Source organism: Diceros bicornis, chromosome 2 (genome assembly GCF_020826845.1).
Source record: "Diceros bicornis minor isolate mBicDic1 chromosome 2, mDicBic1.mat.cur, whole genome shotgun sequence".
In the NCBI taxonomy this organism is placed as follows: domain Eukaryota; kingdom Metazoa; phylum Chordata; class Mammalia; order Perissodactyla; family Rhinocerotidae; genus Diceros; species Diceros bicornis.
The window spans coordinates 1,980,619-2,052,707 of record NC_080741.1 but is presented as its reverse complement, the minus strand read 5'-3'; positions in this window follow the sequence as shown (position 1 = coordinate 2,052,707).

The window sequence follows — 72,089 nt, the reverse complement described above, 5'->3', positions numbered from 1 at the left end:
TATATCTCCATGTACCTGTCTATATATCACTTGCTATTTGTATGTATGTGCTAGTGATGTGTAGAATGATGTTCACATATTAAAGAGAATTATTTCAGGGTTGAGTATTTGCATATTTTGTAATTCTCCTCTTTTTTATTTCATTGTAATGAACATGTGCATTTTTATCAACACAATAGTGTTGTGCTAAAATAGTGAAGGGTATGCTAACTGCTAATTGTGAGGAATCATGTGGTGAAGGGCTTTAAGTTCTTAGTTTATTACTCATCATGTAATGGACTCTTGGAAAGATGATTACTACTATTTTGTTGCAAGTACTTTACATTCTGACCCTTGCTAACCTTTGCAGTCTATTTTATCATCATTCCCACCCTGCAATGGATGCTTCAGTATACCATATGGTATACCATCCATTCCAAAGACACAGTACGTGATGATTAAGAGTTTGAGCCATCTCATCCAATATGCTCAGGATTACAGCTCAGCTCCGCCACTGTGAGCCTAGCCCGTAGGCTAGTTCTTTCACCTCTCTCGGCCTCAGTCCCCTCATGGGCAAAAAGGAATTTATTAGTACTATCTGCCTTATACGGTTATTGTGAGGACTGGATGAGACGGCATCTAACAGAGTCCTAGCACTTGATAAAGGATGGCTTTCACAAGACCCACCACCACCTCCACTCTCACTACCGCCCCTGCTGCTGCTCCTGCCAGTACAACCCCCCTTCACCACCTTCTGCATTATTGTGTATGCGGCCTCTTAGAATATTCACGTTTTCATTTTCCCAGTCCACTATTCACTTTTCCGGTGGTATGCTAGTAAACATTTAACAACTGATTCTAAGAAAAACAAAACAACCCTCTGACTCATAAAGGTTGCCAATCCCCAGGGTATAAAGACTTTCGCCATAGCTGGTTTCAAGTCACCAGTGCGACATCAGTGAGTGTGAAGTCGGGAAGAGAAGCGCCAGCAGTATTGTGCAGTGTTTCTACGGTACAGGTTCGTCGGATGTAAATAACATCGAGAGCATAGACAATAGAAAAACAGTGTAATAATTAGGAAGTGATGAGTTTTGAATATTGATTACCTTTGTATAGTACGTAATTTAGTTGATTATTACTTTATATAATTTAATTTTTAACAAAGATTGTGTTTAACAACCAGTTTGCAAAATTCCTAAAAATTTTGCCAGTGCTAGTCCAATATACTGTCGGACTTACTGACTTGGACTTACTAATTTGTCCTCACCTTACAATGTAAGCTCAGACATTACCTTCTCTAGGTAGCCTTTAGTGACTACCAAAATGGGACACCAAATGAAAGAACTATTACAAAATATCTATGGCTTGTAGCATTTTTTTGTCCAGAATACAAAATTAGAATCAGAATTGTTCTTGTCTTTTACCCACTTTTTTCTCCTCCAGACCCCATCCTTCTAAATTTTACATAAATTTTTTTACTTAAAAACTATATTTATATAAAATATATACAAATTAAAAATATTAGAAATTATATATACAAATTTCAGAGAAGAATACCCCCCTAGAAAAGGTGAACTAATTTTAGAATGGAGTGTCATTTTAATAATATACTCCAGGTTTTCCAGACAACTCTCAGCCGCTCTCAGCTGAGTTTGGCACCTTGTATTTGTCTTCCTATTTTTTTGCTCTATCTCCTGTTGATTTCCCTGAACTCGGCTCACATTTTTGTAAATCTTCTCGAATTACCTAAACTAGACTTGCCATCTTTTCCCTGCAGGGACCTGGCTGATACGTTATCCTTTGTCAGGCTTTAAAAAATATTAATGTTATGTTGTCCTTGCAAAATCAATGGGGAAAATAGCGTTCAGTCTGAGAAGTGAGATTAGAAACTGAATTCTTTCTCTTTCTTTTACTTTATGTTCTTTTTATCATTTGTTGTTTTTTTAAACCACTAAATATAAAGAAAAAAATTAAATGCATCCGAAAGATTTTTGTAGTTTTCTTTCTCATCCGTAAAACCTTTTGCTATTACCATTTATTCAAATATTTACTAAATTTACGAGCAACAAGATGATATTCAGTTGCTTTAATTTATGCTTCTTTGATCACTAGTGAGATGCAACAGTTTGTATCACTCAGGGTTCTTCCATTTCAAGAAACAGACTCTGTGTACCTTAAATAAGGAATGAGGAGGTTATTGGAAGGACTCTGGGTAGCTCACGAACGTGAGCTGGAAAAGCAGCAGTGTGAGCATTCTCTTCGCCTACCGTCGCTGGGCTTCAGTTACCCTCCACCCCTGTCTGTCTCACTCGGGATAACGACGCCCAGGCAAGAGTCTGGTTGGCGTTGCACAGGTCACATGATGCACATCGTGGTCAGCGGTGCACGGTCGGTCCCCTGTCGCTGGCTCCAACCGGGTTGTGTGACGTGGGATGCAGCTCCGAGATGGAAAAGTGCCAGGCATGCGAGGACAGCAGCGTCACCAGATTTTCTTGTTTTTGACCATTTGTGCTGTTTCCTTTGAAAATCGCCTACTCAAGTTTTTGGACTATGTTTCTCTTACAATGTTGGACATGGCTTAGAATGGTTTATTTGAGGTTTTTGTATTTTAAGATTATTAACAGTTTCGCATGTTTGTCGAAATTATTTTTTCCTATCGTGTCAATTTCTTTTAGGTTAGTTTTTCAGTTTTTAACATAAAGATTGTTTATGTGTTGTTAAACGTTAATTTCTGTTTTTTAATTTTTACATCTTGGTTCTAACTGGAATTAATTTTGGTTTGCAATATAAGATAGGCACTGACTTTAATTTTTCCTAAATGTCTCGGTATCACTCATTGAATAATTTGCTACTGATGTGAATTACCACCTTTGATATCTAAATTCTTATATTTAGTTAGGTCTGTCTCTGAACTTTCTGTTCTGTTTCAAATACCGTTTTTTAATTATGGCTTTTTTTTCATTCATGAGTTCCACATTATTACATTATTGTAGTTTTGTAGTGCCTTTTAAATATATGACAGGATAACTCTCCTCTTTTATCTCTCCTTTCACAAAATTTCCCTGGCTGTTGTCATTTTTCCAGATGAACTTTGGTGTCATTTGCTCAAGTCCCCCAAAATCTTACTTCAAGTTATTTTGTTAGATTAAAAATTGTTCTCAATTTGAGGAAAATGAAAATAAATATATTAGTCTTCCCATGCAGAAACATTGTATGTTTTTCTATTTCTATTTATTAAAGACTTATGTTTCACAGAAAACTTTTGTATTTTTCTTTATATAGACTTTCATACCTTATGTTGTTTATTACTTTTTAAATATTTTTATTGATATTATGAATGGGAGTTTTCCATTATATTTCCAAAAGGGTTATAACTGATTTGTAGGAGCTTTTTGCAACTCAAGTATATTCTTCCATTAGCTAAAACAGGTTTTAGTGATTTCCCTTGTTTCTTTCCAAATATATTCTTTCTTGAATAAATTAGAGAATCATCTATATGATGGATATTTTCCATCATATTTTCATTGAATTTTAGAAAGCAGTGTCCTGACCCCCATCCTCTTCTCTCTCCAGGCACATGCCTACTGCCCCCTCCTCTCATGATCTCTCGTTTGTCGTCTCTGTCTCTACAGTGTGTGTATTCATCTGTTTCTTTCTTTTGATTAGCACTGATGAGATTTCTTTATTTTACTGCTATTTCATAAAACCAGTCCTTGGATTATGAATTCTCTTCTTTCTTTGCTTTCCATTCATCAATTTCTGTTTATATCTTTAGTTTCTTTATTCTACTATATTGTTGTATTTATTTTTGCCTTTTAAAACCTTTTTGAGTTGAAAGCTAATTCACTCATTTTAATCCTTTTTATAAAACATTTAAATCTATGAATTTTCATCCAAGTAGAACTTTTTACTGTTTCCTATGTGTTTTGTGATATGTTTAACACCACATAATTTATGACCAGAATGATACTTGTGTCCTAATATCTAAGATACTTTGTGTATTCTTGTGGTGGTTGCTGTTTTCTTTATTACAGAATTTTAATACCAGGATATTTCCGGGCATTATTCCCTTTTCATTTACTCTGCCTTATAATAAATGAGCTGTTTAATCTCGCTTCTTATTCCAACTCAATGTTTTCTCATCTTATGTTCTGATTATTTCTTGATCATACTGATGAGTTGTATTTTGACAGTCCCAGAAATTTGCTATTAAACACAAATACAGAGTTAGAAGCCAAAATGTAGTCCTTAAGTATAAATTTCAAATCTAAACAACTTTACAATCTTTTCAGTGTTTGGAGGAAGACATTTTCTTTCCTCTTTACTCATTAAGAAGATAGGATTTATGGGTGTTTAACCTATGGTATTTATTTTTCTCCTCAGAAAATATGATATTCAAACCTGAATATTTAACAGACTTTATCGACAATTTATAGTTGATCCCTAAGTATACTTACTCAAAGTTTTTTTCCTTAGGTAATTTTGAAAATATTATGCTAATTGTCTTCTAACTAATAAAAAATAAGATATCTGAGTTTTTGACAAAAATACTCATTTAATTTTCTGAATTTATGTGTGTAATACAAAACAAAATATTTTATTAAAAAACATAGAACACAATATCTTCTACGTTAGAGTCACAATAATTAGAAATTATTTTATGATATTTAATAAATTGGCTAGTTCTTTGTCTTGTCAATACCTTGTGGCATTATCAAACCTGTTGAATTTCTAGTATGTTGTTTACCCCATGTTTTTGGACATTAAATGTTGTGACAAACATTCTCATCATCATGAATTTGAGCATAGAAAAATCCAGATGGAATTGCATAATCTCACCATTTTTGTTAACTTAATATTTAAAACAAATACATTTAGAGACAATCATTCATAACTTTCTATGGATCGGGTTGATACTTTCTAAAAGAGAAAAGATATATAAATTTATTGCATACATGCACATCAAAATCCCAGTGATTCTGAGTGTAGTAAAGTAACTAATGGGAATAAAGCCTTTAAATGGTTCAAGAGATTGCAGTATTTGTGAGGGATACTAGATTCTGCTCTGGCTATACTTTATTAGCCACAGGTAGTAACTTCTGCTGAAAATTCATGAGGTTGGTTTCGTTTGATTTTTTTCTTGTAGCTTTGTAAGAGTTCCTGTTCTTGCCCTTTTAAAAATTAATGTAGAGAGGATCTTTTATTTGTGAGCAAGAATATTTGCTCACTGCCTTGAGGGCTAAGGAATGAAACACTGGGTGTTTTTAAGGATTTGGTTAAGAAATAAATACTTTTACTACATATATCCTTTAAGCATTGTTTTAATTTATTAATTTACATAATTAGTACATCATATGATCATGTAAACTATTCATGGATTTCCTTTGAATTCCAGAAATAAATTTAAAAAACACCTAAAGTTCAAAGAGCAGTTTTAATGTTGAATTTATATATTTATCCATCTGACAACCAAAAAGCTTAATGATTGGTAGGTTTCAAGATGTCCTTGTGAGATAGTAGAATGTTATAGATCAACATATGCCATGTTAACAGAGTTCATGAGTAATTTTACTTGCTCACTATTATCAAAAATAATGATGGAAGTCAGTACCTTGGATATTTTATTTTGTATTATATACTTGGTTCTACTCTGGAAACAGATACACACAATTTAATCCAACTTTATCTTACTCTTTAGAAATGAATTAATCAGAAATGCACCAGCCTAGATAATAATCACAATTAGCTCAAAGTTTATGGTCATGTTTCTCCTCTGCATCAAGAATTCCCACCCAAGATGAAGTTTGTTTACTTTTCATCATCACATTCTTATCAAGCTCTCATTTCTCTCTTTGAACTTAACTGTGTCTAAAAGGCTTAACTTCAGATACAGAAATTCCCTTCAGAGGCCAACTCTAGGATCCACAGCAGACACCTAAGCTTGTAGCATTTCCATAGTTAATAGACGATAACCATAGTTTGTCATGATTACTTTTTCGAAATTTTCAAGTTTTTTCTTCCTTAACTCGACTACAATAGTGAATCTTATTGTTGATGAAATGTATTCAGATGGATTTTGATGAACTTGAACTTTCTTTTTACTGAAAATATTACGTTATTGAATTTTATGAAGAGCTTCATGAGCCAACTAGTTCTACATGTTGACAGCACCATGTACCTTCAAGGAACTCAGTGCAGCATGATTTAGATAATCATTTTGTAGTCATTTAACTCATATGTGCATAGTCCAGTAGACCAAGCACTACGTGAGAAGAGAGACTTTCGTTTTCAGTGTTCCTATGACCTCCCCAGCATCTAGCGCAGTGCCTGGGTTCTGTAGAATTTGATGAATATTTGTTGCATCAGTGAATGAATCCTTTGTGTGAGTGCTCTTCCAAACCAGCATTTACATAGTTAACAAATGTCATTCTTGGAAATTCTGACACACTCTTCCCCCATATTTTGGTGTCCAGTCTTTCACTCACTATCACCTTTTTCTGAAATACTGTTTTCATCTAGCTATTATGATGCAAATTAAATTCATCTGAATTTCCCACCTTGCAATGCACCAGAAAATGTTTTCCAGGCAAAATTTTATGAATCTCTTAGAAAGGGTGTAAACACATGCCTTTGCCCTACATTTTCTTTAAGTGAAATTTTAGACACTGATTTCTTAATTACACACTCTCAAAACATTCTGCATTTCATTTCTTTCTATGGGAAATCTTCCAGCAATAAACAGAAGAGATATTTTTTGGCTGCTTCTGTATTATATAATTAAGAGTTAATAAATCAGATATGCTGTTGTTTTAAATAGATTATAATTAAGAACTACACATTTTATGTAGAATATGAACGTATGCTTCATAGTGGGATAAAAAAATCAGACATATTCAGTTTTTTTCATAATAATGCTAATGTAAACACTGAAGAATTATTTGTATTTCAAATTTTAAAATTTTATTTTGCTTCTCCTGATTTTAAGGTCATGTGATTAAAATTACCTTAGACAAAAATTAGAATTTTAGTTTGTGGAAAATATACTTTCTGAGATAATGAGCTATAATAAAACTTTAAATTTAATGTCTCTATCAGTTTTTATAAAATTTGAAAACATTTGACCTTCTAGTTTGCAGGCTATCTGGAAGCACTTTCCTTCCATGTGGGTTCAGAATCTATGCAGCAGTGCCCACACCAGAACAGAAAAGGGTTATTCAGTTATGTCTTCCAATGTCTTCTGAGAGAGTCTTTGAGCTGTGTAAGTAGATGCCAGTTTTAGAGAAATGCTAAACTCAGTTATGGCATATAAAGGCACAGAGATGAGTTCTCTTCCTTCTACCTGGAGGAATTCGTATTCTCTGTAAAGAGTGACAAATTGGGTCCCTTCATTGATTTTATCTTGAAAAAAATATGACAGAATATTATAATGTTGCTTTTCAAGCGTGAAGGAATTACTGCCCTATTTTTCTTGATGAAAATTATGTGTATGCTTGTCACTACTGTTTGATAGATTTTGAAAAAACTGTTTAACTACCTTTGAAAAATAAGGAATCTCAGAATGGGCCATTAAAGTAGTCCTGAGAAGATACACTAGCTGGTATTTGAGAAGTTCTGGGATGGCCCAGGTTGGGGATAACATGTAAGGGGCATATTACATCTCAACTTCAATTGAATGTTGGTGGGTAGTGTGGGGGACCAGGATTTGCTACCCCAAAATGTGCCTCTTTGGCTTGATTATTTGGCGGAATAAAAGACTCAGGAAGAAATTTTGACCTCCCCCCAACTGCGTAAAAGAATTTAAGATAGAAGACCTGTTTTAGGAAGGAGCTAAGACCATAGATAACTGTAGTATAATACGAACTAGGTGTGGTAGACAGGGAGGACCCTAGCAAAGTCCTCTCCATGTTTCATCGTCTCTGCAAGGCATGGTCAACATTTGTTTACCAAACGTGTGTTTTTCCATCTCCATGTGAATTGCCTTCCTCCCCTCTGGCGTCCCAAACCACTACCCCCAGCACCCTCCTTTGTCTTTAGCTGAAGATGATATTTAGGGTGGTGGTTTGGCCATTTTGGCAAGTTACTCAGGTTTCCTGGCTTTCTCCCATGTATACATGTTATTAAACTTGTTTGATTTTCTCCTGTTATTCTGAGTCGTGTCAATTTAATTCTTAGAGCAGCCAGAAGAACCTGGAAGTATAGAGGAACAGTTCTTCCTCCCCTACAGTAGCTTCCTGCTTCACAGCACTGAGGATTCTGAAGCTGTGTCAGCTTATCTTTATCTGTCATTGGTAAGCATAAGGGTGAGAGCTCTTTAAACTACACAAAAATAAAGACAGAAATATTCAGAAACCGCTGAAGGAAATTTCAGGTCCCTGTTCCTCTTGAGGACATCTAAAGTAGAAGCAACAATCAGACTCCTACCTAATCAGCTCCTTGAGTAGGGGGCCCCAGGATCTCCTCTAACAGTCTCTTATAGACAGTGAAGTTTGAGAATTCACTCCACTATTTAAACACGGCAACATATTTGCTTAGAAGAGTTGTTCTCCAACTTGACTCCACATTACAATCACCTAGGGAGCTTTAAAAATCTACTGATGCCTGGGTTCCATTCCAGACTAAATAAATCATCATCTTTGGGACTGAGGCTTGGGCATGGGTAGTTTTTAGAAACTCTCCAAGGTGCAGCCAGGATTGAGAATCATTGGAAATTTCATTTAACTGCAAAACCAGATGGTGAGTGAGCACATCTACTTCCCTCTCTTCTCTCTCAAGTTCCCATTGGAAGGTAGAAAAATGTTTAAATAATAATAATAATGTATACCAGTTCTAGAAAAGAAGTGACATCAGAGGCCCAAACATTGTAAGACATTTTATAAGACAACAACGGACGGAATTAATTGGTGATGAAATCTAAGCGGAGACCACAGTGCAAGATACCAGAGAGCGACAAGCTTAGATTCAATCAACACAAAGATAAAAGACTCACATTCTTAACAAATGGGATGGCTGTGTCTTTCCCAGTTCCTGTTGATTACATAAAGGGGCTGTGAGCAGAGACTTGAAGAAAAGAACAGAATTACAGCTATTACCAAAACTACCAAACACACAAAAGAGGTGAGAGAAGAAGGGTGGGGCTTGGGGAAGACAGAGAAAGGCATTTTGCTTAGAAGTGAAATTGGCTAAAATTTTCTGCCCCCAGCATGAAGCCCTCCTTACTCCCCAAATACAGGGCGCCCTGCTCTTCCGTCTGTGTAGGGAAGTCTCCTCTCCACACACCCTCTTCACCTCCATGGTAGCTGAAGGCATCCCTCCCATAAATGGAGAGGCTTTGGGAGAAACAGACCCATACAATTTCCAGACTTGTGCTTAAAAAAGTAGTTCTTCATTTATTTCTATGCAGGTCAATATAAAGGATAACCATACTTGTTAGAAAGAGTTCTTTCAGCCAATTGAAGCCTTAAACAGTACAGAGCTTTGTTGGAAGGGTTTCAGCTAGCTCACAGAAACAACAGGAAGTCTGGAGAACCAGGCTCAGAGAATGGGCAAGAATCTCGCACACTGTGCATCAGCCACAGCCAGTGTAGGATGCTGCCACTAGTTCCCCCTCCAGTCAGCATGTCCCACCGTGCCACAACGTTCAACTCCACTGACACTGATGCAAATTATTTTACAGACAACATGACAGAGCACGAGGCAGAATTTTCTCTACCCACCCATAATCTTCTATTGATGTAGGTGAGCCCATCCTCCCTCCTGTTTTGAGATTTCCTTAAGAGTCAAAAATGTTTTAAGTTACGGAAGCCTAAAACTAAACAATGATCACAATCAAAACCCAAATCCATAAATTAGAAAACAGTATACAGAACAACCGACTTCAGCGAGGAAAAACTGAATAATTTAGAGAACAGAAGAGAACCTTCACATTTGTCTAATTAATACATTTATAGAAATTAATAGAATTTTCATCTATAATGCAAGCAAGAAAACACTACTGTGGGGCCGGCCCGGTGGCGCAAGCGGTTGGGTGTGCGCGCTCCGCTGCGGCGGCCCGGGGTTCGCTGGTTCGGATCCCGGGCGCGCACCGACGCACTGCTTGGTGAGCCATGCTGTGGCGGCGTCCCATATAAGGTGGAGGAAGATGGGCACCGATGTTAGCCCAGGGCTGTCTTCCTCAGCAAAAAAAGAGGAGGATTGGCGGATGTTAGCTCAGGGCTGATCTCCTCACAAATAAAAAAAAAAAAAAAAAAAAAAAAGAAAAGAAAACACTACTGTGAATAAGGGAAAAATACAGAAGAGTGGTTCCCTGAAGATTAGATATCTATATATGGTACATATAAAAAGTTATTGAAAATTAAGGAAAAGTTAAGAAACTCTAAGATTAGACCTAGGGTTTAAAAAGGCATGTAAGTGAATTCCAGAAGAATACAGAGACTAGAGAGGAAAGAAAATGATATATAAGATAAAAAAATCAAAGAAGTCTCAGTGTGCCATAAATATACAACCTTTGGATTGAAAGAGCTCACCAAGAGTGTCGCAGAATTGATGACAAAACCGCCTATACCTTGTCAACTCCTAATGAAATCAGATCACCAGGGGAAAAGAGAAATTTCTAAGAGTATCTGGAAAAAGTAAACAGCTTACTCACAAAAGAAGAGAATCAGAATGATATCAGTTTTTCCATACACAACGTTGGAGGGTATAAGACATTGAGGAAAGATCTTAAAAATTTTGAACCCAGGTTTTCAATTAGGTGTGGAGGTAAACCAAAAACAATATTGAATATATAAAATTATAAGCACTAGAACACCATATATGAAAAAAAATTACTTTAGGAAGTGCTCTGACAAAGTCAAGAAGGAATCGAAGAGCATAGAGTATAAGGAACGGTAACAGCTACACATGAGCCAGAGAAGCACGGGAAGCAGGAACAGAAAGGAAGAGAATCCACCGCTCCACACCACTTAGAAGATTGTTCTTTAAGTAGCAAACTTAAAGAAAAAATTTGTCACAAGCTACTCTCCATCTTGTGTGATCTCTGGTGACTCGTCTTTAAGGTCACCGATTCTTTCCTTAGCTGTGTCAGGTTGACCAATGAGTCCAGGGAAGGCATTTTTCATTTCTGTTTATAATTCCTAGAATTTCCATAGGATTCTTCTAGTTTCCATCTCTCTGCTGAAATTATTTGATTTTGCATGTTGCCTGCCTTTTCCATTAGAGCCATTAACATATTAATTATACTGATTTTGAACCCCTATCTGAAAGTCCCACCATCTGTGTCATACCTGGTTCTGGCTCTGACGCCTGCTTTTTCTCTTCAAAGTGGTCTCCACTCTTCCTATGCCTTGTGATTTTTTTTGAAAACTGAATGATAGAGAGTTAAGTAAATAGATTTTATGCTTGGAAATGAGCACTCCTTTTCTTCTGTTAGGGTCAGTGGTTCTCAATCTGGGATGATTTTGCCCCCCAGGGGACATTTAACAATGTCTGTAGACATTTTTGATTGTCACAACTTGGGGGAGGTGCTACTGGCATCTAATAGGTAGAGACCAGAGGTGCTGCTAAACATCCTACAACGTATAGGACAACTCCCAAACAAAGAATTATCCAGCCCAAAATGTTATAGAGCTGGGGTTAAGAAACTCTCACTTAGAGTAAAAGTTATTGTTGTCCAGACATACAAAAATTGATTTGGAGGACCAGCACCTAGAACAGTCAGTGAAAGATCTGGGGATTCTGTCATCCTGAGTCCTGGTTCCAATACGAATCTACTGCAAATCCAAGTATTTCGATCAACGAATGAGTCCAGATGGATTTAGTATGGCCTATTTTCTAAATAAAAAACAATTTGAAATAACCACTAATGCACTAGCCAGAGAGGGAGATGGAGAGAAGGCCTCTGGATATAGGTCAAGTACCACTTACATTTAGTAGAGACCCGTGATCATGAATAGAACTGCTCTACAGATTTCCTTTAAGGGTGTGACTCCTTGTGAAGTTTACATACGCAATTTAATTTGATTGTCTCTTTTGGACACAGATTAACTCCTTCCGGGAGTTTCCTCAGCCATGTCAGAAACACTTGGTCCTCAAGAAAAAGTGACTTCCCCACAGCCACCTTCTGAAAATTTAGATTCTGAACTGCCAGACTTCACTCACTGTAAAGCAACTCCGCTGTGAAGCAGTTCATTTCTCCAGGCCCACTGATGAGAGATTTGCATGCTCAGCTCCCCTTTATGTTCCCTCCTGACCTATTCAGGAACGTCCCTACCCAAGGTGTCACTGTAACTTGGCCCTGATCTTTGTCCTGCCAACGAGTCGCCATTTCCATGAATCATCAATAGGAAAAAAACTCTTGTAGTTTGAACTGTTGCTGGATGCTCTTCTTTCTTAAGTCATTCTCCTGGGCAGCATCCCCATTTTAAGGAATCTGGCCTTATTTGTGGACCCAGCTTAGAGAGAGGAGGAAGGACATTAACATTTAATGAGCATCTGCGCTCTATCTGGCTCTGTGCTAGGCACCACATGATTATAGGATATCTGTCTCAGTGCTGGCCGTAACTCGAGTAGGTAGACAATGTATTTCTAGAACTGAGGTCCTAAGGGATTTAATGCCTCATCCAAACTTACTCAGTCATGAGCAGGTGATCTGAGATTTAAACCCAAAATATACGCTTTTTAAAGGGGTTGTTTTTTTGTTGTGGGAATAAGAAGATGAGAGAAATCTTTATTTTAGTTTTAGATTTGAGAGAAGGTGATCTTCAAGGAAAAAAGACATGGAAATTCTGGGAGCTAGTAAGCAGGGCTTTATAAAATAGAGGGTTTTGTGTGTTTGCCTCAATATGAAGCATAAGGACTGTGTCTGGGTTATGGTCTTTGCTTGGTACTATAGCCCGGGGTACGCACTTGATAGACTTGGGAGATTGTTCAGTTGCAGTGGACCCTAACAGGACGCGCCATATCACAGCACCACAGGTATTTCAGTTGGATTATTCTGTAGGTCTCTATCACTTAGCCCAGCCTTTGACATTTTGCAGATGAGGAGACTGAAGTCAAGAAACAGAAAAGAGAAGAGGTATTGAAGATTTATGTGTCAGACACAATTAGCCACTCCATAGGCACAAGTACTTAGAAATAAATATAAGATTAAAATTCAAGTACGTATCTAGATTCTCAATTTTTCTCTTCAATCTAATACATTGCTACACAAAAATTATATCTTAACAGTAATACTACCTTATACTTGCATAAAACTATATATTTTCAGATTCCTCTCACATATTTTATCTCATTTGAACTTCACAATCACTATTGACATTAGACAGGGCAAGTATTTTTATGCTTGTTTGTTGATGGAAAATACTGAACGTCATTAAGTGTCTTGCTAAAGATATTACAACTAGTAAGTAGCAGACACAGGAATAGAGCCTGGGTGTTTGGGATCCTAACTCAATAAATCCCAAAGACAACATCCTCAGCTTTGTTCTACTTGAGGACAGCAGTGCAGGAGGCGGAGAAGAAGCGCTAGCTGGAGACCTGGGCTCCTGGCTGCCATTAATTATCTGTAACAAGTACCCTGTCTTCTTTAATGTTTCCTTATCTGCAAAAGGAGGGAATTGCATTAGACGGCATCTAAACTCTAGTCTAGTTCGAATATTAATCATACTAATATTCAGTCGTGACTTTAAGAATATATTAAAAATCAGAATTAAACGAAGTAAAACACTTCCTTAGGTTTATCAAATGTTTATGCACTTGTGTTCAGATTTAACACTAGAAAAGTGTACGAATCCATTTCCAGTTTTGTTTAATGCTCTGGTAGTTTATCTTGGATTACCTTAAGGAACATTCCCACCTGAAGATTGTCAAATAATGCGATAGAAGCTGTGATAAGAAAAAAGTTGGATCCTACAACTCAACAATAACAACAAACAATCCAATTTAAAAAATGAGCAGAGGATTTGAAAAGACACTTCTCCAAAGATGATATACAGCTGGCCAACAAGCATATGAAAAGATCAACATCACTAATTATTAGGGAAATGCAAATCAAAGCAACAATGACATATCACCTCACACCCATTATGATGGCTACTATAAAAAAACAGAAAATAACAAGTGTTGGAGAGGATGTGGAGAAATAGGAACACTTGTACACTGTTGGTGGAAATGTAAAATGGTGCAGCCACTATGGAAAACAGTACGGAGGTTCTTCAAAAAGTTAAAAATACAATTACCATACAATCAAGAAACTCCACTTTTGGGTATATACACAAAAGAATTAAAAACAAGGTCTGAAAGAGATATTTGTACACCCATGTTTATAGCAGCATTATTCACAATAGCCAAAAGGTGGAAGCAACCCAATGTCCACAAACAGATAAATGGATAAACAAAATGTTGTCTATACATAAAATGGAATATTATTCAGCCTTAAAAAGGAAATTCTGACACATGCTGCAATGTGGATGAACATTGAGGACATTATGCTAGTGAAATAAGCCAGTCACAAAAACCCAAATACTGCATGATTCCACTTACATTAGGTATGTAGAGCAGTCAGATTCATAGAAACAGAAAGTTGAATGGTGGCTGCCAGGAGCCGGGGGGAGAAGGAAATGAGAATTTGGTTTTTAATGGGTATAACGTTTTAGTTTTCCAGGATGAAAAATTTCTGGAGATGGTTGCACAACAACATGAATATACTTAACACTGCTGAACTTCATACTTGGAAATAGGTAAGATGGTAAATTTTATGTTATGTGTTTTTTCAGTAAAGTTATATTAAGAATTGGTCATGCAATCTTCTTTTTCAAATATCTATATGTAATGTAGATATAAAATATAAATGTAAATCTATTAATATATAAAATATATAAATTAATATGTATAATATAGAAGATATATTTAAAAATCCACAGTCAGCTTTCTGTGATGACAGAAGCTTAGTTCCGCTTAATGGCAAGGAAATGCACCATAGATTCCTGTGGGTCTGCTATGTTCTGAGATTGAGCACAATATTGAAATGTTTCTATCAATCAGATTATCATTGCAATTTAGCTAATGCCTTTCTGTATTCTTATTTTAAAAAAGAATTTATTATTATTTATTATATTTAAATATATAAATATATAATATATTTATTATATAATATATGTATATATTATTTATTATTATTTATTTTCACTTCCATGCTTATCAAAAGTTTCAATTTTCATCAGTATTAAGAAGTGAATAGCAGGTCATCAATCTGTAGGAAATATCGACACAGTAAGAAATAACAAGGCTTTGAAATCAGACAGACTGGGTTAAAGCTTATTCCTGCCACTCTCTAGCTTTGCAAATTTGGGTAAGCCCTTTAACCTTTCTAACCTTCGGTTTCCCCACCTGTAAAATGAAGGCGATGTCATTACCTGATGGGGTTGTTGTGAGGACTACATATGACGGCATCTGCAGAGTGCTTTCTGGCTCAGTCCTAGGAACATGGCATGGGCTTGATGATAAGTGATTGCAATTATCAATATTAGACAAGTCAACGTGCTCATGCTCAAAACGTGATTTCTAACTCCTTTCATGACTTCAGATCTGGGTAAAAATCTCTGCCATCTTAGCATATTCTCCTCTACATAGACTTGGAGCCCTGAGGGGATGAAATGGACAGAATAATCTAGACGAGTAATTTGGAGTGACTGTCACTGGGAAATAATGATATCTAGTTTAAAGACCCTTGGAGCAGGCACTCGATAAACGAAGTACTTGAATCTTGGACAACACTACTAGATGAGGATCATAATACAATCATAATATAAACTGTGGCGCATCATAGAGCAGTTTGGGTTTTCAGCACCATTTAACAAACTTTCAGGCTCCAAACTCTGAGGGACCTTCTTCGTGGATCTTCAGTTTATTGGGGTCCTTGATCTTTCACATTTATTGACTCACAAACACTGTGTTATGTGCTTGGGTTATAAAATAAACAACATAAAACAGTACAAAATTCATAAAACCTACTGCAAGCTGTGGGATCAAAGAAGTCAAATATTATCTAGGTAACTAATATAAGAGAGATATAGAAACTTTAAAAATGGATCAGGAAACGTAATCATGAAAATTCATAAAAGAGGAATTTTGAAGCACAGAGGCTACTTAAAAACTCTATATATCTGGTAAGAGAAAATAGAACCATTATTGCAACAAAAGGCATCATTCCACAAGAAATAAGGCCCTTCACTGAAATATCTAAGTACCAAGGTGAGTGGTAGTATCTTCTTTTTTAAGAATAAGATTAGTTATTTACCTGTTTTGATGGATGCAGGGCAAGTCTTTCCAGAAGTAAAGACAGAATGAACGACCTCATAGCTTTTTCTACTCCTGTTCTATAACTCTAAAAAATGCATTGCTGACACTTGGCCAATAGTAACTCTCTAAATTCATGAATCTTTTAAATATAGGTAAGTTTTTAGGCAATAATATAGACATGGTTGAAAGCCTTAGGCCTTATGTACTCAAGAGAAAATTGTGTCCCATGAATTTTTAATAAACTAAACAGTGCTATTTCCATGAAGAAATAAGGTATGCTAAATGAGAGTGACAGGAATTCCAAGGGGAAGGACTGAAAAAAGATAGCGTCTGGCACTTCCACCTTTCAATGGAGTTGGGGGACAAATCATAGGAGTTTATAATGACAGTACCAGATTTTATTACATCAAAACTGAGGAACCTTCTGATTTGCATTTTTTGCATAAATTTACATCATAATTTGGAAGTCCTATTTGCAAATATTTAAAAGAGATTTAATTAATTAATATATATTCTTGTTGTTCTACCTCATTGCAATATTCAAGGTATGGTACACGACATAAATATTACATTTTAAAAACCAGTTTTATCACATATCAGATGTGCTAGATTGTTGGGGTCAAGGGAGAAATGAGATTTCAAATGGAGAAGTACACACAGAAGCAGGGACTTCTACCAAGCCAGAGAGGGAAGATAAGGAAGAGATAAGGGTTATTTTCCTTTTCTCTAGTCTCCATTTCTACCTCCCCCCTTTCTCCTCTGTATGATAGGGGATTTCTGTAGGAAGCAAGCACACCCAGGAGAGCATCACCCTCAGGTGTCCACAGGGTAAAACTCTCAAGGGAGCCACACTCATCACAAGAACTGAGGAAGAACTGAGATTTCTTCCAAGGAAAGCTGTTGATAGATCTCGAGGTACCTGAGGTCCTTTTGAAAGCTAGGATGGTCTGAAAAACTGCTATATTACTAGAGCCAAAGGAAGTATAGCCACTCATTCTCAAGAAAAGATCATGATGAGGACACTTCAGAATTTTGAAATGAACCTAGGGTACAATGAGGTCGTGATTTATTACGTTACACATTTCCTGGAAGAAGATATACAGATTTTACCGAGACGTTGTCATTACTTAAATTATTCTTTTTTTCCAGAAAAGCCAGAAAATTTATTTTTTTCCAGCTTCATTGAGGTATATCTGACAAATAAAATTTTAAGATATTTAAAGTGTACATCGAGTTGATTTGATATATGTGTACATTTTGACATGATTCCTCTCATCTAGGTAATTAACACATCCATTACCTCACATATTTATCTCTTTTTGGTCTTTTTTGTGAGAGTATTTAAGCTCTACTCTCAGCAAATTTCAATTGTGCAATACAGTGTTAAATTATTCTTTATTATACCAAAGAGATAGAAATACAAATCATTAATATTTACTATTATTTTGATAAAAAATTATTTTTACTTGGGGAAAAAATGACCAGTTAAGATTAACCAACCATTCTGTTTTGCCTGGGTCTGAGGGGTTTCTCAGAATGTAAAACTTTCAGATCTAAAACAGGACAGTCTTGGGCAAACCAAGATGGTTGGTCACCCTACCCACCTAATCTAAGGAAAAAATCCTAAGTATTTGATATCCTGATTCTTCATTTGATATTCATTGAGTACTTATAAATTTAAAAGCTCCATGGATTACATGCATATGTAAATTGGCTGCCACAAGTGAAATAGAAAGGTGGGCAACACTGAGGCATCTATAGATTTCCCATCTCCCCCCAAGGCCATTCAAATTCAGATTTTTAGAAAGGGAGGGCCAAACCAAACTGTTGTGTACTGCGGTCCTCCACTCTGCAACTCTGCCTTACTGTGACAGATGCTGTTCTAAATGCTAAGGATTAGAGGTAAAGTGGACCCCAGCACACTCTGCCCTCAAGGCTTTTCCAGTCTGCGAGAATGAGACACCAGAATGTAAGAAACCACATTTACTGGATGAAAAGCACCTGAATTATAGGCAGGAATTGACCTCTGGAAGTCAGGAGACTTAGTTCGAGTATAAATTTGTCTATTAATTAGTTGTATGACTTTACTTAAGTCATTTAATTTCTGCAACTCTAAAATGAAATGATTGATCTAGAGCATCCTTAAGTCTCTTTAAGTGTATGTTTCTGTGGATCCAGGCACCTTAAAGAGAGTTTTAAGGGATAAGGCATGCCAATAAAAATTTTTCATGAAGGATAACCAATATATATTCTCAGGTCATGCTAACGGCAGAAGACGTTCTTGGACAATTTTAAAATCCCCGAACTGTGAAGAGAAGTGAGAACTCACCCCTAGAAATAAAAAGAGCTTTGGATTTCAGTGGTGTGCTGCAGTCCACCGTTCTGTGCATCTGTTCCCCACTCCATGTTCAATACTCGGTGTTCAGCAATGGAAAAGACTACTGCTCCCTCTTAATTCTTTTTGTTTGTGTGTGTGTGTGTGAGGAGGATCAGCCCTGAGCTAACATCCATGCCAATCCTCCTCTTTTTGCTGAGGAAGACTGGCCCTGGGCTAACATCTGTGCCCATCTTCCTCCACTTTATATGGGACGCCGCCACAGCATGGCTTGACAAGCGGTGCGTCCCAGTGCGTCCCAGCATGCGAACCCCAGGCCGCCACAGCAGAGCGGGCACACTTAACTGCTATGTTACCAGGCCGGCCCCTCCCTCTTAATTATTTAAAATACAAATGAATATTAGTAGAAAAAGATAATAATATTGAACTGTGGGATTTGTAACATACGTTGTTAATACATATGGCCACATGACATAATGGGGAGGGGTTAGGTCAAACTCCATAGCCGCAAGATTTCCACATTTTTACATGAAGCAGAACAACAACTCTATGTAAACTGTAAAAATTTAGGGATGTGTATTATAGTACACAAAGCAACCACTAAGAGCAATGCAAAATGTAGAGCTAAAAAGTCAGTAAATAAATTAAAAATAGAGTTTTAAAGAATATCTAGTTAATCCAAGAGAAGGCAGGAAAAGGAAAAATGAAACAAAAAAAGAGTTAACAAACAGAAAAAAATGGTGCAATTGTAGGTCTTAAGCCAAAAATATCAAAAATTATATTAAATGTTAATGGTCTAAACACTCCAGTTAAAAGGTAGAGGTGGTCAGAATGGGCCAAAAAAAAAAGCAAGACCCAAGTATATTATAATCTGAAAGAAATGCACTTTAAACATGAAACAGACAGGTTTAGTGAATGTATGGAGAAAGATACACCAGGCAAACAGTAAGAATAAAAAGTGGATATATTAATATCAGATAAAGAACACACTCAGACAAGGAGTATTATCAGATATAAATAGGGACATTTCTAAATGAATAGAGTCAATTCATTAGGAAGATGTAACATTCTTAAATGTATATGTTACTAATAATGGAACTTAAAAGGATACAAAATACAAAATTGAGAGAATTAAAGGGAGAAATATACAATTCTCAATCATTTGGAGATCTTAATAGCTCTGTCTCAGCAATTAAAAGGTCAATGAGACAAACAAATTAGTAAAGACATAGAAAATCTGGATGACGCTATCAACCCCTGGACTTCATTGATATTTATAAAAATGAGGGGGAAAATCTGTGCTTTCTACATTTGGCTATTTATATTATAAATAATAATTGCAGTCTTTTAAAATTGTTTCCCTTCTTGAAACACTACTCAATAAGTGTCAGATTTTGCATGCATAAAATATATTTTGGTTCCCTTTTCATTTATTGTTTCATGGAAAGAAGATAGAATTTCTCAATTTTTGGTTCTTTATTTTCAGTTCTTCCTTATCCTGTCCCTCACTTACCCCTACAAAGGATGTTAAAAAAAATATTTTGCATTATACTAAGATTTTCTCATGTGGCCACTACACACACACACAAACTATTTTACTTAAAGAAAATCAGAAAAGTTTCTCTCAATAATTTCATATATATGTACATATTATATATGATATATGAATATATGTGTGTGTGTAAGTGTACATATATATATTTGCCATGCCATCCTGGTGTGTTATAATTTACACTGGGCTCTGGTGCTGATCTCAACTGACAATGATTTGGCTCACCCCACACTGTACCCACTGATGGTTCTAACAACAAAAATAACTCGATCTTATTTTTTGACTATTGAGTAGCACACGTGAACCAGTAGGTTTTATCCACCACGCCCACTGCTGCTACTGGGTAACTGAAGTTACGGATGAAACTGAAGCTCAGTCTGTAGCTACATAATTGGAATTTGATCCCACCAAAGCTGTGTTATAAAACTAAGCACATCTGAGTCACATTAAAGTGTCTCCTTTAATGTGTATAAGCCTTATATTATTATTAGTTGAAATGACAAATAAAATAGAAGTAAATAATATGGTTCCCTTTCAAAACTAAAGCAAAAAACAAATACCTAACCTTAGAGTCACAGATTTTTTGAACCCAGGGCTGCAGTCGGTGAGAGCACTGAATCTTGACCACCAGACCACCAGCTCTCTGATTGACTCAAGTCTGTTTAGATTTCTGTAGATACCCATGGGAGCAACGATCATGATTTCCATTTCTCTCTCATGTTCTACAGAGCCTAATTTTCAATAATTTATCAATAATGTATATTGACTCTTGGATTAATTTTTTTTTTTTTTTTTTTGTGAGGAGGACCAGCCCTGAGCTAACATCCAATGCCAATCCTCCTCTTTTTGCTGAGGAAGACTGGCCCTGGGCTAACATCCATGCCCATCTTCCTCTACTTTATATGGGACGCCGCCACACCATGGCTTAACAAGCGGTGCATCGGTGCGCACCCGGGATCCGAACCGGCGAACCCCGGGCCGCCGCAGCGGAACGTGCGCACTTAACCGCTTGCGCCACCGGGCTGGCCCCCTTGGATTAATTTTTTAAATGGTGTTTTCGCTCTAGTGTCCTGTTAGTAACTGTGTGTTTGGAATTTCTAGTTCTTAAGACTTGCCTTGAAAATGGCTGTTTTAGAGGTGAATTTGGGTGGAAGGAACATGTGCCTGGCTGTGTGTGGTTGTGTATTTGCTACATAAACCAGCCAAGCCTTGTGGTTCTTTGTCTATGTTTGTTTGAAAACGTGTCAGTGATCTGCATTTTTCTCAGAGTGGTTTTAGGTTTTGAGTTTTTTTTTTCCTAAAAACCCACAGTGATGGGATATTAATCTTGCTGGGATGCACATCTGAAACGAAGTTGAACAATTCAGGATTTATTATCAACAACTACTTCAAAAGACAAATTGCAACAGAATGAAATTTTTCTGTTACATTTCAAGGCTTTTTTTTGGACATAAGGCTAAGGGAAAGTGAACTGAATAATAGCAAATGTGAATTCAATGGAAATGATTACAAATCAGAGAATATATCAACATTATTAAAATCAAAATCATGCCTCTAACAGAGGTTCTGATTGGCTGAATATCTGATTGGCTGGTTGAATGTTCATTATATTGCAATATGTTCACTATGTTACAGTATGTTCACTATGTTACAGAGCTGTTAGAGCTGTTAACCCTTCAAGAGCAGAGTGTGAAACATCACCAGAATATGTATACTTATTAGGAAAATTTGATATAAATTATCAAAATTTGGCATGTAGCTTAGTAATCAGTGCACCCTCGAGACTATTTGAATGTCCTTGTTGAAATATTTAGTGTAACTTTGCAATTTTTTCTCTATTTTTTTGGGGGGGGGAGGAAGATCAGCCCTGAGCTAACATCTGATGCCAATCCTCCTCTTTTTTTTTTTCCTGAGGAAGATTGGCCCTGAGCTAACATCCATGCCCATCATCCTCTACTTTATATGGAATACCACCACAGCATGGTTTGACAAGCAGTGCGGTGGTGCACCCCCAGTCAGCCTAGGCCTCCACAGGCAGGTGAGCGCATGGCTTCTCATTCAGTACCTCAGCTCCCCTCCTCTCAGTGTATAAGATACACTTAGCGTGATTTCTTTTACAGTATATCGTGATTACAGATTTAATTCTCTAACCAGTATTTGTGATTATGTAATAAGAGCTCATGGCTTCAGAAAGAAACTTGGCTTCTTTTGTGTATATATATATGAACAAGTGAGTAAGACATGGTGTATAAAAGCTAAACTGCCATTTATTTAAATTAAAATTGTGCTTAATAGAGTTTACTCCATCAGATTTAGTTTAAAATCTGTACCTTTCTTCCCTTTCCATTAAAGTAAAATTGGTGGTGTCAGGTAGGATCCTAAGGAATACGGTACTTATTTTAGAAATACTCAGGGTCTTTAAATTATCTGAAAAATTGATATAATTATTCTTTAAAAAGAAAAGGTCATAAAATCAGTTGATTATTCAAAAGGGACTTTATAGTTTAAAAAGCCACAATAATACCTTATGTTTATCTTACACTTACAAAAGTGATTTTACATAAACCATATAAGTATTTTTGCTTAAAACTTCCCATGAGGTAAGTAGATGTGTTTTAAAATAATTTTCTCAATGTAAGCATTAACGTTTGTAGAGGTTAAGGGATTTTATTAAGGTTACACGGCAGATAGTTTGCAAGATGGGACTGCATACTCGATCTTGAGATTTTAAATCCAGCTTTCAGAAAATTATAAAAACATTCCAATGCAATATTTGTTAAAAAAAAATTTGAGGCTCATTTAAAATTACAGAGCCTCAAAGAAATAGTCATTTTAGGCAAGTCTCTGACTTTAAAGAATCCCGAGAATCATCTATCTTTATTGTCCCTATAACAGGATAGATGGGATTCTCCTGTTAGAGGAGCCAGGAGCCCACACTCAGGCACCACGTTGTAACACCAAGATCTGCCTCTGAGGGATTAATGTGGGTGAGACGCAGTTTATGTCACTGTGATGCTGGTTTTCCCACCTTAGCGCTATTGGCATTTTGGACCAGATAATTCTTTTGTGGGAGTTATGGGCATTGTAGGAATTCAAGTAGCATTCCCTACCTCTATCCACTAAATACCAGTAGCACCTCCCCAGTTGTGACAAATAAAAATGTCTCCAGATATTGCCAAATGCCCTCTGGGGGACAAAAGGGCTTCTTGTTGAGAACCACTGTTGTAATGTATTTTGATGACTGCCCCAGGGAGGGAAATTGTGGAAAACTGGAGGTTCACCACTGTTTCCTCTGTAACTTGACTTCAAAGTCTGGAAAGATAAGGTTGGAATGAGGTTTCCAGATCTTACTTGAACATGGGGTTAGTGTTAATAGTCCCTTTCTCTGACTTTTAGGGTAAAAACTAATCTTGCCAAGACAGAGAAATTATCTGTGTAGGACATCAACCCATTCCTGTGCCTTAGGAATGGACATCACATCTGGAGAGAATAGACCTACAATTGGGTGGGAGACTCTTAGGAGGAAAATCTTATTTTTGTATCACTGATTGAAAAACAAAACTTTCTTGAAATAACTAATCCAGAGGAATTCTCGTGACTTCCTGTGGAGTAGCAATTCTGGAAGGAAAAATAATATCCAGTGTTCTGATGTTTTTTATATTTACTCAATAGAAATTGATAAAACCTATACCAAATAGGATTAAGGGACTATCTTGCCTCTATTCCTGTCAGAATCTCACTGTTTGTGTTGTATAGGCTCTGCTGAACTTTTGGTGTCCTGTTTTGGTCCTGCCCATGAATTTTTGTCATTAGATCAAGACTTTCATCACTGATAGGACAGATCTCCAGCCTCTGCTCACAGTTGCTTAGCAATCGAACACTGAGATGAGGCTTTCCTCAACACGCTCTGCTTAATACCTGCTCTCAGCAAGTCATTCCTCTAGAAATATCCATATTCTGCACTTTTGTTCTCCCTAGAAATGTAAGAGTGACTTATCAGCCTCCTCCTTCAACAGGAGGACTAACTGTTAGATTTAAGATTGACATATAAATAAGGTCTTGATAACACTTTCTTGAAGGTGCATATTAATATTCCCATTTTATAGATGAGGAAGTTCAGACATTGAGGAGTAATTTGCCCATGTTACAGACTTAGTGACGGACATAGTTGGGATTCAAGCCCAGGGCTGTCTGACCCTAAAACTTGTGTGTTCCATTATAGTCCCTGTGCATCCTTGCTGCCCTCCCACCCACCAAAGGAGAAGGAAGCACTCCTTTATTGTCATATATATATGTCATATATATCACACTTCATTATATATATTCTCCAGCTACTGTGTGACTGGGGGTGGGTAGGCAGTAGAAAAAGTTTGAAAATTAATGCAAGAGAGTAAAGTCAGTAAAGAAAAAGACCCTAAGTATGAGATGATGCTTGGGAAGGAAGCTTATTCATTTTATAATTCATTCATGTATACGTGTATATTTACTCAATCACTTATTCATTCATTTAAAGCACGTATGTTGAGCCAAGTATACGCTGGCCACTGCGCCTCTGAACTGATTGCTCCCTGATGTCAGGATGGGCACCACACGGAACGGGCTTATGTGAAAACCCAGGTGGGGCCCCAAGAGGGCCAGGAGCAGAGGTGGGCATTACTGTCTCTGTGGGGTACAGTGAAAGATGCTAAAACCCTGAAGGGGGGGTCGCTAAGGGAGAAGAAGAGAAACATCGCTCCTACTTTACCCAGGTGCCTGGGTGATGATGTCCGGGTGAGCTTAATTATTGCTCCCAGCTTGCACATCTCCACGACTCTACAAGTAGTTACCCGGGGGTTAATATACTGGGTTGCTATAATGTCACATATCCTCTGATGTAGCAAGTACTTGTGATGTCAAAAGAGAAATAAGAACTAGACCAAGATCCAATCAGAAATGCAACTCAACCTTCACTGGTCCTCATTTGACACTATTGGTCCCTCTACTGAGGCGAATCCACGCACCTTTGTAGAAAAATCTGAGTTCAAAATTTAGCCTTTTAATTATGATTATTAGAAACTTAGAAACAAAATTCATTTTAATCTTGAAATGTTATTTTAGGAACTCGCAGGCCAAGTGGGAACAACTTATGGCACAGTAAAACAGTCACTGTTTTGATGTGTATTAAAATGGGCTTCATAATAAAACACATGTAAGGGACTTTTATCATAATCGTATGGAAAATAATCTGCACGACTAATACACAATTTTTTTCTAAACCTCATTAATTTTGGGGGGTTTATAGTACTGTTAATGTCAAGTGATGACACTTATAAGGGCTACTCTGGCCTGAGAATTCATAACAAAGTGCAAGTAGTAATTCAAGATATTTTCTCTACACAGTAGTGATGTTCATAAATTACCAGTAAATAGTATGAAGTAGTGGGGAGTTTGCAAAGTTTGGAAATTTAAAAGTGCTACTTCACTCATGAGTGTGATTTTATCCCTTGCAAACGATGGCACGTGTGTCTATAGCAGTATGGTATTGCAGAGAGCACTGAGTCATAGGTGGTTCTCATGGGAAGATGCTATAGTTTTCCAACTTTTCCCCAGTTGCTGTCACCACCAGAAGCCAGAGCTGTGATTATCAGTGACAACCCACAGCCATGTCTTCTTCCCACCCCATCTGCTCTAAAGACATGTGACTGAATCCAGTTGCCAGATCTGGGATGCTCATCCAGAATGAGTGCCCCTGGTTTCAGACCTCCAGTGGCGTCCTTGGGTTACATAGTACTCCTCAAGCCAGAGACAATGGCAGAAGACAACCTGCTTCCCTGGAGCCAGCATCGGTTTTGACTGTGTTTGACTTTTTCAAGCCCCAGTTGCCCCATAGGGTAAGTGAACAACTCTGATGGCAGATCGTAGGGCACAGAGGAGGCAGCGGAAGGAGGCAATAATGACACACTGTTTCTATTGATGACAGGTCAGCACTTCAAGCCAAAACAGGTAAAAGACTGAAGTAAGTTCATGTGCAGATCAGGTCTGCTGGAAGGATTCTGTAACAGGAATACCCCAGGCTTCACTGGTCTGTGTGTACAAATACGGCTGGATTATGAACAACATTCCATTCTTGATGGCTCACTGCCCCAGATTGCAACACAGTCTTAGACCCCTGCAAAGTCCCCACCCCAAGACTTCTGGGGAGGCCCCCGGCATATCTCACATGTGCTCTCCTACAGGGCACTCCTGCTTTCCCGCCAAGCCTCCAGTGGGTACCTCCTAGTCCGCTGACCACCACCCACGTGTGTCTGTCCTCACGAGCTGTGTTAGTTTCCTATTGCTGCAGGAACAAGTCATCACAAGCTTAGTGGTTTAAAACACTGCGAACTTATTATCCTATAATTGTGGAGGTCAGACGTACAAAATGGGATATATGGAGCCAAAACCAAAATGTCGGCAGAGCTGTGTTCCTTCTGGGGGCTTGAGGAAGAATCCATTTCCTTGACTTTTCCAGCTTCTGGAAGCTGCCTGCATTCCTTGGCTCATGGCCCCTTCCTCCATCTTCACAAGGAATCACTGCAATCTCTGCTTCCATTGCCACATCTTTTCCTCATTCTGCTCTTCCTGCCTCCTCCTCATGAGGACCCCTGCAGTTACATTGGGCCCACCTGGAAAATTCAGGATAATCTCTGCACCTCAAGATCCTCAACTAAATCATGTCTTCAAATTCCCTCTACCATGAAAGGTAATTATCTTATTTCAAGCTGCTATAACAAAGTACCATAGATTGGGCAGCTTTAAACAGCAAACATCTACTTCTCACAGTTCTGGAGGCTGGAAAGTCCAAGATCAAGGTGCTGGCAGATTTGGGTTTTGGTGACAGCTCTCTTCCTGGCTTGTAGATGGCAGCCTTCTCATTGTATCCTCACATGTCAGAGGGAGAGAGCTCTCCTGTCTCTTTCTCTTTCTATAATGCATTAATTACATCATGGAGGCTCCACCCTCATGACCTAATCTAAGCCAAATTCCTTCCCAAAGGCCTCACCTCCAAATACCATCCCATTGGGGATTAGGGCATCAACATACGAATTTTGAGGGGACACAAACCTTCAGTCCATAGCAGTAATATATTTGAGCTGTAAGAATTAGGATATTGATATCTTTGGGGGACCACTATGCAGCCTACTACTCAAGCCACCTGCCCAGACTCTGGTGCTGCCGTTGCATGTCCCTCCACCAAGGCCCTAGAACTTTCACGGTGCAGGAGTGGCTGCAGGGACCAAATGAAAGGGATGGGGGCCACCAGCCTACTCTATGTCCCTTTTCAGAAGCACGTGCTTCAAAGTCCCCATGAGAACAGAATTCGGCTTCGACTTTCGCTCCTCTCAGCCCCAGAGCTCAGATGGATTCAGAGGTCCGGGCTGGGGCCACTCCTCCTACTCCTCTCCATTCACTACAGTCCTCTCTGCAAGTAGACACATGGGCAGTCCACATAAGATGTCCACCTGGTAGGCTTTCTGCTATGAAAATCAGCTCATGCACGTAGGTGCTTGGGGACAGTCAACCCCTCAGAACCAACATGACTAAATCTTAGCTCAGGCCAGTGTCCTCCTGACCCAATTCATTAATTCAAAATTTCACCAATCCACTTTGATGCATTCGTGAAAAATCTGCCACTAAATGAAAAAGTCATTACATTAAAAAATATTCTCATTCAACTTAATGGAAAATATTCCATCCCAACTAGTGACTTCCCAAGACATTGACAGTGTGTGAGACTCGCATCCTCCTTTGTGGCATTCATTTATGATTTCAGACTGCATTCATTCACCGTATGTGGTGAGATGGACCTGCAGTGGAGCTAGCATTTGGATATATGAGGGACGTCACTGGAAAGGGTGGATAACATTACACGGATAATGGTTAAAGCTCCTCAAAAGAGCACACTTGACTCCAGTTTAGAAGCATTTTTTTTTCACATTATTAGTTGGTAGAATAATTATGCACATCAATGGTATGACCATTTTGATAGGTTCCCTGCCACCTCTGGTAGGAGTGTTTAATCAACATAGTTCTAACCAAAATATGGTATGTAATCAAATCTGAACCATAAGGTCAAATGTCATTTCTTATATTTATTTAGTGCAGTTTTAGGTAAAAAAAAAAATAGCTATATCACGATAAAAAGGTGCTGTTGGAAAAATGGTAGAACTTTTCAAAAACCAGTATTTACTCTTTCTACATGAGGAAAGTCTATACTTATGAAACACTTATGCCAAGCTCAAGAATATCAAGATAAAACAAACAAAACCCTGTAATGAGGAGGTTTACTGGATAGTGGAAAAGATCAGAAGGATCAAAATTGAACAAACCAAAATGTTAATATGGTTATCAGGGAATATTGCTGAGCAGTTTATATTTTTTCGTTCAATATATTGATTTTCAAATATTGTACAGTGAACCTGCATAACTCTTATAAGTAGAAACATTTGTAACTTATCCTTATGCTACCTAGTTGGCACAAGTTAACAACAAACTTCAGTGAAGCCACTGAGCACATCCAATACTTATCTCAAATTGAAAGCTTGTCTCTTGGTCCTCAGAATTGGAGTTGTATTAAGTCACATCTCTAACGTAAAGCTGTTCTATCTTCTCCAGCCTGGGCCTGACTTTCCAAATCTTTAGGTCTTCTGAATGGAGATTATTCTGGTCTGCCTATGGGTTCTAATCAACTCTTTAGTAGTCCTAAGGAAATCATAGAACTTTTGATAGGAAAGAGAGAGCTTAAAAGTAACTTACTTATATCACAGCAGGGCAAATGGAGCCTGGATCAAGGATAAGAGCTCAGCAATAGTGTGAATTATTGGTACCATGACTCTGCACAGAAACTACTCATGTGTTTCTCCTAAATAAGCACCCAATTTGGGCTTCACAGGACCCACTGCAAGAGATTCTGAGACTCCTAGGACCACCCAACCTGGATTCTGAATTAATGTAACAGCTAAAATCTCATGACTTCTTTATGTTCTTTCCACATCCATTATAAGCTCTTCCTGAAAGGCCAGCCAGCTCCACCAGGTTAGGGCACACAACCTAGCCTGTGGAAACCCTGTCAGATATGACCTTTCCTCTGGCTATTCTGGGCAGGCCGGCTATCGTTGGGAGTGACCATGTCTTTGATGGCTCATGGATCAGCAGTCTTACGCTTGGTTGCTCAGTTCACATTTTCTCTGCACAGATCACTTTTAAAGGTGGGCCCTGGTTTATTATCCTGCGTCTCTCTCCAGCCCAGACTTGCTTCCAAGCCTGCTCTCTGCTGGTCAGACAGTGATCCTAATAACAAACTACGACGTGGCTCTCGCACCGCCTCGTCTTCATTGCCTCCCTCTGCGCTTGCTCGCGCTGGTGTACCCTCTGCCCCTGGTCCATTTGATGCAGGGGTATTCTTTCTTCCCCAGTGACCACACTTCCAGCTCTTCTCTTTCCAAGCTCAGGGTCATAAGCAGGGCCCTCCAGAACTTCCTCCTGGGAAGACTGCATAGCTTAGTCACTGGGGAGAGATTTAACGTCCAAGAAACTTGTGTTAAAATCCCTGCTCTCCCAAATACTAGCAGTGTAGCTATGTGACCTTGGGGAAAACCTTAGTTTTACCATCTATAGAATGAAGATGATAACAGCACCAAGGTATTGAGAGGAGTCACTGAGAAGACGCGGGGAAGGCCTCAGCCCTGTGCCGGGTGCACAGTGAGGGCTCACCAAGTGGTGGTGGAGCCCCACTTCCTCCACCAACTCCCCAAACGCTGACTGGATGTCGGGACGGGAGCTGGGTGCTGACCCTGACTCAATCTGCTCCAAGTTATGCTGTAACTGCAAGTTCGATTTTGACATTTATAGTATTGCATTGGTACTGTTGTCTAGTTTTAACATTAGTAGAATTCTTTTGGCTGTTTTTGGTTATTTTTCTTTGTTTTGCTGAGTTTCAAAGAGGGCAGTTATTAAAATAGGCATTCTCTCTACCATCTTTCCTCAAGTCCTCCCAAATTAATTTTCTATTTTTAAAATACTGTTTTGAAACTTTTCCTAGAACATAAGTGCCAACTTTGCTTTTAATAAAACATGGTACTAAAAACTATCTGGGTGCCAAGAACAAAACATAGAGTATTTGTCACCTTATTTTACTTTAGATGGCCAAATTGGTTTTTTAAAAAAATCAAATGGTTTTTTCTGGACTTCCTGGCTACAATGCAATGATTTGATTTCTATTTAGCTAGTATTTCTACTTCTACTTACTTCTTTTATTAATTCTTGCATTGCTTCTCAGGCGTGTTAGAAATCAAAATTCAACTGAGTAAATCTGAAGGTCTAATTGGCTTTATCAATTGATGAATCAGGCAGTATCCCATCTAGCAACCAGAAGCATGGTCCAAGGAGCTATAAAAATGGAAGGTTTTTAGAGGCAGGAGGAGGGTGGGGTAAGGAAATTTATTAGCACAAGGAAAGAAAGGATTGTTTCAGGCAGGACATCTTCTGATGGGAAAGGGATGGCAGGGTGCTCATTGTGCAGACTGCTCCACTAGTGCCATTTGGGAAATTTCAGTTTAACTGCTTAAGGGCACATTCCCGGGAGAGGTCGGAACTGAAATGAAGTCTTAGTTTTGCCCTCATGGAGGCAAAATGACTCCATTTCAGGCTTGTTATTTTTTTTTTTAACAGGTGACAAAATGAAACTCCAATGTCGTTTTTTTTCCCCTGAACAGCGAGTAATCAATTTCTGGTGGTTTTGCCTACACAGCGTGTCCTAGTGAAAGACAACCCATTACGAACCTCAAATGTCAGAGGAAGATGAATGGCTCTGAATATTTGGAACAATGTAAATTAAATAGAGTACAGAATATCTAACATTTTAAATCAAACTATCGTCTGGGAAAAAAATTATAGCTAAAATGTTTCAAAATGCAAATCGGCTTTGATTCTTTAAAAATCACTAAAAGAATTGTATGTGCTGATGAGAACAAATTCTTTGCTTTTTAAGGCAGTGTAGAACATGAGTAAATCAAAGGTTACTTCAAGATTACTGGTCAGTCTACCCTTTCACTGACGTTCACCTTACTGTGGAACGAGATCATTTAAGTTGGTCTTTCAGTTGTCGGCTGGCATGAAAAGTCACCCATTCTGAGATTTAATCACATATAAACTGAAGTCTGTTCTCTGGGTCAAATTACCTCTTCTAGGAAACTCTTTGGAACAGGGCCCTTAACGCTGGTCACTGAGTTCGCACCGCCCTGGGTTCAGGGTTCCTTAACTCCTTGCTTCCTGAAATCTGTGTTTGCCTCGCTTCTCTTTCTTACTATTTTTCCCATCACTTTCTTCAAGGAAGGTGAGAGCTAACTCTATTGGGTGCTCTCGTTGCCATGGTGAGGAAAATGGTACAATTCCACAGTTAATAAAGAGCATCAGGGCGAGGAAGATATTGCTTCCCAGCTCGCATGATTTTCACTTCATTACAGTGGAACTAAAGAGCATTGACAGGCCTGTAGAAGCAAAATCTTATGTTAGATGTAGTTCATAATGTCATGCTATTCACTCAGAATATAGTACTTTCCTTTGAGAAATTATTTAAAATGCTTGCACTGGAGGAATGTTTTAAAAGGGGCTTCATGTGGTCATATTTTTTTCTGACTAAAAAGGAACTGACATTCTACAGATTTCCATTTTAAACACTGAACAGTCACAGAGAAACATTGTTGTAAAGGGCCTTATTAATTCAAGCTTTGAAAAAGTGATTTGTGGCTTTTCTATAGGAAAATGTCTTCATCTAGCTATCCCGTCCAAACTCGGGTGTGGAAACATAATGGATCCTTCATTTCACTACAAGTACAAAGTGTAAAGCATTTTTAGTAATTTATTTGGGTCTAATCAGAAAATCTCTCCTCCCATCCCTCTCTCCCACCTCTTCCCTTACTCAACCTGCCCCTCCTCCTCCCTAACCTCCTTCATGTCCACGTGCAGATTCAGAAGAGCTAAATGTGTCAGGAATTCTTGCTAGAAGAGAGAGTGGAGCGAAAGTCTGCCCCATGAATTTTTCAGCTGTTGGGAGGCAGTGAACTGAAATTGGTCCGTGTAATTCAAACTGCCACCCTGAACCCATGTCACCTTCACAGTCTTTCACAAAATTGGAAGTAAATGGAAAGTTTTCTTAACTGCAAACTTTTTCTACTTATTCTAGTCTAATTCACTGTGATGAAATGCACTTTGGTGAACATTCAATTGTTTCAACAAGGTCAGAAAACTAATTTTTAAAAACCTGTATTGAAGAGAAGGGGAGATATTTGAAAATAGCAAATTTCCCACTTTCAACCCCATTGTTTGGATGCCAAATCCTTTGTTGAACTCTGAAATTGTTAGAACTGCAAATAAAGTAGAATGAAAGGTTGAAGTGACTTAGGCAAGTCTGCTGATCGAGAACACAAAGGTATGTTATATAAGGATTTTTCTGTCTGAATAGGGCTCAGGTATAATAGAAAAAAAGGGGGAAAATGAAATTGAATGCATGTAAGGGTTTTTTTGCAGGAAAGGAAGTTACCTTTTAATGTAAATAGCAGATACGCTGTCAAGAAATTTTTTTAGAATAGGCACTTGGAGATGGCTGTGTGGGAGAGTGGAAGAATCAATAGTTGCAGAGCATTCATGCTGTGCTGTGCACTTGGCTGCACATCTTTTATCTCGTGTGGTCCTCATGTGTATCCACCTGAGGAGGTGGGGAGCAATGTGAACGTTTTTACAAATGGAGAGAGAAGTCGTTTTCTCAAGCTCCCGGAATACAATGCTTGAAGTCACTTACGTAGGATCCCATACCTTGCTGTCTGCTTCTTGCTGATAAGGGAAACGGAAGTTTCTAGTTTTTGGAAAAGGGGCCAGAGGAGGAGAAATTGTAGAGAGAGAAAATTCATGAATTTTTCTTGGTGAATTCAATTTTATCATTATTTTTTGCAAAACAAAACAGATATTTTGATGGTCACATAACCAGGGAATTTTATTTTTTCAGTTGGATGTTGCAAGTATTTGTTATAATCTCCCTCCAAATTTCAAAACATCCCTTCCACTTCATTATAATCTATTGACTGTAATTTTCCATTTTACAATAACAACATTTATTTGTATCCCAAAGGATACAAATCCATTACAAATCTGAGCAGTTTTAAAGATCACATCAAACAATGAGAAAGAGACTGTATATTAAGATAGAGAAGAAATGGAAGATACGGACATTGACTCTTAACAACATGAAATCTAAATGTTGAGCCCAGTCAAACTACTAAACATGTAAGTATTTGAGATTCATGCAACGAAGCACCACACAAATGGAAATCAACACGAATTGCTTTGTAGATAAGGCCTAAGAATCCAGACTGAGGAGAGACCTGGAGCTGTTTGAAGATGACGACCACTGGATTCTGCAACAGCAAACTGAATACACGGCAGAGGATTTTGACCACATTTACAGGATTAAGAGCTTTTAGTAAATTTTATTTCACAGATGGTGTGTCATCCAATTAGAATTAGGCTAATATTTTTGTTTTGTTTGAAAGCTGTCAGTTTCTGCAAAATCTCATTTCGGAATAAATATAGACACTGGTTTACCACAGATTTCATATCCAACTTCTAGAACATTTTTATGAGTTCCTTTGTTCACTTATTCTTTTATTGAACAAACATTTATTGTATGTATACTGTTTACTAGGCATTGAGTGGGGAATGCAACATGGGCTTCTATGTTTTGATAGTGAACTGTCAGGGATCATAGAGTCAAAGACAAGGCCATAAAATTCCAGGACGGAGTTTTCCAAAGCAGTTCTTTAAAGCACTAATCCTGCAAGATGTTCCGCATTCCCTAAAGGGCTCTGTGGCCAAACTCATTTGGTGAACACTGCATTGCATGCAGTGCAGTCCTTCCTAGAGGGGCGTTCACAGTGCACACCAATGCAGCAAAGCTTGAGAAATTCTGCAGGAAAGGTGTTCCTTTATCTTTGTCAAACCCAAACACTGTTTTCACCTAGTGACATCCTGTTGTGTGGAACACCCTGGGGAGATGTCAGCTCAGAGTCTGGCCTATCAGGACTACTGATTCAGCGGGTCAGAGACATGACGAGGACAAACAGCAGAGACCAGGTTCTGGGATAGCTGGCTGAAGGGCAGAAAACTCTTAAATATGTCATAACTGCTGCAGAGAGACCAAGCATATTTGGAATAAAATCAACATGGTGGAGCACGTGGCTGCATATGCTCTGAAACTACAGAAACTCCCTCTCTCCTCCTCTCTGTCCCTTACTTTCCTTCCTTCCTCCTTCTTGTCCAGGAAGGATTCAGGGCAAGTGCCAAGGAGCGAGTGGGGACACCCTACGGACAGAAATAGAGAGTCATACAGATGGGGAGCTGTGAGCTAGTTACTCATAAGTAATTCTTCCAGAGAAAGTCTTGAATAGGAAACTTTTTCAGTTTTCCATGTCTTTGTTTCACCTTTACAATTGAAGGATAATTAGACTGAGGATAGAATTCTAGATTCAAAGTAATCTTCCATCAAAACATTGAATATGTTGCTACACTGTCTTCTAGCATCTTGTGTTGGTAATGAGACTTGTGAAACTTTGATTTCTTTTCTTTCTTTCTTTCTTTTTCTTGGGGGGTAATTATTTGTTTTTCTCTCTGGAAATTTTTAGAATTTTCTGGGTTTTTTCTCCCCCCTGTGGTTACATCTTTTTTTACTCTGTATATTGTTTATTTTCATCTTCTCTCTTTTACCTTGATTAATCTTGTCAGAATTTTTATTTATTACCTTAAAAGAGAAATCTTAGAATACCCAAAAGCTAATAAGCGTGTGAACAGATACTGAACACCATTAATAATCATAGAAATGCAAATTAATTTAAAAATGAGATATTATTATACAACTCTTAAACTAGCAAAAATCGAGCAATGCCAAATATTCACAAGAATGAGGAGAGACAGGAGACCTCACGCCCTAATGATGGGACGGCAGGCTGGGTGGCCCTTCTGGAGAGCAGTGTGGCATCAGTTATGCAAAACAAGCACACATATCCCTGTGATCCAGCAATGCTGCTTCCGGGTATATAAAGCCTTCCCGCCTCCTCTTTGTAGACAAATGGATGAGGGAGAGAATCCACCGAGGACATGTACGAGGACCTTCATTGACTGATATTTGTGGAGGTAGAAAGCTAGACGTAACTTGGTGAAATAAACTGATAAAATATGGCAGACACAAAGGAATAGGTATAAACAAAACAATACACATTAAACAGGATAGAATGGTTACCGTGGTTGTTGGAGCGAAGGGATCTGGGAGTGAGCAAAGGAGAACGCGTTAAAACAAACCTTTAATTTTTGTTAATTTTCTCCTCTCTTCATTCTCTCTCTGTCTCTCTGTCTCAGAACTTAATGTCACTGAATTCTGCAATTATTTTGGATATATTTTTCTTTCTTGGTTATTTGGGCTTATTCTCTCACTTTTTCTAACTTCTTGACATGAAGAAGTTTATTTATTTTCAATATTTGTTTTCTTGTATAGGTTTTCAAAGCTTACATCCCCTCCTGCTCTCCCCATTGCTTATATTGAGACCATCCAGTTTGTAATTCTAGATTTCTATTAAATGTTTTATATATTGTGCATCAAAAATAAGCTAAATTGTAAGCTATGCTAGATCTTTCTTTAAAGGATTTCTGAAGAGCAGAAAATACACAAATGAAGAGTGAATTATTAAGTTGGAATATCAAGAAGAGAACTTCTCCCAGAATGCATTGATAATGAATGAAAAGATGAACAATATGAGATAAAACTTAATAGATAAGAATCCAGAAGTGCCATTCTTTCAGAGGATCTGAGGAAAATAAAATTTATGAGTCCTAAATCCTCACGCAGGACTAGTGAGAGTGTAAAACTATGGTGACAGTTAATCTGGAGCATAATCTGAGAATAAGTTTTAAACCTGTGTTTGGGCATAATCAATGACCTAGTGTGGTTGTCAGCCTCCAAGATCAAGTGATTCCCTACTCCTGGTATTTACACTCTTGTATAATCCCCACCCACATTGTACCAGATAAGGCAACCAACTGCCCAAGTGTGCTTGGGCCTGGGACTTACCCATTTTTAACACCAGAAAGACACATTTTAAAACCTGAGAAATTGCTCAGTCCAAGGCAAACCAGGGAGCGGGTTACCCTAGGACCGTGGTTCGTCTGCATGGCCAACAGAATGCAGCAGAAGGGATAGTACGATGCTTCCGAGCTTAGGTTACAAAAGACGGTGGCTTCCATGTTGGACACTCTCTCATGGCTCTCTCTCAGAGCACTACTGACTCTGGGGGACACAGCTGCCATTGTGAGCAGCCCTATGGAGAGCCCATGTGGCGAGAAACTGAAGCCTCTGCACAACGGCCGGACAAGTGAGCTTGGACACGAGTCCTCCCACAGCTGAGCTTTAAGATACCTACAGCCCCGGTGGAGAGCTGGACTGCAACCTCACAGAGATCCTGAGCCAAACCACCTAGCTATTCGGCAATCTGATTCACAACTCACAGAAAGTCTGAGATGAAAAATAAAGCTTGCTGTTTTAAATGACTAAATTTGGGGTAATTTGGTACACACCAGCAATGTGTAACATCTGTTCTAGACCAGTGGTATAAAACACATCCAGGAAGTCAACTCTTAGGCATAACCCAGGGGCACTCTTGAGCAGGTGTGTAAGCATGCTCACTGGAGCACTGTTCATGGTACAAACAGAAGGAGGTGACACCGATTTTCATCAGTATTAGAATGCAATAAGTAAAAGATGGTAAATGCAAATAATGTAATACTATGAAACACTAAAAAGTGAACTAGACTGGATAGATAGATCCACAAAAAAGAGTAAATTGTGCAAAAAAATTTACATAGATAATTACCATCATTCATAATATCATAATATTTAACAAGAGATATAAAAAGACTTATAGAAAACTAACATTTACTTGAATTTTAAAATACTCAGTTTACAATCATTTTATAAATAATCATAGATATACAAATAAAAATATGTTTCTTGATTATAGGAAAGAAGGAGACAAAAGGAAATAAATATTAAACTAAAACTGACAAATGAAGTATGTGCTGTGCAAAGACCCTTGACAAGACCATCCCATGAACCAAGGAGATTTAAACTCTTTTCTATATAACTGAGGTCCAAAATAACCCAACATGATAAATGAAAATGGAAATCAATATTACAACCTCACTTATAAATGTAAATGCAAAAAAATTCTAAACAAAAAAATGAGAAAATTCAATCTAGCTAGGTCCTGAAATAATAATGCATTATAGTGAAGAATAGTTTAGCCCAAGAATAAACACAATTCAACATTAGTAAATATACTATTATAATTTACTAACTTAGCAGATTAAAGAAAAATAGATGATAATCAAATTTGATTCTGAATAGGCATTTGCTAAAAATAAATACTTTAATATCTATATTTCAATCAATCAGTCTATCATTTATATGAAACTTCCTCCATCTGATAAAGGGTATTTTCTAGAAATCTGTAGGGGACAACATGCTTACTTTTGATATAACGTATATTAGAACTTTTACGTTAAAATATGACTTCTAATAATTTGATACCTTAGAACCATTCCCATTAGTCAGGAATGTGACAAGGACGTTAGTATCACTGATATCCTTCAACGATATAGTAGAGATTCTAGTTAACGCAATAAAACTAATGTAAAGCAATAATGCATATATAAATTTTTGAAAGGAAGAGACAAAGCTGTAATTATTTTCATATAATAATTTATCTAGAAAATCCAAGAGAATTGAGTAAAAAATTTCTAGTACTAATAAAAAAATAAACATAAAATCCATAACTTTTCCAAATACCAGCAACAGCCGATTTGAAACTATAATGGGGAAAATGAGAATCTCACCATAAGAAAAAAAAAAAGTGATAGCAACAAAACCGTAGATGCCAAAGAATAAAAATAACAATAAATGTGAAAAACCTACATTAACGTAATTTATAAAACTTTACTGAAGGATATAACAGATCCAAAAGGAGAAATTTATACCATGTTCTTGATCAGGAAGACCTAATATAATGATTCTCTCCAAATCAGGCTGTGTAGTCAGTGCATTCCTCCAAAAATCAAAACGGGATGTTTCATAATGGAATTTCACAGGTTGCATCAAAAGTTCCTTTCAGGGGCTGGCCCGGTGTCGCAGCGATTAAGTGCATGTGCTCCGCTTCAGTGGCCCGGGGTTCAAAAGTTGGGATCCCGGGAGTGCACCAACGCACTGCTTGTCAGGCCATGCTGTGGCGGCGTCCCATATAAAGTGGAGGAAGATGGGCACGGATGTTAGCCCAGGGCCAGTCTTCCTCAGCAAAAAGAGGAGGATTGGCATCAGATGTTAGCTCAGGGTTGATCTTCCTCACACACACAAAAAAAAAAGAAAGAAAAAAATTCATTTTAAAGAAGAAAAAAATGCATAAGGATGGCCAAGAAAATTTTAAAGAAATAATTACAATAAAAGGGTCTTCCTTTATAAGCTATCTAGCGCACTATCAACTACAGTAATAAAAAATAGATTCTCATGCAGGAAGAGGCAAATAAACCAAAGGTACAGAATAGAGTACTGAAACGGTCCCGTGTGTAGATAAATATTTAGTTTATAAGGCAATTTTAAATTGATAGGAAAAAATGCCTACTCAATAAATTGTTTAGAACAATTAGCTATCCACTTGGAAAAATAACGTCATTTGCAAACTTCACATCATTCACCAAAATGAGTTCTAGGCAGTTTAAATAGCTAAGCATAAAATAACCCAAAATTATAAAAAGCATTTGTGAAAAATATGTTTATAACTTTCATGTGGTAAAGTCTTCTTAAAACAGATATAAAACTCAGAAGTTATAAAGAAAGAAAAAGAAATTGATTTATTTTTATATACAGTTTTTGAATTTTTTTAAACAGATAGCATAGTGGTTAAAAGTAGATTCTGGAGTCCGAGTCCCAGTAGAGTTCTGCCACTTGGTTATACGGCCTTAGTAAGTTACATAATTGCTCCATGCTTCCATTTTTTATCTGTAATGTGGAGATAATAATAACACCTTCCTCACAGGACTGTTGTGAGCAGTAAATGAGGCAAACTTAGGACAGCGCTTGGCTCATAGTAAATATTACGTAAGTGTTTGCTACTATTAAAAAGACAAGTTGAGAAGAACATATTTGCAACATATCAAATACATATAGGATCAAGATTTAGAATATATAAAGAACTCTAACAAGTCATTAAGAAAAAAATCCTAGTAGAAATACAGGTACAGGATATTAACAGACAGGTCACAGGAGAAAAGGGTATATGACCATACACACTTACACTGGAAATACAAGAAATGCAATTTAAAAGGCAATAAAAATGATTTATGTTATCAATTATGTTATCAAGTGTTGCCAAAGATATGGAGAAATGTTAGTAGGACTACAAGTTGATGAAACATTTTGGAAGGCAACTTAGCAGTATCTATAAAATGTAAATGGCCTTCCATTATTTTCAACAATTCCACTTGTGGGAATATATCTCATAGAAATATGCCCATGTATACAAAGATGTATATGCAAGGGTGTGTTCTGAAACATTGTTTATTACAGAGAAAATTTGTAAAAGCCCTAAGTGTTCATCCACATGGAGGGGATTTAATAAGTTATTTTCTTCAATTCTATGAAAATGATGCAACTCTTAGAAAATAATGAGATAGCACTATATACACTCATATGAAAGAATAAAACCATCAAGTTCTACTACTAAGCAAAAAGGCATGTTACAAGTTAGTATATTCTTATTTATAAATAAATTTGATTTAATGTTAATATTGACATATGTTGTGTAAATGCATAGAAAGTTAACTGGGTGTCTGCCTCCCCAAACTTGACACTACTTATCGTTGGAAACTGGAGGAGGAGGGTGGAGAGAAGAGTTGTTTAATATGTGTGTGGCTGGGTGGGGATTAAAGTAAAAGAAGAAAAAGAAGGAGAGAGAAAGTGCAAATAACAAAATCCGTTTCTTTTCTCAATGATATTATAATTTAGAATGGGCAATAAAACAAGTTATAAAAATGTATTTATGCAAGCATCTATCTACATCTTGATCTATATCTATCAGTTTAAGATTAGTATGAGAATCAAATGAAATAATACATACAAAGTGTTTACAAAATTCTTGGCACGTGGTAAACCCCCTAAAATATTTGCATGTATATGATTTTATTATGAAGGATAAACAAATACAATAAATGCTATTGACTAAGAAGTGACATTTTTCTCTTGGGCATGAGTGCAATTCCAGAGCACTTAACACCATTGGTTGTCTTCCTTTCTCCTGTGCTCGCCTCTCTGTGGTCTGTTTCTCTCCTCTACGACAAAGCTCCACACCTGCTGGGAGCTGTTTTGCACCATAGTATTTGGAAGAGAACTTGGCACACAGTGAGAACTCGATAAATGTTTGTTGAATCGTAATTTCTTTCTGCCAGTGCTTATCCCTTGTAGCGATTTGAGCATCTCCCACGATGGCAAATGCTTGAGTTGTCATCCCTAACTACTGCCCAAGCGAACGTTTCAAAATGGGGGTTGAGTTCTATGCTTTCCCTAATATCTCAACTTGCTAAAAACGACATTTGACCAAATTCACTAGTTATCAAAAGCAAGCCTCATGAGCTGTTTTGCTGAAACAACAAAGAAATGAATGTTTTGCACAGAGGTAAACTTGTTCTTCCTGTGAAATGTCTAACCAAATGAAAATGAGTAAGATGAAATGTACTGGTCCCCAGAATCCCAGAGCTGGTCCGTGCTTGACAAATAGAGGAAGGCATCAGTGAGGGGAAGATTTTGTCGTCAACTTTCCAACGTAAACTCTCTGGAGGGACCAGAGGAAACACGAGGACAGCGACTGGCAGTGTTTGTGAAATTGATGCCAGAAGATTTTCCTTTTCTCTTCTCCTGGAACAAATTCAGTTACTGAGGTAAGCTTTGAGTAGGGAAGGGCGAGTGTCCGTTAGGCAAAAGGCTTCTAAAGTTTAATTTCCTCTTGAAAAAAAGTATGAAAATCTACTGTGGGGTGAAGTCTAGACAACGTCATTGGTGGTTTGTGTGTCACAGGCTCTTTGAGATCAGTGATGGTGAGGTCTTAGAATCTGTAATCACAGAGACAGGAAAGACGGCAAAGGGAGCACAGTAGGTGCATTTCCCTTTCGGCACATTTATCTTTTACTCTTTAATTGGTAAGAACATACTGTGCGTTAAGCTATTAATTCCTTATTGCTCATGCTGTAAGTATTTTTTAACAAATTTATTTTCTGTATTTTACAATCTATATATGGTATGTGTATTTTCCATGGGGAATGTTTTAATTGTTACCTAATCAAACCACATAACTTTTTTTGCTGTTGCTCTGGTTTCTTGATGGAGTTTCATGTTGAGAAAGAACATTCCAAACCCAAAATAGTTAGAGTAACAAGCTGTATTTTCCTTCTAATGGGTTTGTTATTATGATTAAATATTTGATAAATCTAGAATTCGCTTAGGTATACAGTGCAAGGTAGTGATCAAACCTTCTTCAAAATGATCTCTCTATCAAGCATGCTGCTTTCGTATCTGTTAGGGTAAATTCTTTCTACCCCCTTGCTCTTCATTTTCAGAATTCTTTTGACTATTTTTCACCTTTTTCCAGATGGGTTTTTAAAAATCACATTAAAAATATTTATATGTTTATATTATCGTTGTAAACATTTAAAGCGGAATATGGAATAAAATATGATCATTTTCTCTTACTACTTCCCTCATTTCTACTCTTCTCCCCAAAGGTAATGATGGCTAATATTTTTGAGTGTACTTTTCTAGAATATTCTCTATTTATTTACTTGAACATATATGGTTTTGTACATATTTTAACATACAATTATTACCATCTTTGGCTTTAACTTTGTATTTCAAAGAGATCTATGTCAACACATAGTGGTTTTCCTCATTGTTTTAAGATATACATTTTTGTCAAGATACACACAACACACATATATATATGCATACATACACATATACATAAATATTTATCAATCCTCAAATGGATATGCATCTACATTGTTTCTACATTTTTTGCCATGACACAAAATGTTCTTCATAATGGAATCACCACTGTACGAACATATTTTTGCACTTCTGCCTTTCTTTTAGATTCTTAGACGTGGAATCGGCGAGCAATGGAGAATGAACACTTGATACACTGCCAAATTGCCTTCTAAAAAGACTTTAAACATTTACACTCCCTTCAAAAATACATGGGAATGCCTATTTCTCCATTCATTCACCAGTTTTTGAGAATTGTTTGCTAATATATGGCTTCTATTTTGAATTACTGTAGAGGAGAATCAATAGATTAGTTGTTGCTTCAGAAGCCAATAAATTGAGAAAATCAGATTGGAGCATGTCATTATGTTGTACAAAAGCAACTAATAGTAAAACAATTAATTAATGTGAATGAATACACTCCAAATTACTAGGGGTCAGGTGTACCTCAGCAAACACAGATCATATAACGAAAAGAGTATAAAGGAAATATTTTGGTACCATAAAGAAAAACAAACAAAAAAACCCAATAAGATAAAACTAAGATCAAATATTTTCCTCATCAGTGTGAATGGGATACTTCCCTATTAAAAAGTAAAATAAACAAAAAAAAAAAAAAACAGATTGAAACAAACAAAAAATGCACACACTTAGTAACTCAGAATGGCTAAAGGAATAGCAAAGCTATACCAGAGAAATAAAAATAAAATTGAATTCAAGGTGAAAAGTATTAAAGGTCTCTTTACTGCAATAAAATGTGTTATGCAATATGTAAAACTCCATCATTAACCTTATGCAACAAACAAATATAGCACTGAAGTGTATAAAATAAAAACCATTGCAATGCAAGTATAGAATAGTAATGAGAGGCTGTAACACCTGTTTCTGAATTCTTCACAGGTGGAATAGATCAAAAGATCGAAATTAACTTGGAAGCATCCAAAAATATCATTAATGAGATTTTACATATGTATTTATAATGTATCATATATGTAATGCATATTATTGTATATTATATATAATTATGTATAATATATAACATTTAATGAGACTATATATGATTATATATTATATAATGAGCTCATATCTATCTATATAGATGTCTCATATTTATTATTTGTAAGGCAGATATTGTTGGTTGTCCACCTACCCAGCAATAAAATCCACCCTTCTTTCTGGTTAACAGAAAGACAATTTGAGAATCTTTAACAAGGTATGAACTATGATGGGTCTAAATAAAAGATAACCTGTTTTCTATTTGCTAGTAATTGATGGGTGTGTGATCAGAGGGAAAACATATTTGGGACTTCTAGGAAATATTTTTATCCCTCACATGAGCCTTGTGAGAAGAACTCTCTTTCTTTTTGCTTTTTGACCTTGTCTTGAGAGAAAATGACACTTGGAATTGTTGTAATGCAACTGTCTTCGGTCCATGAGGGCAGAAACTTCCAATATGGGGAGGTGGACAAAGCATAAAGAAGAAAAGTGAATTTGTCCCTGATAACATCACTGAACTGCAGAGCCAACCTTGGAAATCTCTACTTCTGAACTTCCTAAGTGAGATAATAAATTGTTATTGTTTAAGCTACTTTCCATCAGCTCTTCTATTACTTGTAGTTGACAGAGAGACTACATTCTCAGACCACAAACCAATACATGTGGGAATCAAGGAAAGAGAGAAAAATGACCATTTGGAATTTTAAAAACTCTCCCATCTCAATTATTGAGTCAAAAGGTAGTTAAAACTGCTATTGCAAATCATGTCTAATAAATAACAATGATAAAAATATTCCATGTCAAAACCTATGAGATGAGACTAAAGGTCCACACAGAAGAAACCAGAAATGATGAAAATAAAATGAAGAGTTCAGGAAGTTTGAAAAAGAACACAAGATAAACCTAAGGACAGCAGAATAGAGTCAATTATGGTGAATGAGAAAAAAGAAAATTAATTGATAAATAAAATAGCTTATTCCTTTAAATAATTAAAGTAGAGACAATACGTGTTAGCATAATGAAAAAAATAATTGTGCAAAATATTTTCTTATTCTTCTTTCTCTAATTATAGAACTTAATCATAATTATGTATTTTTTGTGTTTTCTCTCTTTAGATAGATAATATCTTTAAATTAATTTTTACAAAAAAGTTCATGAGTAAGCATTATATGAGAATATAGTATACTAATAGTGTATATGAATATATGTATATGTGCTATATATGTATATATGTATATATGAATATACACTATTTGAAAATGTTTCTTAATATAAATGTGGGAATAAAATTTCTAGATTAATTTATAGATGACTTATTCCCCTCTACAAAAAAAAATAGAAAATGCATCATTATCTTTAGTGATCTAATATTTCAGCCTAAGTTATTTTCTTTTTGTTTTTTTGTGAGGAAGGTCAGCCCTGAGCTAACATCCATGCCAACTTTCCTCTTTTTGCTGACGAAGACCTGCTCTAAGCTAACATCTATTGCCAATCCTCCTCCTTTTTTTCGCCAAAACCCCAGGAGATAGTTGTATGTCATAGTTGCACATCCTTCTAGTTGCTGTATGTGTGATGCGGCCTCAGCATGCCTGGAGAAGCGGTGCGTCGGTGCGTGTCCGGGATCCGAACCCAGGCTGCCAGTAGTGGAGCCCACACACTCAACTGCTAAGCCACAGGGCCGGCCCCCTAAGTTATTTTTTTAAATAAAAGATCTGCTTTTTGTTTATCTAAAAAATATTCATCAGATATCTATTGGTCACAAGATATCAGCCTTGGTGAATGGAAATAAAATAGACATCAGGCACTCACAGACTTCAAGGTTTTTTTTGATTATCATTGAAATATAGTAAATTCACAAGGATATGATTCTTTATTCACAATTTTTAAAATCATTTATTTTTCTGGCACATTGTGGGCCTATTAAACCTGAAAATTCATACTTTGTTTCATTTCATGAAAATCACCTTCTATGATAAGTAGTGTAATTTGCTTCTTCAGTGTGTTTTGTTCCCTCCACGTACACGATTTTCATTATTCTTCCAATCTCTCATCTTTTCTAACAGCTTTCATTGTGGTGCTTTTCCTGTCTTTTCTGCTAATTTTTAAACCCTTCTTGCGTGTTTCTGACGATTGCCAATTGTCAGATCTGCTCTCTTATTTCTAACGTGGTTTTAATGTCTGTTATGGCTTTATTTTCCTCCATAATTTCTCACCTTGGCTCTGCAAACACAATCCGATCTTGTGTTTATCTCTCATAGAATTCATGGTATTTTAAAATCTTCTTGGGAGTGAGAAGCAGTTATCTGTTTTGTCTCTAGGTGAAAAATGTATTTATGTTTGTGCTCTTCATCTTTTTGCTGAAGAAATTTAGCATACTTCTACCGTTGGTTATCTTGCCATCTTATCTTCACATCATTTAATGATGGCCTGCTACTTGACACGGAGCCGTGTGGTGCAGTGTCCTGATTCCACTTCCTGTTTATCTGAACATCACTGGAGAAGTGCTTCCTAACCGTAGCCACGTATTACAATCACTTAACAAGAGAGAGAGAGATGCGAGAGTCCCAGACTAGCAAATTCAGTTTCAGTATTCAGCGGAAGGCCTCAGGTGAGTCTCTCCTGGCATTGAGCTAAAGGCTAGAGAGCATTGGTTTTATTATCATCTGCTTGAGGGTGGTAGAGATGGCACTGGGTCCAGGCGACACTGGAGTTGAGAAACGGACACAGTCTACATTCTTTTCTCTGTTATTTGAAAGATTGACACCAGGCCCACCTCCACAGAGTGGTTACAGAGGACCCGAGGGAATTGTTAGCTGTAGCCATTGCCTCCAGCGCAGGTCTCCCTCCTTCAACACCTCTGCCTCTATACCCTGGGTTGACATAAGGTCAGGAGTAGTATCATTACAGACTTCCAGTGCAGGAAGGAACCTTAAGAATCATATATTCTCACGTGAGAAAACTAACACACTTCCGAAGGGTTAAGACAGTTGCCCAGGGTCAGAGAGAGGATGGGGCAGGTGAACAGAAGGCTTCAGCACACCAGGTGCTTCATCCACCTTAGGCCACGTACTGTATCACAATGCTCCTCTGAGATAATGGGTGAAAACGGTCAGCTGCCTACTCAGCGCTCACTCCCTATTTCTACTTTCTGACAGCTTCCAGATTTTCCTTTGAGGGAACATCTTTCCCCCAGTCTGACCTTTAGTTCCAACATTTATCAAAAATCTCCTTCCATTTGCCAAAGTAATGAGTTTGGGGATGGGCAGGAAAGCAAGGACAAGCCAAGGAAACACAGCCTCTGACTCGACTGACTGTTCTAGATGGATTTTGTCAGAGCAAATCTCAGCCTTCTAAGAGGTTATGGGAAGCAGTGCTCTTTCCCTCCCTCTCCTACTAGATATGAACGAGATGTGTGTAACTCCTGCTGCTTCCAGCAGCCAGATTATGACCATCGGGGAAACCATTGGCATAAGGACAGAGGCAGGACACAAAAACAGAGTATTAGAAAAAAAATAGAGTGAGATGCCTGATTGGACTATGCCGACACTTCCTACTTCCGAACTTTTCAGTTAAAATGAGCCAACACATCCCCTTATTGTTTAAATTTTGAGTTTTCTCTCACTGCAACTGAAAACATTAAACATTATAACTGAATCAGATCTATTACTACTGCTGTTTCATAGAAGGAGAAATCGCCTGAGGCTGACTGCTCTGTCCAATATGGTAGCCGCTAGCCACATGTGGCTAAGTTAATTGCAATAACTAAAATTAAAAATTTCTTTCCTCAGTTGCACTAGCCAGAGGTCAGGTGCTCAGTAGCCACTTGTGGCTAGCAGCGACCTTATTGGACAGCATAGATGTAGAATATTTCCATCATCACAGAAGGGTCTATTGGGTAGTGCAGGTGAGGGATCGGAACTTGAGTAATTTGTCTAGAGTTACATACTTGTTTAGTGGCAGCACCATTATTTGAACCCAGGTTTTAGGTGCATTCTTTCTATTATACTCCATTAAGTCCCGGTGATCAAATGCTGTCAACCATATGTACTACTATCTAACGAAGCTGGCCACTTGTTTGGTGTTTACCTCTGTAAATGAATGGTCCACAAGACACATTCCCTCGTGGCCTGGGTGGCCTCTTTCACACTATGTAAATTCTTATTCGTGCTGATTTTAACTTGAGTTTCTAGTACTTTTATCACCAATTTTTCTATTTGTTGTTCTTATTGTTTTTATCAATGGTTAAAACTTTACCTAACACCTCCCTTGTTACTGCTTTAATTTTTCAAGTTTCTTCAGGGGTTTCCTTTCCCTTGTGAATCTGCTAAATGTCTGTCTTTGCCTTTTTATTTTCAAATACTCGCCCATCAGAAAGCTTTCCCCCAAGGTATCTGAGCTCTCCTCTTGACAGACACTGTGACATGAACAGAAAAATAGCACAGACTCCCCCATGCATGTCTGAAAATGAATTTGACAAAGCTTATTAATACCAGTAGCCTTCTGGCCTTTTTTAAATTCAAACATTCTGTTCATCGGCAGTTAAAGCTTATTTCTTTTTGATTTGCTTTTTAATAAATAACCTGTTGAATATTTGAAGTGTTCGCTGGTTATCAAATTTAGAATTAATTGCACTGCATTTCTCCAGGCAGATTAATAAAGCTGACTATTGCAGCAGAATTCTATTCTAATGGACATTTTGTGACACTATTTGAAATAATACTGAACATAAATGAAATAAAGATTTAGTTGCAAGCATGACTAAGTTCACAGTCACATTAACTAATGGATAATATAAGATTTAATCTTTGAATCTTTAAAAATTCTTCATATTTTTATTACAAATGGTATATTCTAGTTGATTTAAATAAATATAAAATGCAGACACATATGTTGTGTCAAAAACGCTTTCCTAAATCATTCTATTATGCAAATTTTATACATATTCTACCAATTTTTGCTCTATGTAATTTTTAAACTTTGACATGAGATAGAAGATTTTGTATTACAGCAAAGTGCATTAGGCACTGGTATTCAAGTACAGAAAGTAATGTTAATCCTGGGTTTTACCATGCTATTATTTTGGTATCATTACTAACTTGCTTCATTGGAAATGGTGCTTCCATAACAGAGAGCTCAATTAAGGTTAATTAGCAGAAAGGACTTGACATCCATGATTAATAACCTAACTGCTACGCTAATGCACCGAGGTTCTTAAACCATGAATCCAGCACCAGGTGTGATCCTGCTGGAGTAATTGAAGTAATAAAGTGTCTTTTCTATATGCTTATTCAGCAGAAATAATCTCTAAGTAAGCCCTACTTATGTTTAAGATAATTTTGTCACTTATTTTTGAACAATGTTTACCTCTCATGATATTATTGCAGTGAAATGATGATTGTGAAAGATAGTTGTGTGTGTGTATATATACACATAAATGAAAGGCCCCTTTATTTCTTACATTTTTATGTTGCTTGATTCACAGTCCTCTTTATTCTTGCCGTACACCTCTCTGTAACACAGGGCTCCCAAACTAAAGGGGGGTGGAAACTCTCAGGAGGCTGACATAGAGCAGAGCGCAGCCGAGTGGGTACTTCTCTGGTCACACGAGCACGACTGCACAATCAGAAGCATTCTTGGCAGCAGGAATTGCCCTGAGCATTTATCCCTGTCATAAACACCTTGGCAATGTTACTCATATTCAGCACATATTTTGGAGATCTCACCTCACTGTAGGAAGATTTATTTCATCTGCCCTGGATCGAAGTGGATTCCTGAGCTACCATTAGAAGTATTCAGCCAAATGCATGTGCAGATTCAGTCAGTTGAGTGGAAAGAAGCCAGCCTGGGAGTGGGAAGATCTGGGTGCCGGATGGTAAGCTCTGGGCAGACGCCCTTTGTAGACCTTGTCCGTCTTGTTCACACTGCGTGTTCATAGCTGAGAACAGTGCTGGCACACCGCCGGTGCTCAGTGAAGAGCTACTGAGGAACAAACGACGGATAGGAGAGCTGTGGCCTGTGCCGTCTTCTAGAGCTAATGGTAACGGTTTCTATAGCAGTCCCACTGCGTGCCATGCCTGTGTTAATCATACTTAATAGATGTAGAAATGGCTTCTCTTTAGAATCTTCTTTATTGTAAAATGAAGAATAATACAACATACACTGTGGAATTCTTTAAAGAAATGAATGTTTAAAATGCATGTAAAAATGCTTATAAATTTAAAAGCATAATGTTCGCCACTATTAAGCCATCTACCTGGAACACCTCTTTCTTCCTCATCCTAGATTTCCTGGCATTTGGGGCCTACGGTGAAAGATATTTTGCTGAAAAAAGAAAGATTATAACTGGAGACAACAATGTGGAGAAAACAGATGCTTAGTGGGATAAAAATGCAAATACGATGGTGATAAATTTGTTTTGCCGTGACCAAATGAACGTATTTATTCACTAAGTAAATCTGTGCAGAAAGTTCCAGCTTCAACGTTGAAATGTATATACCACAACCAAATGTTGGGCTGATATCAGAGTATATATGAAAAAACGCTCTGAAGAGCCTAAATGGCAATGTTGCTACTTATTTTCCTAACAAGAATCCTCCACTAACAAAAACCAAGAAACAAACAAAAAAAGCCAGCCTCCTCCCTTGACAGCGCTTCAGCAGGCCTCCTTAAGATTCAGCTGCCTGTGAAGCCGCCCGTTCTGTCCCGTGCAGGCCCCACGCTGAATCTTGGATCTGAGCTTCAGCTCCTCAGTGAAGCCTTTCCTCAGCCCCTCTGCTGGAGGGTATTTCCGTTCCTAAAATGCTTACAGCTCTCGGTGACACACATCCAAGGTTTTTGAGAGGGGACAAAGCTATCTTTTGTTAAATTAGAGACACTCCCTGTGTCTCTTGAAGAATTAGCCTCTTTATTTTTTGCCTTGTCTTATTTCTTTAGCTAAATCGTACACTTCAAAAGCAGAAACCATTGCTCACAGTTTTACTCTGTCCCTCTCAAGTCCTAACAAAGTTTTATACCATAGACACCTGATAAACACGTTGATTGTATTTGAGAACTGGGTACAAAGCGCAGAGTGTTAGTGCTAACGGGGAGACTTCAGGCACCCCCACGTTTCAAGATTCTGAATGTAATCCTTCGGGAAGGACGTGTTTCCAGGTCACCAGAGCCCCGCCGCGTCACCTAACCCCGGCCTCCTCCACACTCCTTGGTCTCCGAGGCCTTCGCAGCTGCTGTCCGGGCCGACCCCGTGGGGGACGTGCGCCAGAGGCCTGCGCTGAGTTGCCTGAAACGGCAGTGAGTCACCTTAATGACACCGCCAGGCCCAACTGAAGGGATTATCTTTTTAATTTAATTCTATTTTTCAGAGCTCTTTCATCTCTATATGTCGCCTCTCAAATAGCTTTTAACCCAACGACTCGTTTTATAGGCTGACCTGCTTACTGCCCCCAAATCCAGTCATAGCAAAGGCCGAGGTTAGCTGATTCAAAACTGGGGATATTACAGGCCTATTTGTGAGTGCTTGCACACACTGTAAACCCTAACAAATACTGCTTATAACAGATACAAAAATATACAGATGGTGCGTCAGCCTGCCAAAGATGTTTTCATAGTGATGCAGAAGAACGAATCTGGATCGTGAGACGTCTAGGAATCAGTCATAAGCTAACAATCACAAGACATTCTATAAAGCTCTTATAAATTATTACCAGGTGGGATCTTTAACTCCACTCTGGGTGAAACATCCCTTGATCAAACTTTAAAATATTATCAAAGGTCCTCTAACTCCTAAGAAAAGCCTCCCATGTGGTCACTTTGCCCTTCGCCTTTTCTGGATGCTTAAAAATCAAAATAACTTCTGCTTGCAGGATAGACACACTATAGTCAAAGCATTTTATGAGATTGAGAGAGTTGAGGTGGGGTGAAGGAGGGAGGTTATTATAGGCTCATTTATTAAAAAATTGGAAAAGTTGTATATGAACTTCGGTGTCTATCCCACAGTCTAATGCAAATCTTGCCAAGAATCTATTTTATAGCTTAAGCAATGCTATTATTTATATAGTTTGCTTTTATACTTATACGATTGTCTTCCAATGACATAATCACTCTCTGTACAGTGTGATATTTGTTTGAAGAGATTAATTGAAAAATCCAAACTAATGCATTTCTTTGTCCATGGCAAACAGAGCATTTCTTGGATTTATCATTTTAAGAAATTTAGTTAAAATACGAAAAAACAAACAAATTTGACCTCCAGCCCTTTCTTCAGGAAGCGGATGCTGTGCTTATCTCTTCACTACTGTGTGATTATGCAGAGAAAGACAAAATAAGGTCATGTCAGCGATGCAGTTAATATGCTTTAAAAAAATGAAAACATGGGAGTGCATGTTCTTAAGTAGAAAAACTGGAAAAGAATTTTGAAGGAAAAATAAGTTTGTGGGCTAAGAAGAATAGAAGTGAAACCATTTAAGAGCTCTCTATTTTTAGCACAGGATCAATCGATGCAGGGAAAGTTGCAAGTAACACAACCCTGCAGAACCCTGGTCATCTTTAGGATGTCAAAAGGAAACCAGACAAACCACAGAGTGGAAGATGCAGAGCAGCGGAGAGAGCAGCTAAAGCAGGCAGGTGACACTTGCTCTACACGAAACCTTGGAAACATGAACATCCTGAAAGTGGGCCCCTCTTTTTCCTATAAAGCGTCTCGACTGAGGCACCGTTTGCTCTGGCACATAGACCTTATATTTTTGCACATTTATACAAAATACCAGCCCCCACTATTCTCTACCCAATGACCCTGCTTTGTCTTTCTTAAGAACACTTATCAGAACCTGACATGTAGATTTGTATCTTGCCTAAATTTCGCTACTAGAACATAACCTTCACAAGGTCAAGGTTTGCTGATGTGTCCCTCATGCCTAGAACCACGCCTGAGACATTGAAGGCGCTCCATAGGTATTTGCTGAAAGAATGTGCTTTTGGGTACCGATATGCTCTTCACTTGATTGGTTCTCTACCTGATAATCCTACTGTATAATAATTGATTTCATTTGTTATTGAATTATAGACGAATGTTACAACACATATAATTAAATACGGTATTTAGCTTTGAAATGCAGAAATGCATATCCACACACTGCCTTGACCTCAGAGAATTTACTCTGAGCTTTGGGTTCACCTGAGTCCCTCCTTGGATAGACTTTATATCCGGTGACCCGGAACTACACTGATGACTAGAGGAAAGAGGTCTCTCGACTCCCCTGAAAATCCGGATAACTGGAGTTTGATATTCAGCTTAATTGTTTGTAAAGAGAGTTTAGATCTTTGAATCACTAGAATATTTTTTACTGTTTTTTTAAACCAGCAGGAGGATCAGAGTCCTGAGGGTTGGAAATATGAGACAAATCAGCTGACAACGTCGGCTCCTCAGCACCGGGTGACGAGGGCTCTTCAAACGTATACTTAGGAGAGAGAGAGAGTTGAGTACACAGACACACGCACAAACCGGGAAATGGAATTTTCTGAAGCTCTCTAAGGAGGAGATATTCTTGTCAGATATTTTTAACACATTTCAAATCTTAAGTCTGGAAGAGACTGAAATTATCATCTGATTCTTTTTTCTTTTACTCTTTTTTTCCTTTCCTCTTCTTTTCTTTTTTTCTTTGTTTTTTGGCTATGGAAATTTTAGCTTAGAAAGAAAACATTCTTACAAGGAACCAAATTCCAAACAAACAGAAATGGGTTGTAAACCCCTGGCACCTACCCAATCAGCACCTCCTATCCTCTCCACCTCCCAAGGTACCACCACCTCACCTGGAACCTGAGCTCCGGAGAGCCCAGGTTACAATCCAGCGACCAAATCCAGAACCTCATTGATGCAAGCTTCAGTCCCATTGTCTCCAGCATCTTGAGTTCGATCTTTGCTTGAGCTCCTTTAGCTTCCCTGTTCAGATATATCAAATCACTTAAAAATTCTACCTTCCGCTGAACTGGAATCCACCCTTTTGGGTTCACCCTTGAGCCCTAGTTCTGTCCACCACTAGAGCATGTTGAGAGAAGTCCAAATCTACATTCATTATGTCACATTGATTCACGTCCACTTAAGCATCCCATCTCCTTCAGACTTTCAAGGTGGGGACAGCTTGGGTTTCACCCACCACCCTGGCTGCTCTCACTTGCACACACTCAGGTTGACACTTGCTTCCTGGGGTCTGAGGTCGGGTTTGGGATCTGCTTTCCAGCACTGAGTAAGGTAGATTAAGTGAAGTTCCAAAACACTAGCTAGGTAGTTGCCTCCCTGTACCTCTGCTAATGCCGCCTAGGACAGCGTCGACTTTATGAGATGCAAACAAAACTTCTCTGTCCCTCATGCACGCTGTGGTGGTAAATGAAGCCTCCATCCTGCTCTTCTTCAGGGGAATTTGGGCTTCAAATAGAAGTCTTGGTACATATCCTCTTAGTTTCAAGTTATTAAATCTTGCCTGTTGTTTCAGACTGCTAAAAATTGTTGGCCTCAGATTCGGTCAGTGAAAGGATAGAGACCCATTTCTGTTTTCCATGATTTGCCAATCAGATAATTAGATTGTTCTGGAAAAAGCCCAAGGCAGAGTCCAGCAGGCCACTTTTAGAGACTTCTTTCCAAACTGACATGGACTAGTTAGTCAACATTTACAAACTTCATTGTTCGGTCAGTTATGAATCTACTCATTTCCGCTCCTTCTGGCTCACAGTCTCGTCCTGCTCAGCTGAGTGAGTGGTACATGTTCTCAAGTTGAAATCAAGACGCCCTTCAGCTACTGTTCTTCCCTTGTTACAACTCAAGGAATATTGGCAACAGAAGCAAAAGTTGCCAGTCCTCTCCGTGAGCTGTCTGCTGCCTTCTGCTGAGCACGTTTTCTTTATGTAAAGAGCAAAAGTCATATTTTGAAAAATCTGCTGTGGAATTTTGCATAGGGTTAATGTCAACTGTCTTATTTTTCATGGAATTTTTTGTATATGTTATAACTGTTGCTTAACAATGACAAAGCTTGGGATTAATTCTTTTGTCTTTTTTCCCCTGAAGAACTCAAAACTCGGATGTTTTATTTCACCTGTTCCCAAATTCCTTGACTTTTATATTCACGAAACACAAGCTGTGAGTTATGACAAATTTCATTTGTAGTCTAGGGTTATGAAAATTCCCTAAATTATCTTAAGTGCCCAGGATAAACGTAAATAGCAGTTTTCAGAACAACATCAGAAGCAAGGAGCAAGATCAGCGATATCAGAACAGTTCAGCGACAATATCAGACAAGGATTCATTCCCACGGGAGTGTTTCTTTACCTCACAACAGATGGTACATGTATAAAAAACTCCTTTTAATAGTACTCCTCACAGTATTCGCACGTGCCAGTTATTGACGCACAGGTTTAACCAAAAGAACTCAGTGGTCAAAGAAAGTTAGACCATTTCAGCCGCTCTACAGACAGCCTGATGCCTGAGCATCTTTTCACAGTAAAACTGCTACCGCCTGCTCCGTCGCTCTGACGGTCAGGAAACCTCACTCTGGCTTTGTGGTGACCACAAAAGCCCAAGGTCTCTCCCTCTGCTGCTCCTGTATTTTCTCAAGGGACCATTTGTCAGGTTTCATTGATAATATGCTGACTTTTGAGGTCAATTGTCTCTGACAACCATTTTAACAGTGACATTAATACAAGTGTTTTTCTTACTTATTATAATTAAACTTGCATTTGCACATTTGGTTTTTTAAAACCAAACAGCTAGCAATGAGTTCTTAAACCTTCGATTGTATTGTTGTCAAGGAAGAGCATTTTAAATTAGGGAGGAAGATTTGATCCTACAAAATGGCAAAGAGAAAAGAGTGAAGCACTTTACACGATAGAGGCCTCCTTAAATGTGTGTGTAGTGGATCATATTTTCAAATACATTAAGGAAAGAATAACTGTGTTGGAATAGCAGGGTTCTTCCCAGGCCCAGCTCTGAGGACTTGGTATTCTTATTTACATACCATCACAGTAGGCAAATTTATTTTTAAATGAATCATCTGGAAAATATTCTTGGAAAATAATTGTTTTTCTCACATGCCCACAATTTATCTATTCTTTTACAATACGGAATTAGATAGGTTGGAGCTTCTTGAAATAGAATATTTACAGATGGGTGAACTTGACAGCAGCCTGGAGGCACCTCGATGAGGAGTTAGACCCGTGGCCCCTGGGACAGGGCTTTTTCTATGGAAAAGGCCAAAAGGCGAGTGTTGGGACGGTGGAGAGTGTTAACACAGCCTTCTACAAACAGCTGTGATATTACCATTTGCTGGGACAATGTCCCACACAGGCCACCTGATTGAGCCTTCCTTTAATTCACGATTAATTACTGGGCGCTGTGGGGAGAAAACATCGTGCTAGGCATTGAGTGCCAGAAGCAAGGAAGCCCGGGCCCCTTTCCCTGAAGATTCACAGACTAAAGGAGCAAAACAAAGTGCTTGACTCTCTTTGGACAATCTTGAAATAACAAGACTTAACTCCCTGGTCTGAGTTATCTCACTCTCTTGCAGGGCCAGTGTCAGAGGCCTTTCATCTCAGGGAAAGCTCTGAAATACCAAGCCCTGCGTTTTCCTGTCTTCTAGACTTTGAATGTCTTCTCTGTGCTCCTCAGAGTTGAGGGGCTTCTTGGGGGCCTGGGAAGCCTTTAGTGTAAATTTTCCTGTCTTTTTTCTTCCTCCTAAAATGGAGAATGGCTTTATTTGGTATTGTGGAAGTTTGATATTGCTCATCACACTTTTTTCCTGTTGTTCTGGCCAATTACAAGCCTGCCTTGAGCCTAAGAACTGCAGGTTTAAGTTTTACTGAGAAATGTCACAGAGAAAGCTGCTCAGGATAGGAACGCAGGCAAGAGGGCTGCAGAGCCCCAGCCTGATTTCTGTGCCATCACTTACTGACCGGGTGGTCTTTGGGAAACACTTTCGTTCTCTGAGACCCAGTATCCTGATATTTAGAATAAGGAGTTTGGACCAGATCATTTCAAAGCTACCTTCAGGAACAAACATTTGAACATGCTTCTGAGAAGCTACAAATGAGATAAGCTAGTCCTACTTTATTCCAATCTACTGGTACCATCATCAACAGGCAGAGAAATAAAAATATTGCTTTTAAAATTAATACCATGAACTCATCTAAACAGATGTTATGTTTCTTTCCTTACACGGATTTCCAACCATTCCATCCTTTCCTCCATGCATTTCTCCTGACTTCTGAATCCTTCCCAGAATGGATAAAACACTGACTATCACACCTATTTCCAAAATAATTTGGTGAGTTTTACAAATGATTTCAGTCCATAAGCTGTAGAGGGATTTCGAATTGGCAGAGCTAGAGAGAGAAGCACCAAAGTGCAGGGTAGCCTGCCTATGCAAGCTGAAGATATAAATTGAAAAACTAAATAAACACGAAATGCGCACTGACCTAAAACGGAACATTTTGTGGATTGGATTTCTATTAAATTTACTTAACATCTTCCTTCAATTTTATTTTTTGTTGGAGAAAAACATAGATGCCCAGATAGGCTATCCTTACAGTACTCGTGAAGCTAATAATGTCTAATGAATGTTACAAAAATTGGGGGAATTGAGGACAGTGAATGAACCCTAGTTTTCCTTAGACCCCTAAGTTCCAGTTTCCCTATCTGCAAGATAAAGATCACACTGCTCCCCACCTCGTGGGCTGTGACAAAGACTGAGTGTGTTGACAAGAGCAGAGCCCTCTGCCCAGCACCTGTGGGCAGTCATGGCTCCCTCACGGGTTTCCTGCGTTGACCGTGATTCTCGTTACTACACGCACTTTATTCCTTTTCATTCTTCCCGGGACATTTATTATAGAATGAGACTTTTTACCATTATTTTACAAGTGGAAGAAAACAGAATCAGAGAACTTATGGTTGCTATCCAACCTCACACAGTACAAGGTGGTTAAGGTGGAAATTGGCCTCAGGTCTACACGGCTTTGCGTGCGTAATTTTCCTGCTGTGCTACACTGCAGCTTCTCAGGTTCCAATCTGACTATATAAGCCGTAACGTGTTTATTTTGAGCTCGAGGGGAAACTTTGAGTATCTGCACCATAGAATCATACTATTGGTTTTAGTGTATGGAAAAGTATCGAAAATTTATTGAGATTTTGAAAACTTACTGAGTCATGTATCAAAATGAATACTAGTTTTCAAAATAATCTTCTTGGGATGCTGACTGGTGTCTTCCTCCCATTGTCCAGAGTATTTTGAAACTGCCAAGTCATAGTGACTCAGGTGAACTGGTCTCATTATTTGAGTCTTTCTTTCTTTCCGAAAATATTGTTTTAACAAATTTATTCATTTACCATATTCACTTTTGGTTGTTCCCAAAGAATGAAATCATCCCATAAAGGATAATTACTCACCAACTTTAAAGATATTAAAAGAATATACAGAAGCTTAAAAAGCAATCTAGATGAATAGGCCTAATATTATTTGTAAAATGACACACTTTGGAATAAATGTGCAGAGTTCTCTTTTCCCTTATTTCTGCCACTGTTTATTTTGAAAAGAACATATCATTGAATTTAAGCACTCTGACCTAGCATATTTGTTGAAAATTCTGATTTATTTCAACAAATATGTATTGTGGGCCTGCTAGGCATCAGGATCATTCTCAGTCTCAGGGACACATCTGTAAACAGAACGAATCCCTGCCCTTGTGGGGCTTACATTCCGGTGGGGAGTGAGGGAGAGAGAAAATAAATATAACAAATATACAAATTATCTATTATGTTGGAAGGTGCTGAGTGCCATGGGAAAAGAGAAAAAACAGCAGGTTAAGGGGGTTTGAAAACATCGGGGCAGGGGGCAGATTGCAATTTTAAATAGAGCAGTCAGAGTGGACCTCATTCAGAAGGTGATATTTTTGCAAAAATTGGAAGGCAGTCAGGACACTAGTCACGTGGCTGTCTAGAGAAAAGGGTCTCAGGAAGAGAGACCAGCCAGTGCAAAAGCCCTGAGTCAGGAGTGGGCCTGGGGGCTTGAGACATAACAAGGAAGCCAGCGTGGCTGGGACAGGATGAGAGAGGCATGCAGAAGAGAAGAGGTGGGAGAGGAGTGGGCAGATCGTGCTGGCCCCGGCAAACCAGTTTAAGGAATCCAGCTTTGACTCGGCATGAGACAGAAGCTGTTGCTGTGTTTTGAGTAGGGATATGACATGATCAGACCAACCTTCGAAAAGGAATCCTCTGGCTGCTGCACTGCGGATAGACTGCAGGGGCAAAGGTAGAAAGAGGGACCAGTTTGGAGGCAGGAGATGATGGAACAGGGTGGAAGCAGGGCTGGTGGTGAGAAGTGGTCAGGTACGTGGCTCTGTACCTTTCATACAATTTTAAGTTCAACCAGACTTTCTGGAAAGTATGAAAACCACGTCTGTCTTGACCACAGCTGTATCGTCGAGTGCCTGGGACAATAATTGATACCTGTTAAGCATCTAATAAATATTATATTTTGATAGAAAATGAGTTTTTAGAAATAAAGCTAGCTATTACTTACCTAGTATATAATATCAGTATTTTGCACATGTTTCGGATGTAAAGTTCAGCACATCCCTATGAGGTTGGTGCTGTTATCATGTCTGCTTTACTCATGAGGAAACTGACGCAGAGCGTGGTTACATAACTTGCCCCAGCCTAGTTGGTGGCAGAGTGGAGATGAGACTCTGAGCAATCTATTCCAAGACGCCTGCTCTTAACACTATGCAACCCTGCTTCAAAGAACTATCAGTCATCATTCACTATAATACACGGATTCAAAAATAGGATTTTTTTATGCTTGGCATCTGTTCATTTTCATAACTGCAGAAACTTGATAGGTGAGGTAGACCCAGACACCAGGATAAAACATACTTTCTTTGTGAAATTAAATCATCCATGTTAAGAAAATCTAAAATGTGCCATAAAAAGATGCAAACTGTTAGTGATAGAAGTCGAAATTGTACCTTTTATTTTTATTCAGTTCTGGAATATGTTGGAGTAGAAAATGTACCATGAGCAATTTGTTGTCTGAAACACTAAACTGGCTTTCTGGCAGACTAAGATAATACATCTTCTCAGTGTAATACTTTATTTGAATGCATAGAATTGTTGCATTTAAACTTAGTAATGCTACATTTTTCCAACTCAGTTGGTGGTGTATATTTTGAGATGGATGACTGAAGAATCCAATTATACACCTCAGGGAAAGGGCACAATGAACAGCCAAAAATGGCTTTATTTAGAAATACAGCACATCATATTTTTACCTCTAAAGGGAAAAAAATAAAGGCACACAATTGAGGATAAATGAACCATATGCAAAATTTACTGAATAATTTATTTGGCAAAAAAAATTTTTTAGCATATTAAAGAGGTATGTTAAAAATTAGCATTGTCATTTTTGCAGTGTTTAATATTACGGTAAAATTGAAATATGAAAGGGGATGTAGAGTTGGTTAAGATTGACAATTTTATCAGTGAAGGATAACGATCCAAACAGGCTGATATGATTTTGATAGCACCGGGCTCTCACAAGCTCCCCTCCCACACCAGGCCTCTAGAATATCAAGACGTCTCTAGAAAAAAGATTTCTTTGTCTAGAAATCAAGTTAAAAAAATATATATGGCTCAAAAGAGGAATATGGAGGCCCTCCTAAAGTTTGAGAATTTCCATTTTTTGTTTAAAACACACATCTTTTCACAAGCATGCCACCTAGTCAGAAATGTAAATGTGTCTTGCCTTACCAATTAGAAGAGAGCCTGAAAATGTGTCTCAAGAGATTATATTTCCTCCTACTGTTCTGTTATACCTCAGATTTGCATCTAAAGTGTAAGAGATGATTCACTCTGAATACTTCTAGGCATGCTTCACATTATCTTCCCAAATGACTACAAAAAAAGTAATCAAAGATAGTCAAATATCACAATTTTTGCACACTGATCAAAACAAATAAGCTGAATCTTACTCAAGGAGCCCTCAGCCACAGGAACATGGAACACTCAGAATTGCTGGGCACTTAAAAAGATGGAAACTGGAAGCTTTTCTACCCAGGAGTTATGAAAATTTGCTTTCACATACTGCCTTATTAAAGACTTTAATCAAAAGAAGACAGATTCAGAAGTTGTTATGAATCACTTCCAGGCTTGATTTCAACAAGTTCCTAGATATTCCTTGACTATCTAATTTGTATCAAGAAATATTAAAGTGTGTGGATGGAAGAATTTAAAGATGAATAAAATAGTCTCTGGTCTCAAGGAATTTATTCAGTCAATCAATGTGCAGTGTCCCCAGGCACTGTTCCAGGACTGCATAGAGTAGTGAACAAGGTAAAGGGCCTGGCCTCAAAGAGTTTACATAATAACGGTGCTGGCAATAAACAAGCAATTGAATAAATAAATAAATACCATAAGATGTAATTTCAGCTTGTGAAAAGTACAATGATGAAAAATAAAGCAACTTTAGGGGAGACTGACAGGGCAGAGGAGTCCCTGTTTTAGATGTGGCCAACAGGAGAACCTTCTGAGGATGTGACATTTTCACCAAGACCTGAATGGATTTCAGGAATGAGTCATGGGAAAACACAAAAGAAAAGAGAATTCCAGCCCTATGGCAGGAATCCGCTTGGGATGCCTGAGCCCAGCATGATTTCCTTCATTAAATAGTAGATAATAACAACAATAAACAAACACATAGGGACAGAGATTGGATTGGTGGTTACCAGAGGGGAAGGGGGGAGGGAGGAGGGTGAAAGGGATAATTCGGTACATGTGTGTGGTGATGGGTTGTAATTAGTATTTTGGTGGTGAACATGATGTAATCTATGCAGAAATAGAAGTACAATGATGTACACCTGAAATTTTTACAATATTATAAACCAATGTTATTGCAATAAAAAAAAAAAAAAAGAAGGCCAATGCGCCAGAACAGAGTGAGTAGGGAGGGAAAGGAGAGACTGCGAGGTTGGAGAAGTCACCTGGCATCAGATTATCTAGGGTCATGGGAGGGATTTTAGATCAGTGTGATGCAGAGTCATTGGCAGGTTGAGTACAGGGAATGACACGATCTGATTTATGTTTTACGAGATCACTCAGAGTGGAATGTATCTTTAAGGTAGAGTCAATGGGGCTTCCTGATGGAGTGAAGTGAGGTGTGGGAGACAAAGAGGAAACAAAGGTAACGTCTATGATGTTTATTTGAGTCACTTGCTGACTCTGGGTACCGTATACCCAGATGGGGACACTATGAGAGTTGCTGTGTTGGGGGAAGGAGGTCAGGACTTAAGTTTGAATGTGCTAGCTTGGAGATACCTATTAGACATTAAAAAGGAGATATCAAGGAGGCCGCTGGGTATCTGTGAGAGCTGCAGATATAAATTGGGGACTCACAGCATAAGGATGAGGAAAATTTCTCTGGGAAATGAGTACAGACAGACAGGGTTGGAGGTCTGAGCCTCTGTGTTTAGATGATAGGAAAAGAACATGAGATCACAGCCCCTAATACAGTGGGAGTAGAACTAAGAAAATACCCCTGGATATTGAGGGCTATTCCAATTATCTATTGCTGCACAACAAACCATCCAAAAATTAGTGGTATGAAACAACCACCATTTTACAAGCTCATGATTCTACAGGTCGGCAGTTCAGGCAGGACGTGGTTTGTCACCTGGGGTGGCTCAAATAAGTAGAGATGGCTGGGGCTGCACATCTAGGGCCTGGGTTCTTCTCTGCCCTGCCTCTCCACATGCTGGTTTGGACTCTCTCACAGCATACTAGTCTCAAGGTATTCAAACACCTTATAGGATGGTTTGGGACTCCAAGAGGCCAAACTGCAAGCTGTCATTCCCTTAATGGTTGGGTCCCAAACTGGCACTGTGTCCCCTCTGCCATAATCTATTGGTTACATCAGTTTGATCATGCACCACATGATGACACTTCAGCAATGATGGACTGCATATACGATGGTGGTCCCACAAGATTAGTACCGTATAGCTGAAGTGTATAGTAGGCTATACTATCTAGGTTTGTGTAAGTACTGTAAAGGAGGAAGAAATTTTCCTCTACCCTCTAATTCTTCCACCTGGTCTAAGAATTAAATTGACATGAGACAGATTAACAGGAAAAAAACAAACAAAAGTTTAATAACATGCATACATGGCAGAAACCCAGGAAAGCTGAGTAACTCACCCAAATGGACAAAGCCTTCACCTTAAATACCATCCTCAGCTAAAGACAAAAGAAGATGTTGGGGGTGGGGAGAGTCAGGGACTTCAAAAAGAAGGAAGGTAGTTCCCAGGTAGGTGAAAAAGAGCAAACATTTGGAAAACAAGTGTTCATTTGCCCACACAGAAACAGAAGAACACAGAGGGGAGCCCAGCAAAGAGGCTTTCCTAGGTTCCTCCCTGTCCACCAACTGGTTCATGTTGTGCTAAGGTGACAGCTGGCTTCCTGAGACAGGCTTTTTTTACCTGAAATTTTTTTAGGCACTTAAGAGGGTGATAATAAGAAAACCCTTCTGAGTCTTTTGTTTCTTAAAAATAATTAGCCTAAAATAATCTTCATGTTAAAGAGATATATTTTGGGGTGGCAAATTTTGTTTCCCTTCAGTATAGTCTGTGATGTTTGAACAACAAAGAAATCACCTAATGACACATTTCTCAGAACGTATCTCCATTGTTAAGCAGCACATGACTGTATTCACATTCAGCCCATATTCATTTAAAGAGGAATAGACCCCACCCAGCTATCTTTAGCATGCCAATCTCTCCCACAATGGTTAATATTAAAAAATAGCCAGTTTCTGAACAACCAATGGATCAAAGGAGAAATTAAAGGGGAAATAAAAAGTATCTTGAGACAAATGAAAATGGAAACATAACATACCAAAACATGAGATGCAGCAAAAGCTGTTCTAAGAGTGAAGTTTATAGCTACAAACACATCCATCAAGAAAATGGAAAGGTCTCAAATAAACAACCTAACTTTACACTTCAAGGAACTAGAAAAAGAAGAACAAACTAAGCCCAAAGTTAGCAGAAGGAAGGAAATAATAAAGACTGGAACAGAAATAAATGAAATAGAGAATAGGAAAACAATAGAAAAGATTAAAAAACTATGACGTGCTTCTTAAAGGATAAAGAAAATTAACACACCTTTAGCTAGACTAAGAAAGGAAAAAAGAGAGAAGACCCAAATCAACAAAATTGTAAATAAAAACTGAGATACTTCAACTGATACCACAGAAATACAAAGGATCATAAGAGGCTACTATAGTCAATAATATTGTAAATAACTTTGTACAGTGACATGGTTATTAGGCTTATTATAGTGGTCACTTTGTAACATACATAAATGTTGAATCACTATGTTGTACAATTGAAACTGTCAACTACACTTCAATAAAAAATAAATAAAAATTAAAAAAAAGAGGCTACTATGAACAATTATATACCAACAAACTGGACAACCTAAAAGAAATGGATAAATTCTTAGAAAGGTATAATCTACTAAGACTGAAGCAGGAAGAAATAGAAAATGTGAATAGACCAATTACAAGTAGGGAGATTGAATCAGTAATCAAAAATCTCCCACTGAAGAAAATCCCAGGACCAGACGACTTCCCTGGTGAATTCTACCCAACATTTAAAGAAGAATTAATATTTCCAAAAAATAGAAGAGAAGGGAACATTTCCAAACTCATTATATGAGGCCAACGTTACCCTGATATCAATGCCAGATAAGGACACTACAAGAAAACTACAGGCCAATATCCCCGAGGAATATAGATACAAAAATTCTCAATAAAACACTGGAAAACCAAATTCAGCAGCATATTAAAAAAATCATTCACCATGATTAAGTGGGATTTATCCCTGGGATGCAAGGATGGTTCAACTTATGCATATCAATAAATGGGACACATCACATTAATACAATGAAGGAAAAAAATCATATGATCATCTCTATAGACACAGAAAAAGTATTTGACAAAATTTATGATAAATTTCCATTCATGATAAAAACTCTCAACAAATTAGGTATAGAAGGAATGTACCTCAGCATAATAAAGCCCATATATATATGACAAGTCCATAGCTAATATAGTAATCAATGCTGAAAGCTTTTCCTCTATGATCAGGAATATGACAAGGATGTCCACTCTTACCACTCCTATTCAACAAAGTACTGGAAGTCCTAGCTAAAGCAGTCAGGCAGGAAAAAGAAATAAAAGGCATTAGAATTGGAAAGGAAGAAGTAAAATTGTCTATTTGCAGATGACATACTTTTATATATATAAAACACTAAAGAATCCACCGAAAAACTGTTAGATCTAATCAACTAATTCAGTAAAGTTGCAAGATATAAAATTAACATACAAAAATCAGTAGCGTTTCTATACACTGACAACAAATTATCTGAAAAAGAAATAAAATGATCCCATTTACAGTAGCATCAAAAGCAATAAAATAGTTAGGAATAAATTTAACCAAGGAAGTGAAAGATCTCTATACTGAAAACTACAAGATATTGATGAAAGAAATCGAAGAAGACTCAAATAAATGGAAAGATAGTCCAAGCTCATGGATTGGAAGAATTAATATTGTTAAAATGTCCATATTATCCAAAGCCATCTATGGATTCAATGCAATCCCTGTCCAGATTCCAATGGCAATTTTTACAGAAGTAGAGAAAACAAGTCTAAAATTTATACGGAACCACAGAAGACCTCAAATAGCCAAAGCAATCCCGAGAAAGAAGATCAGAGCAGAGGCTTCATGCTGCCTGATTTCAATCTGTGCTGTAAAGCTGTAGCAGCCAAAACAGTACTGGAATAACACAGACACACAGACCAAAGGCTCAGAACCAAGAACCTGGAAATAAACCAGTTGCGTATACTGTCAACTGATGTTTGACGAGGGAGCCAAGAATATCCAATGGAGAACAGACAATCTCTTCAATAAATAGTGCTGGGACAATTGAATATTCACATGTAAAAGAATGAAACTAGGCTCCTGTCTTACATCATTCACAAAAATTAACTCAAAGTGGATTAGAGACTTAAATGTAAGTGCTGAAACCATACAACTCCTAGAAGAAAATACAGCTAAAAAAGTTCCTTGACATGGGTCTTGGCAATGATTTTGTGGATTTGACACCTAAAGCATAAACAACACAAATCAAAAATAAACAAGTGAGACCACATCAAACTTAAAAGCTTCTGCACAGCAAAAGAAATGATTAACAAAATAAGAAGGCAACTTACAGGATGGGAGAAAATATTTGCAAATTGTATATCTAATAATCAGTTGATATCCAAAGTACAGAAAAAACTTATACAATTCAATAGCAGAAAAACAAATAATCCAAGTTAAAAAATGTACAAATGACCTGAATAGCTATTTATCCAAAGACAACACACAAATGGCCAACAGGTACATGAAAAGGTGCTCAACATCACTATTCACTAGGAATATGCAAATCAAAACTGAAATGAGTTATCACATCATTAGAATGGCCATCATCAAAAAGACAAGAGATTATAAGTGCTGGTAAGGATGTGGAGAAGGGAAACCCTTGTGCACTGTTGGTGGGATTATAAATAGGTACAGCCACTATGGAAAAGAGTACGTAGTTTCCTCAAAAAAAGTAAAACTAGAACTACCATATGATCTAGCAATTCCGCTTCTGGGTATATATCCAAAGGAAAGGAAATCATTATGTCAAAGAGATATCTGCACCCCACACTAACTGCAATGTATTTACAATACATGCAAGCAATCTAAACATCCATCAACAGTTGAATGGATAAAGAAAATGTGACATCTATACACAATGGAATATTATTCAGCCATAAAAAGAAGGAAATCCTGCCACTTGTGACAATATGGACGGACCTTGGAGGCATTAGGCTAAGTGAAAAAAGTCAGAGAAAGACAAATACTGTATGGTTTCACTTATATGTAGAAGCTAAAAGAAACAAAACCCAAACTCATGAAAAAAGAGATCAGATTTGTGTTTACCAGAAGCTGGGGGTGGGGGTGAGGGAATTGGAGAAAGGTGCTTAAAAGGTACAAACTTCCAGTTATAAGATAAATAAGTCCTGGGGATGTAATGCACAACATGATGACTATAGTTAACACTACCGTACGGTATATATGAAAGTAGTTAAGAGAGTAGATCCTGAAAGTCCTCATAACAAGGAAAAACATTTTTTCTTTCTTTTTCTTTTTTGTATCTATATGAGATAATGGATGTTAACTAAACTTACTGTGGTAATCATTCCGCAATATATGTAAGTCATTATCCTGCATACCTTAAATTTATACAGTACTGTTTGTCAATTGTATCTCAATAAAACTAAAGAAAAAGTAGCCAGTTTACGATGTGATCACCACTGAAAAGGAAGTATATACAAAATGATTGGGAGGACAAGAAAGGGCTTCTTCTGGAGGATTAGGAGACGGGTTGACAGAAGGAGCTACGTTTGGGCTTTGAAGACGAGGCGGAGCTTGCTAGGTGAAGAAGCAGGAACAGCAGGAGCAGAGGCAAAGCTTTATGGAAAAGCATTTTGTGCTGAGAGCACTCAAATATGTCTGGAGAACAAGCATGCTAGAAATAATCTTATCCAGTAAACAGTGGATGCCATTGGGAGTTTTTATTAAAAAATTCCTCCTATGAGTGTGGAGAAACAAGTATAGAGAGAATAGAGGTTGAAAAAATGTACAGGACCGAATTGCAATCATTTTTGGGGGGGCGACCATCTGAATTGGGGGGAATCCAAAGGAAAGATTTGAGAGGATTTAGCAGATGTAAGAGATTGGCTGTGGAGTGTGAAAAGAGTAAGGAGCTAAGAATGACTCTGCGTGGTCCAGCAGCACGGATGTTAAGGCCTCTGACTGATCCACGGTTGCACGGAACAACAGGCAGTCAGAAGGTTTGGAGGATGAAATAAGTTGGATTAGGGCACTATTGACTCACTCACTCAGTCATCTGTAGGGCGCTTAGCAGATGCCTGGCATTGGCCTAGGCTTTAGGGAAACAAGAATGAGTGGTGTGGGTCCCACCATCCTGTGAGATTGACTTTGCTGGTCGGGTTGAGAGAGGCCTGTGGAACGTGCCTGGCCTCTCTCAGGAGCAGAGACATCACCCAGGAGCACACCTGCAGGCCTGTGATCTGCAGAGGCAAATCAGGATCCACGCTGCATTCACCGCCTTTCCCTAGATGCTCAGGTGCCTCCTCCCGTCTTCCTGAGCTCTCAGCCGAGAGCAGCCACAGTGTTTGCTGTGCAAGGTCCAAGGTTGATTCCGCCGCCGGCCTGGATGTTCTCCGCTCCGGAGTTCCGCAGGCAACTTCACGTTTGCACTTTCATCCCTGCCTCTTTCAACTCTATTTCTTTAACGAGAACTTTCCTATGGAACACTGTTTCTCTGTACAATCTCTAGCTTTTTACGTTTCTGGTCAAACCATTTTAGAAATATCTGTCATTTCTCATAGACATTTGAGGTTTTTACCCTTATGAAATCTTATTGAACTAATCTTACCTGTAGATTCATTTAGTTTAGCAAATATCAGGACAGTTTTCAATTGACGTTGCAGTTTGTGACGTTGTTATAGATGGAAGATTTTGCAGAGAATAGACCCAAATTCTACTTCTTGAATTTGCTTATTTTAGGGTTTCTAGAATCAGGCAAGCTTGAGTTTGAGTCTCAGCTCTTAGTAGCTGTGTGATCTTGAGCAAGTTCATTCATGTCTCTGAGTCCCAGTCTCCTCCTCCTTACAATGGGGCTAATAGGGGGCATGCTGTTTAGCTCTGGTGTGCAAAATACCGGAGGTCTAATGGGGCTCAAGAACAGACACAGTCCTCAGCTCGCTTAGTTTAGAGTCTGCTATGGACTGAATTGTGTCCCCCAAATTCATATGCTGAAGCCCTAATCCCCAAGAAGACTATATTTGGAGACAGGGCCTTTATCCGCTTCAGCAATTGGGACAAATTCTCCTATCCTTTCTTCTAACCCCAAATAAAATGGCTAAATTCCTTCCAAAAGTGCATGTGTTTTCAGGGGAGGAACTATGCTATGTAATCATCTGATATACTGAAATATGGCTTTTGGTTAATTTTTACTCCCTTGGGTTTGTATGTTCAAACAATTCTGCCCTTTTTGCCTTTGCTTAAAGTATTTTGAAACTGCTTGGAAGAGCCCTATGGAAAAGCTTTTTGAGTTAGAACCTAGTCTAGCACATTCCTAGGTACCACAGCCATCCTAAATGCACGCATGGCAGGGAGTGATGATAATAGCACCATGTGTTCAGTTGGTGTGCACCAGGCCACCCCACTAAGCATTTCACATGCATTGTATAATTTCCTCTAAACTATAGGCCACCACTCCATTCTACAAGTGAGAAAACTTGGAGGAGATAGATGAAGTAACTTGTCTAAGACGGCATCAACTTGTGGAAAAGGTAGGGATTTAAACATGGGTCTATGTAACTTCAGAACTCTCCACACTTTTACTATGGATGGATCTGTGAAGACTGTATAGCATTGTTGTGTATGTTTTTAAATTTTAATAACTATAATACTATTTATTTATATAAATATATATGTTCGTAAATAGTATGTTTATATACTACATACTACCCTGTCACTTATTTTCAATCAACAATGTTTTTGAAACTTAATCATGTGACCACATGCAGATCTATTTCATTCATTTTAGCAATTACCAGGTATTTGATTTCATAAACGTGGAATATGCAACCATTTATTTATCCACTCTTCCAATGATAGACAGTGTTTCTATTTTTTTGATATTAAAAATTCTGCAATAAATATAATCTCACATATCTCCATGTGCACACACATGAGATTATCTAGAGTATATACTTAGACATGGATTTATCTCCAGAGTATACTAAAAGCAGGTAACGGAGTAAGCTCATCTTCATCTTCATCAGCTATTGTCAGGTAGTATCCAAAATGTTTGCACAAATCTATGCTCTCAACAGCAGTATATAGAGCTCCCCTTTTCCTCATAGCTTTACCAGCAATCAAAAAAAATTGGGGGGCTGACCCCATGGTGTAGTGGTTGAGTTTGGCATGCTCCACTTCAGCAGCCTGGGTTCACAGGTTTGGATCCCAGGCACAGACCTAAATCACTCATCAGCCATGCTGTGGTGGCAACCCACATACAAAATAGAGAAAGATTGGCACAGATGTTAGCTCAGGGCCAATCTTCCTCAGCAAAATAAATAAATAAATAAATAAATAAATAAATTGAATTTTGGCCAATCTGATGGGTTTGAAATACTAACATATTATTATTTAGTTTGCCCTTTCTTGGTCAGTAGTAAGAGAAAGCATATTTTCATATGATTACTCATCCATATGATTTTTCTCTTTGCAAATTGTCTGTTTACAACTTTTCAAATCCATTTTCTACTGGGTTGATAGTCATCTTCTTATAGATTCATAGTTCTTTATTATGAAACTTATCCTCTGTGAATTAAGTGTATCCTAAGTGTCGTCTTCTGGTCTATTGCTTGTCTTTTAGCATTGTTCATGATTTGTTTTTTCATACAGAAGTTCAGTGTAGTCCAATTTATCAACTTTTTCTTCATGGCTAATGCTTTGTGTGTGTCATTTAATAAATCCTTCCTCATCCTGATATACTAAAGATAGCCTCCTAAATTTTGTTCTAAAACTTTAGCATCTGATTTTCATTTTATATTTCTAATACATCTGCAACTAGCTTTATGTATACTGTGAGGTACAAATATGGCTTTAATTTTTCCATTTGGATAACCATTTGCCCCAGCACCAACTATTAATTGATTTGTAATGTTAGCTGTGTTATATACCAAGTTTAAATATGTGTAAAGGTCTGTTTCTGGGCTACTCTCCACCACTGATTCAACATATAACATAAAAATTTTAATATCATAATAAATCTTGATATCTGGTAGGAAAATCCCACTATTTTCTTCCCTAACATTTTCTTGGATGTTCTTTGCCATTCATTCTCCCAAATGAATTTTAAAAATCTGTCAATTTCCATGAAACATGTTGTGGAAACTTTTATTGGATTTGTTTCAAATTTGTAGATAAATTTAGTGGGAATAGATTTCTTCAAAATGGTGAATTTTCTCATTCATGAAAATGTCATATCACTATTTTTAGGTTAACTTTTTATCTTTCAATATTGCTTATTATTTTCCATGAAATTAAATACTTCAATAGTTATTTCTAGATGTGTTGTAGTTTAATTGCCTTCATGAACCATATCTTTTTCCTGCTAGTCTTCTAATTGCTTACATAGCAACCTCAGTGAAGTCTCTTCTTAGTTTTAAAGGTGTATATTAGGGTGCCCCTGCAGTTCTCCATGCAGACAATCATAACATCTGGAAGTAATGGTATATTTTTTCCTTTCTCTGGCAGCTTTCTGGCTGTCTCACCCAAATGACCATTTTCAGCTGGGCACATGGCCACTCTTCTAAAAGACTATACTTCCCGGGTAATTTTTCAATTAGATATGACCATGTGACTTCTTTCTGACCAATGAGATTTATGCAAAGCATTTTGTGGGACTCCAGGGAAGGCTGCTTAACTGGGAAGAGGTGAGCTTTTCTTCTGCACTTCTTCCCGCCTGCTGCCTGGAGTGAAAATGCAGTGGCTGGGACTTGAGCAATTACCTTGCATTATAAAGCAATACGCAAAATGCGTGGAGCGACAAGACAGGAGCCTGGTCCCTGCGCGCTGTGAAGCCGCCGCACAGTCCTGACTGCTGGCCGCCGGGTTCTCTCTCCCTTTTTCTTTAAATGAGAGAGAAACTATCTTATTTAAGGTATTGTTATCTGAGGTTTTTCTGTATGTGCAGCTCAAACTAATCCTCAAGGACGCACTTTCCATTTCCTGTATTTCTTATTTTGTTCCTGGGGCTGTCGCTCTGCCTTTGGCTCCAGGACAGTGTTGAGTAGCGGTGTTCCTAGCAGCCCGCCTCTTCCTGTTCTTCACCATAGGAGAAATGAATCAAAAGCTTCTCCATGAAGCGCGACATTTGCTAGAGTTTCTGTAGATATCCTTTCCTATTAAGGGAGGAGAAGGTAAAAAGTATGTCTTCTCAGTCATCATCAGAAGTAGCCATTAACTGCTGGCACAGAGCCGCATAAGTTAAAACTGACCATACATAAGCTTTTACAGGCTGCTGCTCTTTTAAAGCATTTCTCTGTCTTTTTAATACACGTCGGGGACATTCATAAAGCAAATGAAATTCATATGTACATGCAACAACAAAATCTTGCTGTATTAGCGAAATAACCACAGTTAAAACTCCCAGAAGAGAATCCCCAGAATTCCTTTGCAATTGACATTTTTATATTTTACCTGGCATTTTTATAGATAGAAGAAACAATACTTTTTTCCTCTCATGAACAAGAGATTTTTTTCGGTTCAGCACTTAATTTTTAATTATGGATTTCTATACTTTGCTTTGAAAAAAGAAGGCTGGATAATTTAACACAAACAAATCACAAAGAATAAATTCCAGCTCACAGGGTAATTATAAAGAAGTTGCTGCCTTTATTTTAAAGGAAAGAAGCATTCATTAAAGAGTATTCAGAAGCAAAAGAATAAGGGAGATCAGAATATCAAATCCTCAAAAGGTAGATCAGTAGGAATATGTTATTTGATTTTTCCAAAACGTTATATGTACTGCCAAGTAACATCTCTCTTTGATTCCTTTTCAGAAGTCACATACT